The sequence below is a fragment of the Heterocephalus glaber genome, unplaced genomic scaffold (genome assembly GCF_053883595.1).
Source record: "Heterocephalus glaber isolate CG9 unplaced genomic scaffold, H.glaber_assembly_v1.0 deba00001472, whole genome shotgun sequence".
Taxonomy (NCBI): domain Eukaryota; kingdom Metazoa; phylum Chordata; class Mammalia; order Rodentia; family Bathyergidae; genus Heterocephalus; species Heterocephalus glaber.
The window spans coordinates 25280984-25337500 of record NW_028258315.1 but is presented as its reverse complement, the minus strand read 5'-3'; the positions used below and the strand labels follow the sequence as shown (position 1 = coordinate 25337500).

The following is a 56517-nucleotide window of genomic DNA, read 5'->3' as shown; positions in this document are numbered from 1 at the left end:
ATCAAGAGCTGGGATCACATGTGTGTGTCTCCATGCCAGGCTGACCCTCTCCTTTCTACCTACCATGGCTGAACAAAAAATAAATGATCCAGGAACCAAGAAGTTGGTATAACAACTCACTCATTTGGGTAGCAGGAGCCATAGCCATTGGATTCTTCAACCGTTCTCTCTGTTTCACAAGCCCTCATTTGGCCACAAGTCTTCCCTAGTTGACAAGCCAACCTGTATATTCCTCAGAAAAACTCATCTATGGGAGGTGACCCTTTGAGGCCCAAAATCCCAACAGGAGTTCCCATCAATGACACAGCAAGAATATTGATATGTTAAAAAAAAAAAAGAATATTGATGTTTCACTGGGTGTGGAGAATAGATATAAGACTAAATTTTGCCATGCTTCAAGATCCAGGGTGCACACAGCCATGAGGAAAATGGGTTACCATTTGTGCTCCACTCAGACCAGTAGGATTGGCTTCTATTGTCAATCTCAACTCAGAGGGCGGGCCATGGAGCAGGAGCAAATCAGTGTTAAGGAGGTGGGCAGTATAAACTGTCCAATCAGGTGGGCCGAGGGAGGTGGTGCTTTTGCCAAAGTCTAGATCTAGAGCGCATTGTTGGGAGCCAACTCACCTGGCTGGGCCGCCTTGCTTGAGGGCCTTTACTGGCTGCAGGCTTCGTGAGAAGAACCCTGGGAGACCTTCAAGCTACGAAATGGTGAGGTTGTGGGATGGGCGCCCTGGGATGGGCGGGATGGGACAGACATGAGGCCTGGATGGAAGAGGTAGAAGCAGCAAAGGCGGGCTGGAGCCTTGCTGTGTGCTCCGAAGCCTGAGTTTCTCCTGGTCTTTAGCCCTGTGTATCTGGTGTTGCCCTTGCCAAGTATGCAGTGAACTCGTGTTTTGTACAGAAACACGAAAAAAATCATCTTAATTCTGTAGGTGGCACATCTAACAAAGAGCCCATTCAAGTGAGGCCTGTAGAGTGCTGAGAAAAATGGAGATGTTAATGTTTTAGCAAGAGAAGGAGAAAGTGCTCCAGCTCAGGATTAGTGTCTGAAGCGGCTGTCTGTTATTTTTTGTTTGCTGCTCTTTCTATCTTTCCTTTTTTTGGGTTCTGGGGATCGAACTCAGAGCCTTGCGCTTGTGAGGCAGGCAGCTGAACCACTGAGCTAAATCCCCGGCTCTATCTTTCCTTTTTGCTACATAGTTCAGGTTGGCTTACAACTCGTTGTGTACCCCAGGCAGGCCTTGAACTCACAACAATCCCCCAGCTTTAAACTCTCACTTGATGAGATTAGTTTATTATTTATTTCTGGATTTTTGAGACATGATCTCACCATGCATTATTGTCTGGACTTATCTTGAGATGATCATTCTTCCTCAGCCTCCCAAGCACTGGATTACAGGCGGGTACCACCACGCCCACCTCTAAGTGCTGAGGTTCTACACTTGATCTTAGCCAAAAGGCTGAGAAGCATTCCAAGTACTGAGATTGTGGGTGTTGGTTACTGGGTCTTTGGGCCTGCCTGTTAAACACACAGTGTGAAGCTCATTGAGCTCAGCTATCTATGTAGAAGTGTGGCTTGGTAGGAGTAGAAAGGGACAGGGATGTCATCTCATATAATTGCTATATTCTTTGGACTGTTTGTAGACTTTATTTTTGGTAATGGGAATCGAACTCGGGACCTTGCGTTTGTGAGGTAGATGGAGGGCCCACTGAGCTAAATCCCTGGCCCCTGAAACTTGTTTTTGAGATAGGGTCTCTATGTATTTCAAGTTGGCCTTGAACTCACTGTGTAGCCCTCGTGGGCCTAAAACTTTTTTTTTAAGAGGGGAAGGAGTTTATTTGATTTATACTTCATAAAGGTTTCAGTTTATAATCGGCTGGCTCCAAGGTAGTGTGGCAGAGAGGCAACAGTTCATTGCCGTGGAAGACACCAAAAACAACAAAGGACCTTATGGTAGAGGGGCATCACAGAGGAAAAACATCATAGAGAGGCATGATGGTGCCCACACAGTAGTAAAAGCAACAAGAGACTTGAAGAGTACCTTTCTGCTTCTTTTATCTTATTCAGACTACCAGGATTAGGGCAGTGAGAAACCAATTACATGCAGTAGTTTAGTAACCACACACCCTTAATCCTAGCATCACACACTCTAGATTCATCCTCCTCTGAAAAAATCCCATATATGATTGCATGAGGCTTTGAGGGGACATCAAGGCACAAGCCACAACAATCTGCATATACATAATAATCTGCATATACAACCATATTTTACCTCAAAGCCAATGAAAATGAGTGTATTGGTCAGTTTTCCCTGTTGCTGGGACAAAGTACCTAACAGTCACAAATTAAAGGAAAAAAAGATTAATTTGACTCATAGTTTCAGAGGTTTTAGTCCATGATCAGCTGCCTCCAAGGCAGAAACAGCATGGCAGAAGGAAGCTGCTCACCTCATGGCATGTGGGAAGCATAATGCAGGGCAAAAGCCCAGAGTGGAAGGAACTGGGAATCAGATATAGTCCCAAAGGTTACTACTCTACCATGAGGCACCTAGACACACCCAGAATTGTGCCTTACTAATTGAATAAGCATCTCTCAAGACAATCAAACTGAAAATCAAGATTAACCATCAGAGACAATCAGTTATAGTTTATTTTGTAGCATATATTGAATTGAAAATTCTAAGAAAAAAACCAGTAGAAAAGTTGAGCTCCCCTACTGCTATGATCTGAATGTGTCCTCCAACATTCATGAACTGAAACCTATTCATAGAAGTGTTTGTATTAGGGTGGGGTATTTTGGAAGGTGACCTAGTAATGAGGATTATGGCCCTTTAGAATGGGACTAGTAGTGGGCCTGAAACTTGAAGATCATCCTGCCTGAGCCTCTGGAGTGCTGGGATTAAGGGCATGAACCACCATGCCCAGTTTGCAGTGAACTTTTTATCTTTTCTCATCCAGCATGCCTGGGTTTAATGGGATTCTTTAATTAACACTGTTAACCAGGATTACAGCTTCCATGAAATGAAACTTCAGTGAGGCCTGGTGGGGCCCACCTTTTATCTCACCCACTTGGAATGCTGAGACAGGTGGATACCAAGGCCAGCTTGCACAATGGAGCAAGACCCCATACGATATAAAGTAAAAATACTGAGACTGTATCTCCAAACTAAAGTGACTTGTAATGTGCACAAAGCTCTGAATTCAGTACTGAAGTATTAAAAAAAATGATAAGCATTCAGTGGAAAATTTACTTTAATTGTTGAATTTTATGCTGGCTGCACACTCATGGTATGTGGTACAATACTTGGTAAGTTGCTGCTCTGTCAGGAAAAAGACACTAGGTGAAAACAGCCAGTGACTTCGAGTGCATCATGTTCAATAAAGTACTCGAGCCATTTAGTATTTTATTATGAAATAGGCTATGTGCCACATAAATACCAGTGAATATAAGTGTGTTGAGCTGTTTTAAAGGAGCCAAGGCTTAATAATAATGTTTGCTAGATTAAGTGCATTCAGTGCATTCTCAGTAACTTTTATTTTCAACTGTCTTTGGGTTGATCTGGATATTTTCCCCTGGTAACTCAAGCAGCATGTATAGACGCATTCAGTCAACAGTGTTGCTCTGTAGAACATAAAATTTATCAGAGTGAGAGCTAATGACATATTATTGACTAAACTATATGTAAAATTTAAAAACTAAAAAAAGAAAAAGAAATCAAACCAAACTGAACTGTGGGAACTGTCCTGGACTGTCTCAGAGGGACCCAGGCTTTCAGCACTGCTAGGGAACAAGGGGCCACCGCCCTGTGGGACAGGCCACTTCAGCCATGGGCAGGTGAAAGGCTGCAGGTCATCCAAATGAGGTGCTTCCACACCAAAGGTGGGCAGAGGGGCTGGGTGCGGCTCAGTGGCACAGCACTTGGTTAGCACCTATGAAACCCTGGGTTCATTCCCTCTACTGCAAAAGGGAAAAAACAAAAAGACTGAAAAGATGGGGCAAGGAAAGGAAGAGGGAAAAGCTGCTCCTTACCTGCCCTCTGTCACTTTTCCACTGATGACATAATGGCGTGTGTGCATTTGACACTTTCACACTGAGACTCTCCAGGATATTTCTTCCATTTTTGCCTTTTTAGGGGGAGTAAAGGTGAGACTTGGAAATAAAGGACAGAAAAGATCAAACAAACAACCTTCTCAGATAGTTTATGGTGTTGTGAGCTGTATTAATCAGGTTTTCAGGAGGAACTGAACTGGGACATATGAGTACTCTTTGGATAAAAGAGTAAAGCTTTGAGTTTTGTTTCCTGGTTTTGATTTGGTTTGTTTTGGTCTTGCTGTTTATTCATTTTGTATTATAGAGAGGTGCACCACTCTGGTCATTCCATCTGGCATGCTTCACCAGGACAAGGGAATAGGATAGAAATTGTCTGTGAACAGACCCAGGGCCGAGCATTTTGACCACATACCAATGGTATGTGATGCTGAAGAGCAAACACTTCCAGTGCTATTTTTAAATTTATGCTGATTCTGGGAGCCATACTAAGTGCCTTATCCTTGGGTGAAATTACTTGGCCTTCTATTCCACTCTTTCTGTTTTCCCACTGTCTCTTTCTTACCCTTAAGGGGCTGAAGTCATCTGACTAGCACTGTCACCTTCATGACTTGGGGCTGCAATCCCTGAAATTCCCCTGAGATTCTCCTGAATTCCCCCCCCCCCCCACTCTGTGGAGAACTCTCTAATGTTGGTGCCCTGGAAATCCAATGGGAATGTAGAGAAGGAAGGGCACAGCTGAGATAATGCACAGAGCTTGAGTTCAAGCCCCCACCCCTCTAGCCTGGCCTTTGTACCTCAATGTGTTTGTTCACAGCATAAGAAGCAGTGGAACTTTATGTGAGTTTTCACTCTAGTGGCTTCAGAAAGGCAGCCAAGGGGGAGCACAAAGAGATTGTGCAAGTTCAGACTGGGAGTGGTTTAGGTAGTCACTCATCTTGGGTTTGGAGTGGGGAGCTAGAGAGATGGGAGATTTGGGGGCCTTTTATTGCCCTCTCACAATACCATGTCATTCAGGTCCTTATGTGTCCAGTGCTCCTGCCAAGTCAGAGCTTTTCATGAATCTTAATCTTTGCTTATTTGTTTTGTTTTGTTTTTTCTTTTGTGCTGGGAATTGAACTCAGGACCTTGCTCTTGCCAGGCAGACACGATGCCACTGAGCTAAATCCAAGGCCCCACGTCAGAGCTTTTTATCCACTGGTGATTTCATACTTCAGAAAATATGTGACTATATCATGACACCATATTTGTCTTTTACAAGGTTATGGGAAGCAGGAATAACCAGTTTTGTCAGTGATATCAATATACAGCGAACATTCTTTTCTGCTCTAAAAACATATTTGAGAGAATGCCATAGGTGTTCAGGAGCATATTTTCTAGTGCACACTGTGTCCATTTAGAATGCACTGCACACTATCCATACTATCACCACCCGTGGCCAATAATTCCTATTTTTCTTAACCACCAGTGCTAGACTTTTTCTTTATTGATTTAAATTTTCATTTTTCATTTTTATTTTCCCTGTCTTTGTATCTCCTTTCTTTTATGCTTTCTTTTTTCCATTTCCTATGGAAGCCTTTCTGTGAATTATCTCTTATAGCATATGTTCATTTTGCCATGAGGATAATATTTTTAGTAAAATCTTTTCCTTTTTAGGTATTTCTTTGTCACTTGCAGAGAATGAAAATACTTTCTGTGATTTTTAATCTGGAAATTAATTTCATCAAGGTTTTTGTTTGCTGAACAAAAGTCCTATTGTGCTTTTTGCATCTTTTCAAAGTCATCTGAACATTTGTGGCTTTACAGATTTATACCTGACATTTTCTCCACTTCTAGATTAGAAAGTCATTTTCTTTTCTTTTCTTCTTTTTTTTTTTTTTTTTTGGTACCAAGGATTGAGCTCCGGACCTTGCACTTTCGAGGCAGGCGGTGGAAACACTGAGCTAAATCTCCAGCCTCTAGAAAGTCATTTTCTTATACTTTGTTCTGTAGTTTACTGTTCTTATTTCATAATTTTGTCTTATATCTGCATAGAGTGCACCCATGAACGTTTGTGGTGCAAAAATCAAGTTTACTTGGCCCATAAAATGCATAATTGACCAGCATAAGTGGATCCATCACCTCTTCCTCTTGATTTGTGTTGCCAGCCATATCAAATCTCATCTCAGAGTAAAGCAGAAGTGTTTCTTGAGATTTGTTATAAATTGAGCATTTTTATGTGCTGTCTTATGGTCAAACTGAAATGACTATAGCTTTATAGAAGGGAAACTTCTATTTTCTTTTTTAATCTGAGATTGAAAATTACAGTGCTGTCCTTTGTAAAAAGGAATTCTAGTAGTTTTTTTTTCACATTTGTAGCTGATTTTTTGGTATTATAAATATAGTTTTATTAAGAATGTAATATGAAGAATGTATAGCATATCATCACATCGTTCAATCTAAGTCTCTACATCATTTTCTACATATTCAGATCATCCTCTTCAAATTTTTTCTTTTGGGTTTTTGTGACAGGGTTTCAATATGTAATTCAGGTAATGCTGAACTCATTATGTAGCCCAGGCTGACCAAGTACTAGTGGTGATCTTCCTGCTTCAGACTCCCAGGGGCTGGGATTACATGCATGTGCTCTACACATCGCTATCTAATTTAAATTTCAGTACTATTTTTGTCTATGAATAGGTGGCAGATTTTTAAAGAATTAGTTCATAAGTTTTTATAAAGATCTTTATATAAATGCTTGTAGGTGTATGACTAGTTCTAGGTGTTAATAATATACCTTATAGTGATACATGAGGAGGATTTTCTTCTATAAAAATATTGGCATGGATTTACAGAAATAGCAAAGTGAGCAATCCGTTATCTTCTTTCATGGCTGTCATTAGAAGTTTTTGCAAAAATTGATACAAGCTCAATCTCAAAATTGAATACATGTAGTTAAATGTAGTTTGTTCCATAAAATGGTCATCATATTCATATGTCATTGGTGCACATTTATGTTTTTGCTTCTATTAATGACAAAACATTTCTTTGTTTTTGAGCTCCTAGTAAGTTCAAAATTTTCACAATAAGTTACGTTATTAACTATATTCAAAATAGTGTATAATGAATGTTCTGAGCTTATTTCCTCTGCCCCAATAATGTTCTAATTTAAAAACATATCCTCTTCTATGTAAAATGGATTTTTTCCATAGAGGACAGATGTTGGGTTTAGTTTACTTTTCTAATGTCATACTTTTAATTTTTAAGCAAATAACTCATTAATAAAGGAATATTATTATCTCTTACTGATTTTTATTTGGTTTAGTTGTTTTGGTTATTTTACTTACCTCTCTTGCTTTTCCTGCCTGTTTATTTTAATTAGGAATTTTGCATATTTCCATTTTCTGTTGTTATGATATCCAGTAGGCCTTTGTCCTAATTTTTTCTGATTTTGCAGTGTTTGAAATGTCCATTCACAAATTTTCTAGGTCACATTGAAGTAACACTATGGTTTCAGAGACAGTTAAGTACTTTAGAATCTTCAAAATTACTTTCCATCCCATGTACTACTTATGTCAGTAGTTCTACTTGTTAGTACCCCAACAAACAGGGAAACTTGTTTTTGTCCATTTAAACTTAATTTCTTGGTAAACACGCATTGAATCTATGGGAATAGATTTATTTCTGTTATTTTCTTCACTTGTATAACCTTTTATTTAATTTTAAAAATTTTATTGCTACCTTTTAGATATACATAATTATCACATTCATCGTAGGGAATTTGTACCTGTACAAGATATATCTTGCTTCTTTTTTCCCTTATTTCTCTCCTCTCCCTTCTACCTCTCTTCCCCTTCTTATTTACAAGTTTTGTTTCCATTTTCTTCCTTCTATTCTTTTTTCTTGTCACTTTTTTCCTTCCCCTCCTCCTCCCTTGTTCCACTTCTCATTTGAACATTTTCTTCCCATTTCTTTTTTTTTTGCTTGTTTATTTTTTAAAATAAAGTTTATTTTATTTTATTCCATTCCTCACTCAAGCTCCCTCCCCTCTCTATGTAGAAAAGCTTTGTTTCCATTTTTCCTTCTATTTTTACTTTTTTTCTTGTCCCTTCCTTCCTTTCTCCCTCTCTCCACCCTTATTCTCCTTCCCATTTGAACACTTTCTTCCCATTTCCCAATATCTAATATATGTTTTAGTCCTTATTTCCACTTTTGGTTTTTTCACACCAGAGAAACAATGTGGTATTTAAATATATGTGTTTGATTTATTTCACTTAAGAGTATGGTCTCAAGGTACATCCATTTAGGTATAAATGACTTAAGCTCATCCTTCTTTATGGCAGTATAGTACAGTACTCCACTGCATAAAAACACCACATCTTTATCCACTTAGCAGTTGATGGGCATTTGGGCTATTTATGAGATTTATCTCTTACAAACTGTGCTGCTATAAACATGGGCATGCATATGTGGTATGATGCTTTTAATTCTTTTGGGAAGATACCAAGAAGAAGTATAGCTAGGTCAAATGGAACTCCTAGTTTTAGTTCTTTGAGAAATCTCCACACTGCTTTCCACAGTGATTGCATGAGTCTACATGCCCACCAACAGTGGAAAAGGATTCCTTTTTCCCCACAGCCCTTCCAGCATTTGTTATTGGTTGATTTCTTGACAGCAGCCATTCTTTCTGGAGTGAAGTAGACGCTCAGCTTTGCTTTAATTTGCATTTCATGAATGACCAGTGCTGTTGAACACTTTTTCATATATTTATTTGCCATTTCTAATTCTTCATCTGAGAAGTGTCTTTTTATTTCAGTTGCCCATATTTGCATTGGGTCTTTAAATTTGGAAGGTCTGATTTTTTTTTGAGTTCTTTATATATTCTAGATAATAGTCCTTTATTGGAATAGCTGGTAAAAATATTTTCCCACTCTGTTTGTTGTCTTTTCACTCTGTTGGTGGTTTCTCTTGATGTACAAAATCTTTTTTCAATTCAAATTTAATTTTTTTTTGGTACTGGGGATCCAACTCAAGACCTTGCACTTGCAAGACAGGCATGGTGCCACTGAGTTAAATCCCTGGCCCCTTTTCAAAAGCTTTTTAATAAGAAGAGGTCCGAGTTGTTGATTCTTTGTGATAGTTCCTGTGCAATTGGGGATTAGTTCATAAAGTCTTTGCCTACATCAATGTGTTCAAGAGTTCTACCTGTTCTATCTTTCAGTATGTTTAGCATTTCTGTTTTAATATTTGGGTCTTTGATTCATTTTGGTTTTAGTTTAGTGAATAGTGAAAGATATGAGTCTAGCTTTAATCTTTGGCACGTGGAAAGCCAGTTTTTCCAGAATTATTTATTTAAAGAGGCTATTTTTCATTCAGTGAAGGTGTTTGGCTTTAGATAAGGTGTCTGAGCATGTTTGGAATTGCTTCTCCATCTTATGATCTGTTCCATTGATCTTCAGGTGTATTCTTTTGCCAGTACCATGCAGTTCTTATCACAGTAGCTTTATAGTATACTTTCAAGTCAGGGATTGTGGTGGTCCCCACCTTGTTGCTCAGAATTGTTTTTCCTTTTCTAGGTCTTTTCTGGTTTTAAATGAATTTTAGGGTTGTTTTCTCTAATTCTGTGAGATACTCTATTGGTATTTTGATCATGGTTGTACTAAATCTGTATAACAATTTGGAAGTATGGCCATTTTCGCTACACTGGATTTTCCTACACAAGAACAAGGGATATCTTTTCATTTTCTGATATTCTCTTTGATATACTTTTTCAGAGTACTGTAGTTTCCAATGGAAAGGTATTCCATTTTTTTGGATGCTATTGTGAAAGGTGTCATTTGATTAATATCTGTCTCAGTGAATTTGTTATTTGTATAAAGCAATGCTATTGATTTTTTTTTGTACCAGGAATTGAACTCAGAACCTTGCACTTGTAATGTAAGGCAGGTGTTGGCACCACTGAGCTAAATCCCTGGGGCAATGCTATTGATTTTTTTTTTGTGGGGGTCACCAGGGATCGAACTCAGGTCCTTGCGCTTGCACAGCAGGCAGTGAAACCACTGAGATAAATCCCCAGCCCCATGCTATTGATTTTTTAATGTTGAATTTGAATCCAACTACTCTAGTTAATTACGTTATTAAATGTAGAAGTCTGTTGGTGGAGTTTTTGGGGTCTTCTATGTAGAGTATCACGTCATCCACAAACAATGATAATTTTACTTCTTTTTCTATCCTTATTCCTTTTAATTTTCTTTTTTTTGTCTAATTGCTCTGGCTAATGTTCCCAGAACTATATTGAACAAGAGTGATGACAATGGACAGACATCCTTGTCTTGTTCCTGATTTTAGAACTAAAGGTTTCAGTTTTTGTCCATTTAGTATGATGTTGGCTGTTGATTTGTCATAAATGGCTTTTATCAGATTGAGATAAAGACCATCCATTTCAATTTTCTGTGGGCTTGTTATCATAAATGGGTGTTGAAGGGCCGGGGATTTAGCTCAGTGGTTCCCTTGCCTGCCTCACAAGCACAAGGTCCTGAGTTCGATCCCCAGTCCAAAAAAAAAAATACAATAAGTGGGTGTTGGACTTTTTCAAATGTCTTTTCTTCATCTATTGAGATGATTATATTGTTTTTGTCCTTGTTTCTGTTAATATGGTTTATTACATTTATTGATTAGCATATGTTGAACCATCCATACAGCCCTGGGATGAATTCTACTTGGTCATGGTGTATAATCTTGATGATCGGCTGCATTCGGTTTACCAGGATCTTATGAGAATTTTTGCAACTATGTTCATTAGTGAGATTGGCCTATAGTTCTCTTTTTTGGTTGGATTCTTCTTTCATTTTTGTATCAGGGTATTGCTTGCTTCCAGGAATGAATTTCGAAGTATTGTATCCCTTTCAATTTCATTAAAGAGTTTGAGAAGTAGCCTTAGGTCTTCTCTAAATTTCTTACAGAATTCAGCAGTGAGTCCATAATGGCCTAGGCTTTTCTTTATTGGTAGGTTTTCAATTACACCTTAAATTTCATTGACTGATACTGGTTTATTTAGGATTTTTATATTTTCTTGATTCAGCTTAGGTAATTTATATGTATCTAGGAATGTGTCCATTTCTTTTATGTTTTCTATCTTATTAGAATATAAGTTCTCAAAGTAGGTGTTGGTGGATCTCTGCAGGATCTGTTGTCATTTCATCTTTTTCATTCTGAATTGCCTGGATTTGAGTTTTTTTTCCTTTTTTGATAAGGTTAGCTAAGAGTTTGTCAATTTTATTTAAACTTTTGAAGAACCAGCTCTTCAATTCATTGATTCTTTGCATTGTTTTCTTAGTCTTCATTGCATTAATTTCTGCTCTGATCTGTATAATTTTCTCCCTATTCTTCCTTGAGGTTCAAAATTAGGTTGTTTATTTGAACTTGCTCTGTTTTCCTAATATGGGTATTCACTGCTATAAATTTCCCTCACAGGACTGCTTCCATTGTGTCCCATAAATTCCAATGTGTTGTATCAGCATTATCATTTAATTGTAGGAAATATCTTCTTTAATTCCATCTATGACCCATTGGTTGTTCAGGAGGGTGTTATTTAATTTCCCTGTGTTTATGAAGTTTTTGTGTTTTCTTTCGCCATCGATTTCCAATTTCATTGCACTATGGTCTAATTATATACATGGGTTAATTTCAATTCCTTTGCTTTACTTAAGCATGTTCTATGGGCTAGAATGAGGTCTATTTTGGAAAACATCCCATATGCAGCTGAGAAGAATGTGTATTCTGATGTTTTGGGATGAAACATCTGTACATATCTACTAAGTCCATTTGTTCACAGGTTTGGTTCCATTTTCAACATTTCTTTGTTGATTTTTTTTGTCTAATTGATCTGTCCATTTGTGACAGTGGAGTATTGAGGTCCCCCATTACAAATGTATTAGTGCTTATTTGATTTTTCATGTCTGTTAATACTTGTTTTATATGTGTGGATGTGCTGGTATTTGGAGCATATATATCTATGATTGTTATCTCTTCCTCTTGGAATGTTCTCTTTATAAGGATGTAGGACCTACTTTGTCTCTCTTAATCAGTATTGGCTTGAAATCCACTTTGTCTGCAAATAGAATAGCTACTCTGGTTTTTTTCCAGGTTTCTGTCCCATGGAGTACGGTTTTCCATTTTTGAATTTCAGTTTATAAATTTTTATAGTCTATAAATTAAATGTGTTTCTTGTATGCAGTATATTTTTGGATCTTGCTTCTTTGTCCAACCCCTTGTATGTTTCTTTTGGTTGGAGAATTGAGACCATTTACAATGATAGTTATAGCTGATATGTATTGACTTAACCTTGTCATATTATTTTCCTATTGTTGGTTCAACTTTTCTCCCTCCTCTGTTTAATTTCTTGGCTTGCATGGTGGATTCATTCTCTTGGTGTTCGTGGAGTTGTAGTCCTTGTTATCTCTTTCTAGAATGTCCTTCAGAACATTTTGAGATGCTGGTTTGGTTGTCATGAATTTCTTCAGGTGTTCTTTGTCATGAAAGTATCTTATTTCTTCATAAAATTTGAAAGATGGTTTTACAGGGTACATCAATCTAGGTTGGACTTTGTTTTCCTTTAGGGCTTAGAATACTTCACTTCAAGGTTTCTTTGCCTTGAGTCTTTATGTTGAGAAGTCTGGTGTGATTTTGATGGGCTTTCTTTTTTTAAAATTATTAATAAAACACTTTAGTATAAACTTCTGCAGAATATAAACTGATTTTGTATCAAGACTTTTTGAAAATTTTAAAACTATATGTAACATAAGTTTATCATAATTACAGTGTATTCACTTTCCACTTTCCAATCTAGAAAATATACTGCAAGTTAACAAGGGGAAAAAAATCTGAATTGCTTTATAGAAAAAAACCGATAAACAAATCTAATCAAGAAATGGATTCTCCAAAGCCTATTAATCCTCCAATTTAAAATAGATTATTTCTCAAGGAAAAATAATTCCACCATCACGGCAATCTGAATAAACCAGAGCCACTCTCCTAGAGGGAAATTATATTAAATGTAAGAAAAAGGTAATAAACCTTTCAGAAAATGAGGAAAAGCAATTTCCACATTCGAGAGCAAGCATACTAAAATACTTCATGTTCACCTGGCCTTTGTGAGAATTTAAGTACCTGTTCATGTAAGTGATGTGAACATGAATATCATAAAACCAAGCTCCTTAGCTATTTTTTTCAATTTAACCTAAGGAGAACCAACTAAAAGAGGTTCAAAATTCAAGGATAGACTGGTCCCAAAGCATTTCATCCTCTGTTCTTTCTTTGCCTTGTTCCTTTTTCTCTTTTCTACACTTATGGTGGTCTTCTCTCTGAAAGGCTACATCTTGGCTTTTTTTCTCTTTCAGATCCCTAAGCTTTTCTGTGCTGACCTGGGCAGTTTCAGTTTCTACCTCTGTTTTTCTTCTTTGGATGCTGTCATGTTCTTCTAAATCCACTTCCTCAGGACTTCTTTTCCTTTTATGCTTGGGCCGTTCCTCCTTTGGATTTTCGTTGCCTTCCTCTGAGTGCCTTCTTCTCTTCTGATGACTGGCTTGATGACTACCAGTCTTGGATCCCGAGGAGAGGTGCTCAGGACCTCTAGATTCTACACTGGCTGAACCATGATTATATTCTTGCCGACTGAGGTTCAGGGGTGCTAGTTTTTCTGAGAAACAGTCCCTGGGGAACTGACAGTAGCTCAGAGACTCTAGTCTTGGCCTGTTGTCATAATCTGGGAACCACCGAGGTAACTGATTTTCTGTCTGTGAAATATTATGTGATCTTGGGTAGGTCTGGATGGTTCCAGATGGGAGTCTTTGATCAAACATTCTATACCTGAGACTGGAATCAACTTCTTCCCTGTACCCACAGCTTTCCAAATAGTCCTCTCTCATCTTTCTGAAACAAGTCTTTGGAGCTAAGCCTCTGGCTTTCTGCACTTTAATATAATCTTCAAATTCATCTTGAAAAGAGTCATATGACTTTGAATGCTTCATTAGGTTGACATAAAGGGATTCTCTTTGGCAGTCTGAGGACTTGGTGGAGAAATCTGATCATATTTATCTAGTACTTGCTTCAGTTTTTCAGCATGAACTTTCCCCAAATAGTGAGACTGTACAACAATCAGGGAGCTCATAATGTAAAATCTTTTATTATTAAAACTGTAGCATCACTCCACAGATGCCTTTTATATAAAGCACCTGTAAAAAGTTCAGTCTTTCTTCATTCAATATAGTATCTTCGCTGAGGCAACAGCGGGATCTACAACTACTGTCTCCCTCCCCACCGATGCTGCCGGCCAAAGGACAGGTAGTAGTGGGAGTGGCGGAGAGGCAGGAAGAACCACTGCTGCTGCCGAGCAGGCGGGGTCGATGGGCTTTATTTTATATGTGATTTGTTTCTTTTCTCTAACAGCTTTTAATGTTCTGTTCTTGTGTTGAATTTCTGGAATAGTCCCTATGATTTGCCTTGGTGTAGTTTTTTTTGAACATTGGTAATTGGACTTCTACATGTCTCACTTATCTGTATGTCAAATTCTTTTCCCCTGTTTGGGAAGTTTTCTGTTATTACTTCTGTGAACAGATTTTTTTAATGTATGTCGTTTGTGTTATCTCCTGCTTTTTCATTGACTCTGATCAATCTTATATTATTCTTTGCATCATCTAGCAGCTGCTGGATTGATTTCTCATGATCCCTTGCTATTTTTAAGAAATCACTGTTTTCATGGTGACTAGCTCCAATCCTGTCTTCTATATCTGATATTCTCTCTTCACATTGGCTCATTCTCTGTGTATACTTTCAGTGGAGTTTTTAATCTCCCAAATGTCTATTTGAATCTGTTTCATGGATTCCATTTCTTTCCTATGCTGGGCATTCATGGTTTCCATCATGTTCCTGAGCCTCCTCTATTTTTCTTACCTGCTTCTGTTCTAGAGTCACTAAGCAAGTCTTTCATTCTGGTCATCCTCTCTGTAGTTATCTGGGAAATTATTCTGCTTTGATTTTTTTCTAGAACCTCATTCATCTGTTTTTTGTACTTCCCCTGTTATCAATTCAGGGAGTCCAGGTGGTTGACTTTTGGATTGTTCCACCTTGTTGCTCCCCTGTATTTGCCTTTGGTGAACTGGAAGTCTGGGTTTGTGTTTTGTTTAGGTGGCTTCTCATTTTTGTTTTTATTTTGTTTTTTGTTTTTTTATTATTTTATTTTTGTTGTTGTTGATTTTTTTGGTTTAATCTTGGGTTAATACTTTTATATTGCTTATTGTATCTTTATTCCTAGTATTTAGAACCCTTAGGAAATGACTACTTCTCAGAAGCATCTTCTATGTATACCTGGTCTTTGGGTTTTGAATCTGTAATGACCCTTAGGCAATCTCGGTTTTGGTATTCCAGGAATGATAGCTGACTAGAACAATCACATCACCTTGGACAACGTAATACAATCAGCATCAACAATAGCATCAAACACATCTTAGAAAAATGACAAATTGTAGTAACTATTAATCTGTCATGTTTGACCACATGAACTAGACTTGTGGTAATATATCAAAATCAAGAACCAATCAGAAATGTGTTTGCAGTAAATAAGCCCTTCAATATAGCAAATTTACCCTCCAGGAAGAAGACTTGGGAGGAGTTGGGTGGAGGGGATAGAGAAATAGGAGAGAGAAAGGTTAGAAGTAGGGCTAGAGGACAAAGGAAGATCATGCAAACTTTGGGAAACTGGTGAAGACAGGAGGAAAACAGAGAAGGAAGGAAGGAAGAAAAGCAATAACAGAACAAACTAACATGAAAACTGGAAACTGTATTCATACTCCTATAAAAAAGAACAATAAAAAATTAAAAAAGGAAAAATACAGGAACAAGAATGGAAAGAAATGAAGATGGAAAGAGAAAAGAAAAGAAAAAAAACAGAAAAACAAAAAAAATGAAGAAAAAGAAAAGAAAAATATGTCCTCTTCCAGGTGAGTCTCTGCTGTTGCTGATAGACAACATAGGCAGCACTGTGCAGATCTGAGTTGATTTAATTTCAGTGAGCCAGCCATAGTCCACTGAGATTCAGGCTGGTTTCTGACCACAAGGCCAGAATTGAGCTCCATGACCTCCTGTGGGTTTGAACTCTGACTGGTTCTGGAGCAGGCTGCTGTAAAATGCTGCATCTTTATTACAGTGACTCTTTGCTCTCCGGGTGGGCTTCAGTTCTTTTGTTTTCAGTACTGGGGATCAGAATCAGGACCTTGCGCTTTCAAGGCAGGTGCAGAGCCATTGAGCTAAATCCCTGGCCAAGGCTTCTGTTCATAACAAGCCTGAGAGAGGCTCTCTCTCTGCTGCTCACCACTCTGCCACCTCCCCAAACTCCAAATGATGGTCTTTCTACTCTCTGCCATTGTCTGGATCTGGCCACCACTCTTTCCTGTGGGTTGGGCTACTGCTGAATTGTACAGGTGAGCGAGGCTACTGCTGAATGGCATGAGCAGGCAGGCTGTTGCTAAATGGGCTCAAGGGTGGAAATTTAAAAGGGGTTCAGGAGAAAAATAGAGAAATAGAAAAAGAGGAAGAGATAAGAAGCAAAGCTGGAGGACAAAAAGATACATGGACTTTGGGATCTGGTTAACAAGACAGGAGGGAAGGAAGAAATAAAAACAACAGAATGGAACAAAAACAAAAAAGCAAAACAACATTCACACTAATATTAAAACAAGGACAATTGAGAAAAGAAGAAAAAATATGTCCACTTTAGGGTGTGTCTCTGCTGTCACTGGTAGACAGTGGGCAGACAGAGCCTAGATTTATGTTGATTTATCCCAGTAAGCCAGCTGTGGATTTATGGTAGTGTAATGGATAATCCCAGAAAGCCTGCATCTGTAGTTCCACTGATGTTTAGACTAGTTTCTGGCTGTGAGGCTGGAACCCACTTTCTTTATCCTGTAATATTCTATGTGCCTCCTGCTAGCTTTCTTTATCCTACAATACTCTGTGTGCCTCCTGCTAGTTTGAACGCTCCTTGATGTCCTGATTTGAACTGGGTTCTGCCTGACACTGGGAGCCCCTAGATAGAGCCAGCCCACAGTTGCTCTGAATTCTGTGCTCAGTAGTCCCCTCTCCAAACTGGCTACTGGCCAATTGCCCTCTCCTGGGCTTGAACCCTAATAATTATCCAGTTTCCACAGTCCAACATGTCTATCACTCTGCTTCACTGGTGCATCTCTCCACTGAAGTCTCTGGGGTTGCCAGTAGTCACTGTGTGCTTCACTGGTGCATCTCTCCACTGAAGTCTCTGGGGTTGCCAGTAGTCACTGTGCATCTGCAGGTTCTAGTCCCCTCCCACCCACATGTGGCCAGAGCTCAGGGAGAAAGTGTTGCCTGCTTGCCAACTCCTACTTTGAGGTCTCTCTCTTTGTTCTCCCTGTGGGCTTCAATTCTTCCTGGGTCTCAGGTACCCACTTCTTTTCTTTCTCACATTGCTGTATTCCAGCATCTGGACACCAAATCTCAGAGACTGTTACTCTGCTGTTCGACACTCCAGTATCTTTCTGGCAATCTGCACATGTATAACTTCTCTATGGTCTTTCCAATAATGTTTAAGACTCTGCTGATGTTATTTTATACAAAGAAAATTTTTCTTCTATCTCTTGGTAATTTTTCTGTGGATGCCTTTACTCATTTTTCTATATCTTGGCTAGTTACCTGATTGTCTTTATCAAGATAATTCATTTAACTTTTTTCAGATTTTGTTTCCTCAATTTTTTTCCGAGCAATAGTTTCCCCTTTCTCTGTATTCTTTTAGGGTTTTTGCTATTGTTATTCATTGTTCATAAGTGAACTATTGACTAGTCTAATGAATAAAAGTCAAGCTCACATCCTCCTTTGTCAGTGTTGAGGAAGATAAATTACAGTGCTTGAATTTGCCATCAACAACCGGGGTGTAGAAATATCTCAGGGGTTTAGACCTTCGGTAATACTGTTTCTCCCACTTAGAACTTAATTTTTAAAACCAAAAATTTCAAAATGATTTTGTTCTCCCCTCTGCACTTTCAGAAGCATGAAGCAATTTTACCCTATCAGTTTGAGATCTTGGCAAGTAATGGTGCAGGTACAACTCAAAATTTTAGGGTATCTAAAACCTACCCCCAGGAGTTCCTATCTTTCAAATTCCTCTTGACCTTGTTTATCAGGAAACCCAACATATTCCTACCCTCGCTTTGTTTCTGAGTTTCTTCAGAGTAATTACACTTTTGTAGGTCTACCTTCTTGTTCTTCCATTTAATATTCAAGGGTTGCTGATTTAAATTAGGTTGCTCTTTGTTATTGAGAAAGAAACATTCTTTCTATGTGTTGAAGTGTGCAATCATGCTCGTGCAGAAGATGACTAAAATCCCTTTGAGACAACATTTAAATCAATCACAGAGAACTCAGAGGGGCTGCTTCTTGGCCTAAGAGAAATAGCTACAACTGAGAGCTCCACAGTTTTTTTTATTTGTAATTCAAAGACATAGAAGAAAAGCATTGTGCCACATATTGTATATGAGTTCTTGTCAGGGCACAGGACTGAATGAGGTGGTTTGTTATGTAACACTTGTCAACCTAGTTTAAATAATCTTATTGGGGCAGAGTGAACACATTGGCCAAAGCAAACATTTCGGACAGTAACTTGCTCTAAATTTTGCTGACAGTTGTCCTGCATATTTGGCTGTAAACTTAGTGTTGTTGCCCAAGGTCCCTTCTTTATTCCACTCAGCTTCAATCAGGCCTTTGGCCTGTGTCTCTCTATATCTATGTTTTTTCCAACTGAGCTGGAAAGTGGAATTCTGTGTATTCACTCTTTGATTTATAGTGACAATATTTAACCCTCAACATTCATTGCATTTGTGTCCCAGTTACAGACAATATGATCAAAAGCATAGGCATTCAGGACTTTAGATCTGAATTAACTTAGTCAAACCTGTGCTTTTGGGAATGAATTCTCACTTTAAGTTCTTTGTTACCTGAGAAGCCAGGCTTCTTTCTTACTTCTGTCAAGATGTTTGCTAAGTACATGATTGAGAGTTCTGCCCTAATACTCTTGAATTCTCAATATGTGAACAACATTCCTTTGCATGCTTTCTTGGATTTCTATGCCATATTTTCACCAATGTGGACTAAAAATAAACCCCTCTCAAGGATAAAATGGGATTGTGCAGCATAAATAGGATTTCTACTAATTAATCATTGTATTTGTCTTCATCTGATATTCTAACATACACTATTCCTGATAGCCAGCCTGCGTCACTGTCTTGTATACTACTTATTGAACATTATTAAACATTTTAAACATGAAATAGTTAAAAATTTTTGAAAATCCAAAGGTGTGATTTGGATGTGAAAAAACTATTGTTAAACTTAAAAAAAAATTTTGGTGACTCTTAATTTTTTTTTTGAAAATTGGTGTTTGTTACATATATTTTGCTCACATTATTCATTTCCCAATTTGTCTCCCATAAGCTACATTAGAAATTCTTTATCTGTCACAGGTGACCATTTCATGTCCTTGAGCTGTAAGATAATGCATCTTCCTTAGTCTAATTTCATTCTTAGACATTATCCAATAAAAACTGTAATATTCATTAGTTTTGCTTAGTGTTCACTTAAGTTTTTGTCTATGAAAGCAGGTTCAAATTTCAAAATGTTCTCTAAATACAATCACAAAAGGTAGGGATCAATTCGCTAAGTATTGAGTTGCTAAAAGAGATATTTTCTATGATCTGTCAGTGAAATTCCTTACATAATTACTGAAGTCTTCTCATTTGGATGCTGATCTTGTAGGCTCCTTGCATGAACCATGCTTCAGAGACAATGTAGAAATGAGATAGGATTAACCAGCAGGAGAATCAGTGTTTCCATTCTGCTTTAGCTTTATCAATAAATTCTAACCTAGCATGAAAATTCCTGTGTGAGACATGCATACGAATGTTAATAAGTGATTGCTGACCAAGACATGAAGTAAACATTTGGAGGACTCAGCCTCTTCTCAGCTTTGTATGAGTAGACTTGAGATGGTTCATGTTGTTGTGAATCTCATTTTTGAAAATATATGTGTGATGATATAGGAGGCTGTCACCTTTGAGGACGTGGCTGTGAACTTCACGGCGGAGGAGTGGGCTTTGCTGGATCCATCCCAAAAGAAGCTCTACAGAGATGTGATGTGGGAAACCTTTAGGAATGTGACTGCTATAGGTAAGAAATAAATCAGTCTCATTTATACAATCAGAGAGCACTGTTTGTTGTGTTATCAGTGCACTTACCTTTATTGGAAAGTGGAAACATTTTAATGAATCTTAGAGGTATGGTCACATTGTACCAGGAATCTAACTAGGATCTATTAATCTTTATGTAACCTAGCAAATCATCATTACATTTGTGTTTCTTCACCTTAGAAAGAAACTGTAATGATCAGCAAGTTGAAGATGAGTACAAAAGTTGCAGGAGAAATCGAAGGTAATTTAACTTACATAATAAAATTCCTCAAGTGTCAATGTGTGAGCAGAAATATTATAAATGATCATACCATACAAGTGTGGTCATGTTCAAATTTCTTTTTATCTGTTTCTGTTCTAGATCTTCTAATCATGTCTTTCACTCTGCTCACCATCTCTGTAGATATCTGGGAGATTATTTCTGCTTTGAATTTTTCTAGAGCCTCATTCATCTGTTTTGTTACTTCCTGTGCTGTATCAGTTCAGGGTATCCAGGTGGTTGGTTATGGGACTTTTCGACCTCATTTCCCCCAGGATTTACCCTTGGTGGGGTGGAAGTCTGAGTTTGTACCTTGCTTAAATGTCTTCTCATTTTTGTTTTTGGTACTGTCCTTGGTTTCACTCCTGGGTTTGAAATTGCTTAGTGTAGGTATCTTTGTTGCTTGAAATTAGAACCCTTATGGAATGATTGCTTCTCAGAGGTGTCTTTCAGATATAGCTGGTCTTTAAGGTTTGAGTCTCTAATGACTCTAAGACTATCTCATTTTCCTTATACTAGGAAGGTTCATTGACTAGATCAATAACAACACCTTAGCCCAAGTGATACAATCAGCAACACCATTGCATCAAGTACATCTTTGAAAATGACATTTTGTGGTAGTTAATCTATCACTTTTAGCTGTGTGAATTAAATCAAGATCAAGGACCAACCCAACATATAGTGAATAAACTCTTCAATATAACAACTTTACCCTTTGGGATGGGGAGTTAGAAGGGGTTGGGGAAGGAGGGACAGATGGAAAGAAGGATAAGGGAAGGTTAGCACTGTGGCCAGAGGACACAGGTGAGAAGGAAAAAGAGAATAATAGTAAAATAAAGAAGAACTCTGAATGAGGACCAAAACAGGGACAAAAAGGGAAGATGAACAATGTGGGAGAGCAAGAGAGTGAGTGTAAGACAGAGAGAAAGGAAAGAGAAAAGAAAGAAGAAAAGAAAAGAAGAAAAAGAAGAGAAAAACAAATATTTGCAAAGAGTAGGAAAAAAAGTTAAAGATAAGAGGAGCAAAAGAAAAGAGAAAAAACCCTAATAATACTAATTTTGGGAATAAAAAAAAACAATGAAGATGAAGGGCCTCTTTCAGGGTATGTCTCTGCTGTCACAATAGACAACATGGGTAGCAGTGTGCAGATGTAAGTCAATGAGTCTCAGCAAGGTAGTCACAGATCCATGAGATTCAGGCAGATTTCTGGCTGCAAGTCTCAAGTTGAGCTCCCTGTCCTCCTGTAGGGTTGAACTCTGCAGAGTTGTATTGCAGGTTCCAGCTGCCCTTCCCCTGAAGATAGTCCCAGTCTTGATGGGAGGTGAAGATGACTCCAACTTACCCAGTGCAGTGGTCTGGTGGTCCGGTGTCCTCTGTGTCTTTGTAATGTGGAACCAGGTGTCTGTACAGAGAAGAGGCCAGAGGAGCAGGGGGAGGGGGCTGTCCAGTGGATTGCTGCCAGGGCCCGGGCTGATTCGGTGTGTTCCGTGTGACCCGCGACCTCGGTAGGGCATCCCATGTTCAAATTTCTTGACTCTCACAATATTTCTCCAAAGAAGCATATTGGTTGAGCATCTATAATCTGACAATTGAATATTTAAAACATTCCAACATCTGAAACATAGGGAGTACTGACTTTATGCCATGAGTAACATTATCTAATGTATCAGAATAAACAGTATTTTCTATAATCAAGACTTTAAAAGTATATGAAATTGTGTGTAGCAATTGATTATGGATGCACATGAAACAAATTTTGTGTTTAGACTGGGAGTCACATTTAGGATAGCTAATTACATAAACTTGTGAGTATTTTCTAAAGATCACTTTCATATGAAACAAATTTTGTTTAGAAATGCTATGTTTTTTAATATGGTATACACTTTCAGTATTTGCAAAATTGCTAACCCTGTGGAAGTATTCAAAATCAAAATCTTGTTACAGTAATAGCTGTTTTTATGCAATCCTGCCAACTACTTAGTCCATTCAAATTTCACAATATTAGAATGTACCTTCCTATATTGTATGTTTTAGAGTCATGGAAATGCATGTAGAGTGTCCTTAAAAATATAAAAAATAGAAATTTCACTGTATCATGTATATTTCTCCTAGGTACCTTTTCCCCAAAATTAAGTAATCATGTTACAATGATATGTGCATACCCATGTTTGTAGCAGCTATGATCTGGAAAAAGCCTAGAAGTCAATTCACAGTTATGTGCATTAAGGAAATATGGGATAGTCTGGGCATGATGATGCATGCTTGCAATCTTAGCACCCTGGGAACCTGAGCCGGTAAGGTCATATGTTCATGTTCATCGCAGGCAACTTAATGATTGCTAAGACTCTCTCAAAATAAAATTAAATAGTCTGGGGGTATATCTCAGTGTTAAATCCAGATTCAATTTCCAGCACTGAAAACAAAATGGTATGTGTATGAAATGGTATAGTATTTGGCCATAAAGAAGGATAAAGTGATATCATTTGCCAAAAGAATAGATGGATATTGAACCCATAATATTTTCTTTTCTTTTTTTTTGTACTGGAGATCAAACTTGGGTCCTTGTGCTTGCGAGGCAGGTGCCTGAACCACTGAGCTAAATTCCTGGCCTTGAACCTATAATATTAAGTGAAGTGAGTCAGATGCAGAAACTTCAGTATCACATGTTATATTTTGTATCAAAAACTCAAAATATGAATTAGGGAGTAAAATAAAGAAGAAATAGCAGAGAAGAGAGATGCGTTAGGAAGAGGGACAATAGACAGTAGGTGAAGGATTTCAATGGAAGGAGGGTGTAGAGTCAAGGAGAAAGTATATCAAAAATAGTCAACATATAGTATGTATATATATGTACCAATTCCCTAAAGTGAAATTAAGTGTTATATATTGCAAATAAATACAGCTGCTTTGGTAAAAGTGGTTTCCAAGCCATCATGGAAAGTCTATAGTATAATTATGATCATATATTCTTACGAGGCAGCACACCAGATCTCCTGGTCAATCATTTCTATAAAGACACTTTGAGGGCCAGGGATTTAGCTCAGTGGTGCTGCCGCCTGCCTTGTGAGCACAAGGTCCCGAGTTTGATCCCCAGTACAAAAAAAACCCAACAAAACACAGTTGAAAAGTGATTGGTAGTTTTGTTATTTTTTTCTATTGCAGAAGTGAAGAGGTAGACAAATGGTATCAACATGAATTATGGTATCAACATGAAGACATGATGTTTTGTTCTCCAGATGGTAATGTGTACATGAAAACAGTTGGTACAAAACGAAGTGAAAGTTTTGCCTATAGAAAGCACCTGATTTTTCATTCACCAGAAAATGTGCCTGGACTCAAATTGTATGAGTATCAGAGCTTTCAAGAGAAGCTTTCTAACTGTAGCACACATGAGGAAGCCTGCACTGAATTCCAGTACTTTCAGAAGTATGCTAAGAAAACTCCTGGAGAGAAAGCCTGTGGATATAAGCAATCTGGAACATTCTCTGATGGCACTGAAGGAACTAACATAGAAGAAGAGAAGCCTTTTGAATATAAGCAAGATGTGCAAGCTGTTAGTGCATTGAACTATGTTGAAATCCGAAAAAGACATCACAATAGAGTGGACCCATATGTAAGTGTGCAAAGTGGAAAAGGTTTTGATTCTCACCATGATGTTCAGATGCATGAAAGTGCTTACACTGGAGAAAAACACTATGAATGTAAGAACAGTGGGAAATCCTTAACTAATAGCTCTTCATTTTGTAAATTTAAAAGGGGAGAAACTGAGGAGAAACACTATGTATGTAAGCATTGCGGGAAAGCTTTCGGCACACCATTTACTTGTCAAAATCATGAAAGAATCCACACTGGGGAAAAACCCTATGTCTGTAAGCAATGTGGGAAAGCTTTTGGCACACAATTCAATTGTGAAAATCATGAAAAAATTCACACTGGGGAGAAACGCTATGTATGTAGGCAATGTGGCAGAGCTTTTGGCACAAAATTTAATTGTGAAAATCATGAAAAAATTCACACTGGGGAGAAACCCTATGTATGTGATCAATGTGGGAAAGCTTTCAGCAGACACAGTCATTTTCAAATACACATAAGAATTCATACTGGGGAGAAACCCTATGTATGTAAGCAATGTGAGAAAGGATTTAGTACACACAGTCATTGTAAGAGACATGAAAGGACTCACACTGGGGAGAAACCCTATGTATGTCAGCATTGTGGGAAAGCTTTCAGCACACAATTTAATTGTCAAAATCATGAAAGAATTCACACCGGAGAGAAACCCCATGTCTGTAAGCAATGTGGGAAAGCATTTATTACACACAGTCATTGTAAAATACATGAAAGAACTCACACTGGGGAGAAGCCCTATATATGTAAGCATTGTGGGAAAGCTTTTATCACACATGGTAGTTGTCAAATACATGAAAGAATTCACACTGGGGAGAACCCCTATGTATGTAAGCAATGTGGGAAAACTTTTGGCACATATAGTCACTGCAAAAGACATGAAAAAATCCACACTGGTGAGAAACCCTATGTGTGTCAGCAATGTGGGAAAGCTTTCAGCAGACACAGTCATTTTCAAATACATATAAGAACTCACACTGGGGAGAAACCCTACATATGTAAGCAATGTGGGAAAGCATTTATTACACACAGTCATTGTAAAATACATGAGAGAACTCACACTGGGGAGAAACCCTATGTATGTAAGTATTGTGGGAAAGCTTTCAGTGCACAAGGTAATTGTCACAACCATGAAAAAATTCACACCGGGGAGAGACCTTATGTATGTGATCAATGTGGGAAAGCTTTCAGCAGACTCAGTCATTGTAAAATACATGAAAGAACTCACACTGGGGAGAAACCCTATGTATGTAAACAATGCAAGAAAGGATTCATCTCCAAAGATAGTTGTAAAAGGCATGAAATGACTCACACTGGGAAGAAAACCTATGCATCTTATTTGGGATAGCTTTCCCCACCCAAAGTAGTCATCAGAATCTTGAAAGAACTCACATTGCTGCGAGATTGTATGTATGTAAGTGACATGGGAAAGTGTTCAGCATATAAAAGTTAGGAAATGCCTGAAAAACTACACTGGGGAGAAATTCTATTTACATAAGCAATATTGGAATGCATTCTTTTTCTTCATGATCTACATTTTATACTTTTAATTTTTCAAATTTTTACATGTATTTACCTGAAATACAACATTTATAAAATGAAACAGCTACTGTAACAAAAGCAACATTATTAGGAAAGCACTTTACTTTTTAGTGGTTGCAGTGGAGCCAGTTTTCCTCATTAAGTGCCTTCAGGATTCAGACACACTTATGATTCTTTTTTTTTTTAAATTAAAAAATATATATATTTATTGGTACATTTTAGGTGTACAATACATTTACATTTATCATTGGGTGTTTGTACCAGAACATGATGCATCTTAGTTTTTATTTTTTCTCCCATTACCTGTGCACCCTTCACCCCCTCCACCCTTCCCTATCTACACAGAGCTTGATTCCATCTTTTTTTTCCTCATAATTTTTTTCTTTCCCTTCTTCACTTTCCCCTTTCCCTTCCACCATCCCCAAACCCTTGGACCTTTTCTTATTTCAAATTATCAGTTATTCATTTTAATCATTTTCATCCTTATTTACACTTTGAATTTCTCACACTAGAGAAACTATTCGGTATTTACACGTGTGTCCTATTTAGTTCACTTAAGAGTATGGCCTCAATATGCATCCATTTAACTATAAATGTCTCTAGTTTCTCATTCTTTATGGCTGAGTAGTACTCCATTTTATAAAAAAACCCACATCTTCTTTATCCAGTTTCCAGTCGATGGGCACTTGGGCTGTTACCAAGCTTTAGCTATTACAAATTGTGCTGCTATAAACATAGGTGCACATATATTGCTGTGGTATGATTCTTTTAATTCTTTGGGGAAGATTCCCAGTAGGGGAATAGCTGGGTCAAATGGGACCTGTAGTCCTAGTTCTTTGAGGTATCTCCATACTGACTTCCACAGTGGTTGCACCAATCTACATTCCCACCAACAATGGAGAAGGGTTCCTTTCTCTCCACACCCCTGCCAGCATTTGTTATTGGTTGATTTCTTGATAGCAGCCATTCTTTCTGGGGTGAGGTGGAATCTCAGTGTTGTTTTCATCTGCATCTCTCGAATGACCAGTGATGTTGAACATTTTTTCATATAATTACTTGCTGTTTTTACTTCTTTGTTTGAGAAATGTCTGTTCATTTCAGATGCCCATTTTTGAATTGGGTCCTTGAATTTGAGAGGTTTGATTTTTTTCAGTTCTTTATATATTCTTGATAGTAGACCTTTGTCTGAGCTACAGCTGCTAAATATTTCTTCCCACATTGTAGGTTGTCTCTTAGCTCTGTTGGTAGTTTCTCTTGCAGTGCAGAAGCTTTTTATTTTTTTCAGAAGCTTTTTAATATGATGAGATCCCAGTTGTTGATTCTTTGTGCTAGCTCCCGTGCTACTGAAGATTTGTTCATAAAGTCTTTTCCTATGCCAGTGTCATCAAGAGTTTTACCTAACTTATCCTCAGCAAGTTTAGTGTTTCTGACTTAATATTTAGATCTTTAATCCACTTCTATCTTAGTTTAGTGCACGGTGATAGGTATGGGTCTAGTTTTCATTTCTGACAGGTTGAAATCCAGTTTTTCCAGCACCATTTATTAAATAGTCTATCTTTCCTCCAATGAGGGTGGTTGGCTCCTTTGTCAAAGATGAGGTGACTGAGTATGTCTGGAGTTGTTTCTGCATCTTCTAATCTATTCCACTGATCTTTGGGTCTGTTTCTTTGCCAGTACCATGCTGTTTTTATCACAGTAGCTTTGTAGTATAGTTTCAAGTTGGGGATTGTGATGCCCCCAGCCATGTCTCTGTTGCCTAAAATTGCTTTTGCTATTCCTGGTTTCTTCTGTTTCCAGATGAATTTTTGGATTGTTTTCTCTAGTTCTGTGAAGTATATTGTTGGAATTTCAATTGGCATTGCATTGAATCTATATAGTAGTTTTGGAAGTATGGCCATTTTCACTATATTGGTTCTTCCTACCCAGGAACAAGGGATATCATTCCATTTTCTTATATCCTCTTCAATCTCCTTCTTTAGAGTGTTGTAGTTTTCAGCGTAGAGGTCTTTTGCTTCCTTTGTTAGGTTGATTCCTAGATATTTCATTTTTTTAGATGCTATTGTAAAAGGAATTATTTCCCACATTTCTCTCTCAATGGGTCTGCTATTTGCCTATAAAACAGCTATTGTTTTTTGAGTGTTAACCTTGTATCCAGCTACTCTACTGAATCTGTCAATTAGGTCTAGAAGACTTTTGACTGAGTTTTTCAGGTCTTCTATGTAAAGTATCATATCATCAGCAAATAATGACAGTTTAACTTCTTCCTTTCCTATCCTTTTATTTCTTTCTCTTGTCTAATTGCTATGGATAATGTTTCCAGAACAATATTGAACAGGCGTGGTGATAGTGGGCATCCTTGTCTTGTTCCTGATTTTAGTGTGAAAGTTTTCAGTTTTTGACCATTTAGTATGATGTTGGCTGTTGGTTTTTCATAGGTAGCCTTCATCAGGTTGAGATGAAGACCTCCTATTCCACTTTTCTGTAGTGTTTTTATCATGAATGGGTGTTGGATTTTGTCAAATGCCTTTTCTGCATCTATTGAGATGATCAGGTGGTTTTTGTCCTTGACTCTGTTAATATAGTGTATTACATTTATTGATTTACAAATGTTGAACCATCCTTGCATCCCTGGGATACATCCGACTTGGTCAGGATGTATGATCTTCTTGATGACACTCTGTATTGTTTGCCAGTATCTTGTTCAGAATTTTTGCATCTATGTTCATTAGGGAGATTGGTCTGTAGTTCTCTTTTTGGGTTGGGTCTTTCCCTGGTTTTGGAATCAAAGTAACACTTGCTTCCAGGAATGAATTTGGAAGCCTTGCTTCCCTTTCAATTTCTTTGGTGAGTTTAACGAGTAATGGCGATAGTTCTTCTTTAAATGTCTTGTAGAATTCAGTAGTGAAGCCATCAGGACCTGGGCTTTTCTTCGTTGGTAAGTTTTTTATTACATTTTCAATTTCACTCATTGTAATTGGGGTGTTTAGAATTTCTATATCTTCTTCCTTTAATTTTGGCAATTCATATGTATCTAGGAATCTGTCCATTTCTTCTGTGTTTTCCGTTTTATTAGAGTACAGGTTCTCAAAGTAAGTATTGATGATTCTCTGGATTTCTGCAGGATTTGTTGTGGCTTTGCCTTTTTCATTCTTGTTTTCGTTTTTTGGGGGGGGTTGGTTTTTTTTTGGTACTGGGGATTGAACTCGGGACCTTTTTCATTCTTAATTGCATGGATTTGAGCCTTTTCTTTCCTTTTTTTGATAAGGTTGGCTAAAGGTTTATCAATTTTATTTATTCTTTCAAAAAACCAACTCTTTGATTCATTGATTTTTTTGTATCATTCTCTTAGTCTTCATTGCATTGATTTCTGCTCGGATCTTTATAATTTCCTTTCTTGTACAAGCTTTGGGCTTGTTATGCTCTTCTTTTTCTAAGAGCTTGAGATTCTGGGTTAAGTTATTTAACTGAGTTCTCCCTGTTGTCCTAATATGGGCATTCACTGCTATGAATTTCCCATGTAGAACTGCTTTCATTGTGTCCCATAGATTCCTGTATGTTGTGCTGGCATTTTCATTTACTTGTAGAAACTGTCTGATTTCTTCTTTAATTTCCTCTGTCACCCATTGTTTGTTCAGGAGGGTGTTGTTCAATTTCCATGTGTTTCTGGGAGTTTTGTGGTTTCTTATGTTATTGATTTCCAATTGTATTGCACTATGATCTGATAATATACAGGGGATAACTTCTATTCTTTTACATTTACTTAGATATGCCCTATGAGCTAGCATGTGATCTATTTTGGAGAATGACCTGTGTGCAGCTGAAAAGAATGTGTATTCTGATTTTGTGGGGTGGAATGCTCTGTAAACACCTATTAAGTCCATTTGTTCTATAGCTTCGTTTAGTTCTAGAATTTCATTGTTAATTTTTTTCCTAGATGATCTATTTGTGATAGAGGGGTGTTGTGGTCCCCCAGTACAATTGTATTAGTGCTTATTTGGTTTTTCATGTCCATTAATATTTGTTTTGTATAGTTGGGGGCATTTGTATTTGGTGCATATTTATTTAGGATTGTCTTCTCTTCCTCTTGGATTGTTCCTTTCACCAGGATATAGTGACCATCTTTGTCTTTCTTAATTAGTTTTGGTTTGAAATCTACTTTGTCTGCAAATAAGATTGCTATGCCTGCTTTTTTCCGGGTTCCTGTTGTATGGAGAACTGTTTTCCATCCTTTTACTTTCAGTCTATGGATTTCCTTTTGAGTTTCTTGTATACAGCATATTTCTGGGTTTTGCTTCTTAATCCATTCTGTCAGTCTATTTCTTTTGATTGTTGAATTGAGGCCATTAACATTCAGAGTTATAATTGATAGATATTGACTCATCCTTGTCATGATGTTTTACTTTTGTTGGCTTTTTATTTCTTATTTTTCCCCCCTTCCTTTTAGTTTCTTACCTTGCCTGGTGCCTTCTCTCTGCTGGGCCTCATGGAGTTGTGACCTTCATTGTCTTTTTCTAGGATATTGCTTAGAATTGTTTGGAGTGCTGGTTTGGTGTTCATGAAATTTCTCAGGTGTTCTTTGTCACGGAAGTATCTAATTTCCCCATCAATTTTGAAAGATCCTTTTGCCGGATACAACAGTCTAGGTTGGAAGTTTTTTTCATTCAGGGCTTGAAATACTTCACTCCAGGCTCTCCTTGATTTGAGGGTTTGTGTTGAGAAATCTGCTGTAATTCTGATGGGCTTTCCATTGTAGGTGATTTGTTTCTTTTCTCTAACTGCCTGTAGAATTTTGTTCTTCAGTTGGGTTTCTGGGATCTTGATTATTATATGTCTAGGTGTAGATTTTTTTTGGTCATGACTGGATGGAGTTCTATATGCCTCACTTATCTGTATGTCGAACTCTCTACCTCTGTCTGGGAAGTTTTCTACTATTACTTCTGTGAACAGGTTTTTATATATCTGTTGTACTTTCTCCTATTTTTTCATGGACTCCTATGAGTCTTATGTTATTATTCTTTGCATCATCTAGCAGCTGTTGGATTGATTTCTCATGGTCCCTTACTATCTTTAAGAAATCTCTGTTTTCATGGTCCTTAACCACAAACCAGTCTTCTATATCTGATATTCTGTCTTCAGATTCTCTTAGTCTGCTCTGCATGCTTTCAATGGAGCTTGTAATCTCCTGCATATCTGTTTGAATCTGTTTCATGGATTCCATTTCTTTCTTATGTTGAGCGATCATGTTTTCCATTTCTTTCTTATGCTGGGCATTCATGGCTTCCAGCATGTTTCTGATCTCATCTATTTTCTTACCTGTTTCTGCTCTAGAGCTTCTAATCATGTCTTTCACTCTGCTCACCAGGTCTGTATTTATCTGGGAGATTATTTCTGTTTTGAAATTTTCTAGAGCCTCATGCATCTCCTTTGTTACTTCCTGTGCTATCAGTTCAGGGTGTCCAAGTGGTTGCTTTTCAGACCTTTCCACCTCATTTCCCCCAGAATTTCCTTTTTGTGGTGTGGAAGCCTGTGTTTGTGCCTTGCTTAAGTGTCTTCTCATTTTTGTTTTTGGTACTGTCTTTGATTTAATTCCTGGGTTGATATTTCAAGATTGCTTAATGTAGGTATCTTTGTTGCTTGTGTTTAAAACCCTTGTGGAATGATTGCTTTTCAGAGGTGTCTTCTAGATATGGCTTGTGTTTGGGTTTTGAGACTCTAATGACTCTGGAGCTATTATATTTTTCTTATACCAGGAAGGAAAACTAATTAGATCAATCACAACATGTTAGCCCAAAAGATATAGTCAGCAATACCATAGCATCAAGCACAGCTTAGAAAATGACAATTTGTGGTGGTTATTAATCTGTCACTTTTAACTATGTGAGTTAAATTAAAACCAAGGACCAAACCAACATAAGTTTATAATGAGCATCATAAGTTTATAATGAGCATCTTTCCCCTTCAGGGTGGGGCGCTAAAAGGAGTTGGGGAGGGAGGGACAGGTAGAAAGAACAGGTAAGATTAGCGGTGAGGCTAGAAGACACAGAAAGATCACACAACCTCTAAGAAGTTGTTAAAGGCAAGAAAAAATGGCAGAATGAAAGAACAAAGATGTGAATAGAATCACCTAACAGCAACAAGGAGGCTAGATATCAAATTTACCTTCCTTTAAACCTAATGATAATCAAGAGAAGGAAAAAGAGAAGAAAAGAACAGTAAGGGAGAAATCCGAATTCAGTGCAGAAAGGAACAAATGGGGAGATGAGGGGTAATGTGGGACAGTGAGAGAATGAGACAGAGAGAAAGAAAAGATAAAAGAAAGAAAAGTAAAACTTTGAAGAGTAGAAAAAAAGTAAAAATTAAGAATTAAAAATAAGAAAAATTTTTTTTTGTTTTTTGCAAATAGCAATAGAAATTATGGCCTCCTTCAGGGTATGTCTCTGTTGTCACAGTAGGCAACGTAGGAATCCCTGTGCATATACAAGTCAATGAGTCTCAGCAAGCCAGCAGCAGACCAAGTACCAGTGGTCTGATGTACCTTTATTGTACAGGTTCTCTTTACTTTTCTGTTGAGCTTCAGTTTTCTTCCAGAAGCCTGAGAAGCCCTCTTTCTGTTACTAACTTCTGCTCTATCTTGTGGAGCTCTGGACAAGGGTCTTTATAATCTCCTGTGCCTCTGTAGTGTGGGATCAGGTAGCAGAAAAGCCAGAAGGTTGGCGGTGTACGGGGGCGGGGGGGGGGGGGTGGGGGTGGCGGGGTCGGGCGAGAGGTGGGGGGACAAGACTGAGCGTTGGAGGCGCCCGCTCGGCTAAGCGGACCTCACCGTGCCGTGGGCATGGCCCGGGAAGGCCGCAGGAACTTCAAGCTGTTTGTCTTGTCTCACCGGGGCCGGTCTCCGCAGCTTTGCACACTTATGATTCTTGAATACAACCAAGAATATGGTACTGATAAAGAAATATTATATATGCACATACATACATATATACGTATCTCCAGTTAAACAGTCAGATTAAAGGACTGACTTTTGACTTAAGTAAAAAATAAATTTTGAAAATACATTTTAAAATACTCTCCCTCGACTACTGTTAACACATTTCACAATGCATTCACAAAACAAGTCCTAGAAGTCATAATGTCCTGGGCTTCCATAGATCTTGCGGTTGGGGCAGCCATTAATCATCTTCTTTCTCAATATAAGTCTTTGCATTAGCCCATGCCATTTGCCTGGCCAAGTTTCTGTCTCTAGCTCACATTACAGTTTCTTTATTATTCCTCTTCGTGAACTTACTGCCTCTGGTAGTCTCTCCTGTTCTTTGCCCTGGTCTTGTCTTTCCTCTGTGTTTTGCTCCCAGTGATGTTTCAGAACCAGAGGGCTTCTCTTGGTCTCTTTCTTTGTTCTTTTCCATATTCCTCATTGTGCTGGTTCTTTCATGATCAAGAAACTCTTCTTTTGCCCTAGAATTTGATCTGCCTTTTCTGTGATTTCTTTCTGGAAGACTAAACACTTACTTCTTGTTTTCCCCATCTCTGTATCATTATTTTCATACCTTTCCTTCTTTTCTTTCATGTTTTCTTCCTTTTCTTTGCTCTTCTCTTCCTTCTCCCCACCTCTCTTACTGTGTCAGTCATGATTATTTCATTGTTTCTTTCTTGTTCCTTTGAAGAATATTTCTCTCTTTTCCATTCTCTGTCATTTCTTTCTCTCTGGTCTCCCCTTGGTTTATCTTTGTGTTCATGCCTCTTCCAGTGGGAATTTCTATGATTGGCCTCTCTGGGTTTATGAGAACCCTTCACTTTTCTGTGGTCATAGTCAATATAATGGTTTTCCTGGTCTCTGATTGCCTCTCTTGGTGCTGATCTTCCGTTTTCTCGTGCCCTCTGGACTTGGAACTTTTGGTGTGGTGTTTGGCGCTATGCTCTCTTTCTTCACTAGATGATCTTGAGTGGGTATGATTCTTGAGATGCTTGGAATAATTCCTGGAGGTCTCTGACATTTTCCCTTCTGCAATTCACTTTATTTTTCTTCCATGTCATTGTCTTCACTGCTCTTAGTATCAAAGTCACTGTCTGCATCTCGGTTTTTCTTCTCCACCACACATGTTTGGAAAACACATCTCTCCTGTGGTATTCTGTTCTCTGATTTACTTCATCTGAGTGACTTCTTGATTTCTCTTCCTTTATTCCAGAACTGGCTTCACGAAAGCTGCATTTTGGTACTCCTTCACCAACTGCTTGATTTAATAGGTGCCTATAAAATCCACTGAGATCTTTCTGCTTGGTTACATCCAAATGTGCTTCTAGTGCAGCAGCCCTTTTTTCTCTTTCTTCTTCTTCAGCTTTTTCTTGCAGCTTTTTTTTTTTATAAGCAGATGTCACAAATTTTTGGTATTGGGGATCGAACTGGGGTCCTTGTGCTTGCGCAACAGGCGGCAAAACCACTGAGCTAAATCCCCGGCCCTGCAAATGCCTCTTTATCATCAAATTCTCCTTTCTCCGTTTCTCATTCTCTCTGTATTTTTTCCATTCTTTTTTCCTGTTCCTTTTTTCTGATCTTAACTGCGTTTAGTAAGTTGTAGATATACTTAGATCTTTGTGGATATACTTTCGATCTTTTCCCAAAAGTAATTTGGGATTACTTTCTCTTTTTTTCTGCATCTTATCATAAATACTGTCATATTCGTACACAGTGGAGTCTTCTGCAAGGGCCTTCTGCATCTCCAGTTTGGTCTGTTTCATGGCCTGCTTCTTTGCAGCTTCCCTCTGAACACTTTCACTCATGGAGGTCTCATCATCATGAGAATCATTCCCAAACACTGATGGTTTCTGCAAAACAGGATGTAACTGCTGTGTTTTCTTTGGCAAAATAAGCCCATACCCTTTTCTGTGGCTTCTCAGCATAACATTGCTAAAATGAGAAGAGAGGGCGGGAATTGGGAGTTGAGCTTCTGCCAAGGAGAACAAGGCCCTCCCAGGAAACCAGGAATTGTCTCTTCTTAGTGCCCCTGAGACCATCCAACCGGGGAGAAACTCAAGCGCAGGGTTGGAAGCAAGTAGAATGCATTTTTTTCACGCTGGTGTGATCATTTACATTAAAACAATTACACTAAACAATATATAGCAATCACCCTAAGCAATGTGTAGAATATTTCAGTTATTCCAGTAAGCATCATAGATATTTAAAAAGTAACAGGAAATTAGGTGTGAATATATAAAATGCCTTGTACTATCATGAATGGACTCACAGTGGAGAAAAGCCCTTTTTCTTTAAACAATGTAAGAAAAAAATCTTTCAGTATACAGAAGTATAATTACATATATGAACGAATCCATAGTTAACCAGCATCTGAACATATGTGAGGAACGTGGGAATTTTATTTTTTTTTGGTACCGGGGTTCGAACTCTGGTCCTTGCACTTGCACAGCAGGCGGTGAAACCACTAAGCTAAAGCCCTGGCCCAAACATATACAAAGGATTTTTTTTTTTTTTTGGTACTGGGGATCATACTCGGGACCTTGCGCTTGCAAGGCAGGCGCCAGAAGCACTGAACTAAATCCCCAGCCCTGGAAATGTTTTATTTATCTCAATACATTCTACTACATAAAATAATTCACATGGGAGCAAAGCTGTATGTAATCAAATGTGAGAAACCACTCAATTCTTCTATTTACCTTGAAATACATTAAGGAACTCACACTAAAGGAAACCCTATGTGGATAAGGTGAGATAGCATATTGTGATTCCCATCATCTCAGAAAATGTACAGAAACTCTCAATGAAAATTAGTATAAATACAGAATGTGAAAAGTTTTCATTTTTAGATGTCCTTTCATGAAAACATGGGCCTGCATAGTGCATAAACTGGTATCAATGTATATTTCATGCGAACATCTGTAACTATTTTGATGTTATTTATATTACAAATAAACACAGGACAGTGAGAAAACAGTTAATAGAAATGTTGCACGAAAGTCTTGAGTTGTCTTACATGTAAGAATGCATATTGGATCAAGTCCCTGTGAATGTACAATGTCAGTTATACCTCTTAATTTCAAAACCTGAAAATTTTTCACATAGTTAATAACCTATATAAGTAAGTCATATAAAAATATGTTGATTATTTCCCCAGAAACTTCACATCAGATGAGATATCTTAAATATAAACAGTAAACTCACTCTTAAATTAGGTCCTTGGATTAAATATATGTAAGTTCACATGGAAGAATGAATATTGTGCTCACATAATTCTTCATGTTCTTGTAAGCAATATCTATACTATAGAAGTTTAATATTGTATTTTAAACAAATTAAGTGTTAACTTTTGAAAATTTACTTTGCACCGGGTTAGATACACAGGTGAATTGAATTATATTTCTTATATTCCAGTAGGCACAATATTTTTAAATTTTTTTCTGTACTGGTGATCAAACTGAGGACCTTGTGCTTGCAAGGCAGGCACGGTGCCACCGAGCTAAATCCCCAGCCCAAGCCCAATATTTTTGCAAGTTATTTTTTGTTTCCTTTGTTTTGTTTTTAATAATTATGGTGTAACATCATCTTAAAACCAAATTTTTGTTAATTGTCATCTTCCCACTGACTTCTATTTAAAGGTTTGCCTCATACTGTCAATTTTTCCATTATTATAATGAGTTTTAAATTGGATTTTATACTTATAATGCATATTTAAAGAAAATTCTGTATATGTTTACATAGAATTTAAATGTTTTCAAATAACTTGCAGACTAGGAAATTTCATGTGTTCTATATTCTGAGATGGTATCTGTATATATCCCAACGTAATTAGAGGTTGAAGTAAAAGCTTGGATTGTAACTTGTTCAGTGAATATTCTGTCAAACAAACAATCATTTCTAATAAATTTTAACTTGATAAACAAGTGATGCCTTGCAATATGAATAGTACCTGATGGCAAGTGACATATGCTCTCAAGTAAGCCAAGGGTTCTCTCTCTTACTTGCTGAGGGATTGTGGGTGATCATCTCACAACCACAAGGTGTTGTGGAACAGATCTCATCTGCAGAGGAGGGGGAGAAAATGGTGGAGGAACCTCTAACTTTGAGATTAGGGAGATGTGTATGATGTGGGAAACTGCAAAATATTGTAGAAAACACTACTCAAATAAGAGTGGTAGCAGTGGGAGCAATGAATCTGTTTAATAAAATGCAATATCACATTTCCATGAATTTCTCAAAAGGAGGCAAAACCAAGTGATTTGGATAGGTTCTTTGTTAAATGTGAATGAAAAGAAAAGATTCAGTTGAGACAAGAATTATCAGTGATTCTTTTCATGATATTGAAAGTCATTGTATACAATAACCCTCCTCTCTGTTGTCTCCCTCACATTAGCCACAAATGTTTTCAAAGCTGTGCACATGATAACTTGTTTTACCTTTTTGTATTTTCTTTATTATTTTGTATTATATTACAGTATTGTAATCATTTTCATATGAATATTTTTGGGTTGTGGAATGAATCATCTTAGTTTCCATAATTTCTTATGGAAAAATTTGCCTTGATATATGGGTGCTTTGAATTACAAACAGGTTTATAGAAGTAATTATGCTTGCAAATCTAGGTGTTACTGTATATGTAATATTTAATTTTGCCTATTTTTTATATCAGGACCATTATTATAATATGTAAAATTATAGGTGTTTTCAAAATAGAAATTTTAGTTTTCATGACCATATTGCTATGACTTATTTTGGTGATAATCTATCAGTCATCATACAAAAAATACATACTGTTGGAAGTTCCCTACTGCCAGTAGGCCCTTATCTTTCTCAAAAAAATATAATTAACTACAGTAATTATTCTCTGTATGAAATATAAGTGATGATTTGACTTTTCAGTAAACACATTTGCAAAGGAATTTTGGACAAGGTTGAAGTTTGTTTGGGAAGAATTATTTATATTCTTTGGATTGAAACAGCCTGTTGTGTTCTAGTTCCTAATGGTGTGAAAGCCATTTAATCTTTGAATTCATTTTTTTAACCTAAGAATCTCAAATCAGTTTAGTAAAAAAAGAAATTGAGCAATTTTTAAGATTCAGTTGTGTTTTGTTTTACCAATTTTAGAGATGTTATACAATGGCCTTCTTGTCATCATCAGTAAAGACAAATGATGATGGAAGAAGTGGTATACATACCTTCAGCCACACAAAACTCATACAAGCTGTTGATGTTGGGCCATCTCTGATGTCTTTGACTTATACTTGCCTACTCACCTCCTAACACTGTGGTGTTGTGTAAGATATTGTGGGTTGTTTTCTTTATGAATACACTAGCTGCTCAATTCCCCGCAGGGTAACATTCTGACATTTCCATGCTAAGGTGAAAATATAAGTGACAAATTCATTCAATATCCCCAGTATGGTGCTTGTTTCAGCAGCACATATACTAAAATATCCCCAATATGAGGGACAGTATAACATCCTAACCTAATAATATTTAGACAATTAAATTAGACATCAGGTAGACAATATCATAAAAATCATTTATTTTAAAATGAAATATTATCTTATATGATTCATGAAGTATACTACATTCAGGAGTACAGTATCAATTGTTACACCTTTGAATATGTGGTTAATTTTACTGCAGCTCATTTCTAATTCTTTCTATCACCAGTAATTTGCATAGTGGATGCTGCTATGCAATATTGCAATTAGAAGTTATTTTATACTGAACACATTTATTTTCCACCATAATTTTTGCAGTTCAACATTGTGTCTGTTTTCTCAAATTTTTCCTTTCATCTGACAATGAAAGTCAAGCACAGAGAGCACGGGTGACCACCTAACCCACAAACTTCATAATAATCATTTCTGCCATGGTGATGGACACATGTTTGCATGTTAAAAAAAGGAATTTCAGAAGTGCTGAACATGATCATGCAGCTTAGAAAGAGACAATAAGGTCAAAGATGCCAAAATTCTAATGGAAAGAATATAACAGACAGGCTGAACAGATTATGGCTGTAAGTGCCCACATCAGAAAAAACAGAGTGAGCCCACATTAATTACCCAATGATGACCCTTAATACCCAAGAAAAACAAGAAAAATCCAAAGCCAAATCAAGTACCAAGAATGAAACTATAATCATCTGATCAGAAATTACTAAAATTGAGACTAATAAAAAAATCAAAATATAAGATCATCTCCTTTAGCCAATATTACCAAAATAAAAAGGAAGACCTTAGTTCATGCAACTAGAGATGAACAAGGTGATTTCTGCTGAAATCCAGACAATTGGTAAACACTTCTAGAACCTGTACTCCAACAAAATGGAAATTTCAGAAGAAATGGACACATTCATACATCCCTATGAACTATCAATGCTGAAACAAGAAGATATAAATATCCTAAATAACCTAATACCAGTAAAAGTAATTGAAGAAGTCATTGAAAAACAGCCAAGAAATTAAAGCCTGGGTCCTGACTGATTCACTACTGAATGGTACAAGAACTTTAGAGATCTAATGTCGAAATCCTTCAAATTCTTTTTTTTTTTTGGTACTGGGGATTGAACTCGGGACCTTGCACTTGGCAGGCAGGCGGCGGAGCCACTGAGCTAAATCCCTGGCCCTCTTCAAATTTTTTGAAATCAAAATGGAAGCAGTATTCCATGTGTGATTCCTGGAAGCAAGTCTTAGCCTGATTCCAAAACCAGGAAGGGATCCACGCAAAAAAGAGAACTACAGGGCAATCTCTGTAATGAACATAGTTGCCAAATTTCTCACCAAGATGCTGGCAAACAATGCAGCAACTCAGTGAAAAAATCATACACCATAACAAGTTTGGCTTCATGCCAGTGATGTAGGGATAGTGCAACATACACAAATCAATAAATTTATTATACCATATAAACAGAAACATGAAAAAATTGCATGATTATCTCAATAGATGCTGAACAGGCATATGACAAAATCCAGCATTTCGTTTTTGTTTTTAATATTTTTGTTGCTCTGTCAATGTCATTATTTTGATAAGTTATTCTTTTTGTTTCGATTTACCATTTGGTATGTATATATCAATGTTTGATTCTTCCTGAAAGTATACTGGACCATCAGTCCTTTTTTCTCCCAACTTTATAAAATTATACCTCTGGGACTGTCTGGGAAGATAGTATAGTGGTGAGCAGCAGAGAGAGGACCTCTCCCAGGTTTGGTGTCCAGGCACTGGAATAAAGCAACATGAGGAAGAGAAGAAGGAGGGAAGTGAGTCTCTGGGACCCAGAAAGGATCTGAAGTGAGAGCTGAATCCCATCTAGGGAGCGAAGAGATAGTCTCCAACAAAGAAGGAGGTGGCTTCTCCCTGAGCCCAGACTTGATGTGTGGGAAGAAAGGCTTGAACCTACATAAGAAGCATGACTATTGGAGACCTCAGAGACCTTCATGGAGAAATACACCAGTGAAGTGGAGTGTTGGATGCAGCAGACTACAGGGGTTGCTGAGTTGGGGTTTGGACATTCCACAGGAGAGAGGGATCAGCTGGTAGTCATCTTGGAGAGGAGCCAACTGAGCTCAGAACTCATAACAGTTGTGGGCCCGCTCCATCTAGTGGCTTCCGGTGTCAGTGTCAGAGTTCAAATCAGCAGGAGGTCAGGGAGCCCAGTTTGAGACAGTGGCGGGGATGGGGGTGGGGGGGGTGGTCTACAGACTGCTGCAGGCTCCATAGGTCCAGTTCCAAGCTCACAGCCAGAAATCAGCCTCAACTTCAGTGGGACTAAAAATGCAGGCTTGCTGGGATTATCTACTACCCTATTTGATTACTGGGATTATTCAACTCAGATCTATATGCTGCCCACTTTACCTGCCAGTGACAGCAGACACACACCTTGAAGTGGACATATTTTTCTTATTTTCTTATTTTCTTATTAAAAATTTTCTCTCTTGTTTTTGTTTTGTTTTTTCTTAATTGCTCATTCTTTTTTTTTTAATTGGAATAAGTGTTTATTTTCTATTAATAAAAATGAATTGTGACAAAAGTGGATTCTGGCTCCCCCCACCCTCTGGGATAAAATTTTCCAACATTGTCAGGAGCTTTCACACATTAAATAAAAGAATGTTGGAAGTTAAGCAGCTGGAGTATAGGATAGTATTTGATTTTCAAGATGACCCAAAGCTGCACTGTCATACCAAAGCTGACCAAATGAGAAAAATAAGGAAAAACGAAACCAAACCATGAAACACCAAAACCCATGCACAAGGCCAGACGTTTGCTTGATCTGTTGACTTAGGGCCAAACATTTAATTTGCTTCTCCAAAGTCATTAAGCTTTAGGAGTGTGATTCTGGGGAATTCATGCCACTAGCCTAAAAGCTCACTGACAGTGAAGTGTGTCATCTTCCTCATATGAACTTATCCAACAGAAGCCAAGATAACATCTACAGGTGTTCTCTCTTTGCTTCTGACAGTCACCTGCATGGTCACACCATCTGCTAAGGCCAGCCTGGACCTCACCAATAAATCATAGCCACCTCTGTATACACCTGCTAGACAGAGCGAATGGGAATTCTTGTTTTCAGGTACTTTATCTGACCTCTCACATGGTTGCATGCCCAGAAATGTGATGATGTTGTTGACAGCTTCTTCAAGTGTTTTGGTAGACCTAAGGGCAAAGGTCTCTTCTTTCTCAAAGGTATCTCCCAGCTCTTCCCAAGCAGCAGAAAAATTAGGCTTCAGTACCTTCTGAATGTGGTCAGACACACTAACTTCAAGATCTTCCAGCACATACTTATCATCATACCCATCCTCATCTGGTACTCCAGTGTTAGGGTCACAGTCCTGGACTGTAAATTCATGGTGCAGCTAAAGGAGCCTGCAACTGCTGTAGGGTCCTTATCAGGCAAACAAACAAGAGTGTAACATATTCCTGGTTGATTGTAAGTGAGGTTGGGGGCTGGGATACAACACAGCACCTCAAAGGAATCTGATGGTTCCATCTGCACCGTCACTTTCTCCTGTAACTGGTCATTGAGAGTATTGGTACAGTTGAATTGGAACACAATATGATTAGTAAACATGTGCTTGATACATCTAACAAAATATTCTGTTTCTGCTTCCGTCAATTGAACAGGCTCCGAAGACTTGAACAAGGGTCCTAGGTTCATAAACTCGGGAAGGGCAGCCAATTGTTCTTGGAAAATGTCTTGCTTAGAAGGAGCCAACTTTTCAGGCTTGGGAGCCACAAGTGTGAGTTCTGCTTTCTGTTCAAAGACAGGAGCCATAGCAAGTGGAATTGATTTCAGGTCAAAGGGCTTTTCTGAAGGTTCCAATGTATACTGGTGTAAGGCCTTTTCCATTCCTGGTACAGAGACTGTCAGATCATTGAAAATATACGTAGCATTCAGTGCCATCTGCCTCTGCTGTAGCACATTCAGATAGAAGGTAGCTCTGTCCCATACTTCATCATCAGTACCCATCATACACCTTTGTAACAGTACAAGGATGCTTGGGAGAAGACTCTCACTCTGAGCCCCAAATTTAGCGAGAGCACTCACAGCAGCAGCTCTGATGGCCTCATTCTCTAGGACAACCCAATTAAAAATGAAGCGGATTTATTTAGAGGGGACAGGTGTTCTGGGACCCTCTTTGCCCAACAAGTGTAGAATCTTAGTTGCCAAAACAGTGTGTTCCCAATCCTCAAATTCACAAAGGTGGGCTAGACCTGCTTCTTTACTGTCTGGGTTTTCTTCTACAATGGTGATTATGCAGTCCACAATGGCCCACTTGTATTCAAAGCCTCCATCATCTCAGAGCATGTTGAAGAGGAAAGTCATCATGACACTGCTTCCAAGGATACTTCTGACAGAGAGCACTAATTACCTGTACAACCACCACCTTGAACTCATCTGAAATTTCAGACACAAAAGAAGATATCTGCTTCATAAGCCTATCTACACTGCTCTCACTTCCTGTTTTAAGCAGTGTGGTAATGGCAAGGGTTGCAATACTTCTGTTTGAATCTGTGATTAAGTTTTGTAAGTCCAGATTGCAGGCAGTAACAGCAGAAAGGTGCTTCATTGCCACCTTGTTCGAGGTCCTCACAGCTGCATATCTCAAGGCTGGTTTAGGAGAGCTACAGAAAAGTTGAAGAACTGAGACTGCAGGTGCCAACTCTCTTGCAGTACAGTTAGGAAGATGGATAATAGCAGACACAGCTTCATAAATAACCATTTCATGTTTATTTCGCAACCAGCTTTCAATGAAATCAAAGAGAGGACTTTCATGGCCATCCTCAGTTTCTTTTAGTAAACGACTAGCAATTCGGATCAGCATACAGTAAGCAAGCTGTGATTTGAGACCAGATTTAGTAAACTTATTTAACATCTTGGAAACAGCAAGACGATCATTCTTTCGAAGGTGATACAGTACTCCCAATACGGGACCATAATACTGTCACTTGATGCAGCTTCTTAGGCTTCATTTATCCAGCGTTTAACCACATAATAACTTATCTTCATCATATGTAAAGAAGATACCAGTGCTTTACTGGATACACTGGAGACTTTGTCCACAATGGCCTGCTTCATGTATCTTTCAATGGCTTGTAACATTGTTCCATCTGTGATTCTGCAGAGTGCCCTCATCTCTGGGCCCTGGAACACATCTTCCTTTCCAGTCATGTCCTTGGTCAGACTGCTTGTGACAATTATCACATCCTCAGAGATGGCAGCCATTTCTTTGATTGTAAGTAGCACATTCTCCTCAATGTTTGATCATTAGATTGAAACGATCGAGTCATTGCAAAGAAGGCTTCCGTAGCTTCCACAGTTCCAAAGTGTTCACCCTGGTTCAGTAAGTAGAGAATCTTTGTAAGAATATGCAAACATCTTCTTGGACTGATGGGAGTTTCACTGAATATATGAGCCTCCTGTAAGACGGCACTCTTCTCCAGATGGTGGAAAGAATTGGAGCCACTACCTAACCTTCTACCATGCTTGGCAGCTTTCAAATATTGGGAATTCTTTTTCTTTTGGGGGTGGCTTGGCATCTTCCTCATCTGCTCGCTCAAAAGTCACTTCTGGATGTATGAGCATTCGAAGAGCTATGTCCCATGGGACAGTTGGCCCCTGGGAACGAGTTACATTCAAGGGCTACCAGGAAGACTAGAAGGTACAAGACACTTTCACGTCCATATATACGCACTCGCTACTCCGTGGACCCCAGCCCCGGATAAGAGGGTGTGCACTCGAGGCCTAAAATCACCAGTACCCGGGGCTACAGAGGCCGGCACAGCCGTGTACCAAAGCGGCTGCAGACCCGGCGGAAGGGCAGTTCAGAGTGGCTCAGCCAAGGGCGAGGGCGGGAAGGACGGGAGGGGCGGGGGCGGGGTCACCGAGCAGCCGGAGGCGGTGCAGCTCGCGCCCGAGTGGGAGCTCGCAGCCGGGCAGCGGGGCGAGAGCGCGCGGCCCAAAGGGAGGCCCCGGCGCTCCGGGGAGGGGCTACGGCAGCCCCCCCCCCCCCGGCTGGAGCGCCCACGCCCCCAGCCCAGCAGTCCAGGAAAGCAGGTTGCGGCGGGCGAAGGAAGGGGGCACCCGCCGCTGAGGGTGGGCGACAGAAGCCCCGCGCGTACCAGACTCCTCGTCCTTCTTGTCGAATTTTTTAATCATCTTGGACGACTTCCCAGCGCCCAGACCCACCGCAGTAGTCCTAAGCGCCGTTGCAGGCAAGCGGAAGAGGCTGCAGGAAGATGATTGCTCATTCTTGTTTATATATGAGTGTGAACATGGTTTCTAGTTTTTTATTGTTGTTTTTTTCTGTTCTTGTTTTTATTTTTCTCTTTCCCTCCTGTCTTCTTCACCAGTTTCCCAAAGTTTGCCTGATCTTCCTTTATCCTCTAGCCTTGCTTCTAATTTCTTCCTCTCCTCCTATTTCTCTATTTTCCCCCATAACTCCTCTTAAATTTGCTCCCCTGAGGGTAAAAGCACCATATTGAGGGCTTATTTACTGCAAATATTTCTGGTTTGTTTTAGATTTTTATATAACCACAAGTCAAGTTCATGCACCTAAAGGTGGCAAATTAATAGTTACCAGTTTGTCATTCTCTATGCTGTTTGATGCTATCGTTATCACTGATTGTACTACTTTAGCCAAGTTGACATAATTGTTCTGATCAGTTGTTCTTCCTGGTATACCGAGACTGGGAACTATAGGCCAGTGCCAAAGAATCAGGGGCTAGGCCAAGTAAGCAGCAACTTCATATCCCCAATAAATTGAAGAGGTAGGATCTTGCAACAGCCTCAAAACCCCAAAACCAGTTACACCTGGAAGAAACCTCTGAGAAGTAGTCATTTCCTAGGGGCTTTAAATACTAGCAATAAAGATTCTGTAGGTAATCTACAAGCATGGAACCAGGAATTAAACTAAAAAATAAACCAAAACAAAAAAGTAGAGAATGAGAAAACCCTTAAACAAGATGCAACCCCAGACTTCCAGCTCACCAAAGGAAAACCCAGGGGGCAATGAGGTGGAACAATCTGAAAGTCACTTACCTGGACTCTCTGAAATGGTAACAGCAGAAGTAACAAAGCAGATGAAAGAGGCTCTAAAAAAAAAATCAAATCAGAAATAATTTCTCAGACAACTACAGAGATCATAACCATAATGAAAGACACAATTAGTGACTCTAGAGAAGATAGAGATTAAAAAAACAGAGGAGCTTAGGAAAATGATGGAAATCATGAATGTCCAGCATAGGAAAGAAATGGAATCCATGAAACAGATTCAAACAAATATCCAGAAGAACAAAAATTCCATCCAAAATATACAAAGCAGGGCTGGGGATTTAGCTCAGTGGTTCCGCTGCCTGCTTCGAAAGTGCAAGGTTCTGAGTTCGATCCCCAGTACCAAAAAAACCCCACAAAAACCCCCCCTGAAATGTCAAAGTATACATACCAGAATGAACCACTGTGAGGACACAATATCAGATATAGAAGATAGAATTGCAGTTAGCAATCATGAAAAGATTTCCCAAAAGCTGCTAGATGATGCAAAGAAGAATAACATAAGATTGATTGAGTCAATGAAAAAGCAAGAGATAGTGTAAATGACATTAAGAAAAAACCTGTTCTCAGAAGTAATGGCAGAAAGCTTCCCAAACATGGAAAAAGAGTTTGACATTCAGATAAGTGAGCCCTATATCCAATTAGCCATGATCAAAAGAACTACATGCAGGCATATAATAATCATGATTCTAGAAATCCAACTCAAGAACAGAATATTAAAAGTTTTTAGAGAAAAGAAACAAATCATCTATAAAGGAAAGCCCATCACAATCACACCAGACTTCTCAACACAAACACTTAAGACAAGGATAGCTTGGAGTGAAGTATTTCAAGCCCTAAAGGAAAACAATATCCAATCCAAATTGGTGTATCCTGTAAAACTATCTTTCAAAATTGATGTAGAAATAAGATACTTCCTTGACAAAGAATACCTGATGAAATTTATGACCACAAAAAAAGAAATTTATGATCACAAAACCAGCACTCCAAAATATTCTGAAGGATATTCTAGAAAGAGTTAATGAGCACTACAACTCCATGAACTCCAACAGAATGAATCTACCAGGCAAGGCAAGAAATTAAACAGAGGAGTGATAAAAGGGAGCCAAAACAGAAAAATAACATGGTAATGTTAAGTCAGTACATATAAGTTATAACCATCAATGTTAATTGTCTTAATTCACCAATAAAAAGAAGGAGACTGGCAGAATGGATAAAGAAGAAAGATCCAATATGCTACATACAAGAAATGTATTTAATTCAAAAAGAAATTCATAGACTGAAATTCAAAGGATGGAAAACAAACTCCATGTGACAGGAACCTCAAAAAAAGCAGGGATTGGGCCAGGGATTTAGCTCAGTGGTTCCGACGCCTGCTTCGCAAGCGCAAGGACCCGAGTTCGATCTCTGGTACCAAAAAAAAAAAAAAAAAAGCAGGGATAGCCATTCTATTTGGAGACAAAGTGGATTTCAAGCCAACACTTACTAAGAGAGACAAAGTATGTCACTGCATCCTTGTAAAGGGAACATTCCAAGAGAAATAGATAACAATCATAAATATATATACACCAAATACCAGCACATGCATCCATATAAAACAAATATTAATGGACATGAAAAAATCAAATAAGCACTAATACAATTGTAATGGGGGACCTCAATACCCCACTGTCACAAATAGACAAATTGTAATGGGGGATCACATACCACACTTGTGGGAGACTGCAATATTGATTATGTCCAAAGCAGGCTGTAAGCAGTTCAGACTGTAAAGAGTTAACCCCACAATTGGCTTGTTTATTGAAGTGAGTCTGGCTAAAGCCTACCTGGTGAGGTCAGAGTAACTTGCACTCAAATTCCATTTCCACAACTAAAACCTTCTTACCTACAAGGACAATTTTCTAATTACAACCATATATTTTGTCTATTCTGTTCCTAATTCAAGAATTAAAAGCACCATACCACAGTGATATATGCACATCTATGTTTATAGTGGCACAGTTTGTAATAGCTAAATCTTTGAAACAACCCAAATGCCCATCAACAGATGAATGGATAAAGATGTGTATCAGAGCACCCTGCAGTGGATTCCAATCTGCTCAGTCCTATGACACAATGTTAAAAGAAAAACTCAAAGACACAATTAAGAGACAGAGAAACTGGGGAGCCAGGATGGCCAGTGCTGAGCAACCAGCAAAGACCCTGGGCAGTTTAAGCCACTGCTATTTATTGATGACATTACGGGCAGATTGGGGTAAAGGTGCTACATGAGGGAACATGTAGTTGATATAGACACATTACTGATGCAGGCAAGGCTTGTAAAGGAAAAACCAAAGCATTCTTGAATTAGGAACAACAGGCAAAATATAGAGTTGTAGTTAGAAATAACTTTATCCTTCTAGCTAAGAAGGTTTTAATTGTGGGAACAGAATTTGAGAGTTACTCCAACCTTGGCATGTAGGCTTTGGCAGGACTCACTTCTCAGAACAAGCCAATTGTGGGGTTAATTCTTTAGAGCCTGCACTGCTCACAGCCTGCTTTGGGCATAAACACTCACAGATGTGTTTTTAAAAAATATACAGTGGATCAAAGTCCTGAGTTCAATCCCAGGTACCAAAACAAAAATATACAATGTAGTACTAGTCAGCCATAAAGAAAGATAAATTCGAGACATTTATAGCTAAATGAATGCACCTTGAGACCATACTCTTAAGTGAAATAAATGGTACACATATCTCTAAATACCACATTGTTTCATTGAAAGTTTAAATGAAGACCAAAATGTATAATAGATATTATGAAATAGGAAGAAAATGTTAAATGGTTAGGGTAACTAGGGAGGCGGGCAGGAGAAAGGAAGGAAGGGAATGGAAAAAAGATGAGAAAAGAAAGATAAAATGGAAACAAAGCTTTCCTAAATGAGAGGAAGAGGGATTAAAGGGAGGATAAGGGAATTGGAAAATATAAGAATCAAGATATATCATGTACAGCTACAAATTCCTTATGATGAATGTGACCATTAGGTGTACTTAAAATGTACCAATCAACTTAATTAATTAAAAAATAAAATTATACCTCTGTCCTCTGCTATAGCTTCTTTATTAACAGGTAATAGAATCATATCTGGGTAGCATGATCTGAAAACCCCTTTGATAATATTTTTTCTGCTTGTTTCTGACTTTGTGCTGAATGGAATAAATGTTCTCATATCTCATGTTGAAGTTTTGACCAACTACTTAGATATGATATAACACCTTCAAATATAAATAGACTTTTAGCTAGTCACATAGCTGTGTTTCCTTGTAGTTGTATTACCTGCTTGGCTAGTGGAAAGGAAAGTGGAGAGGAGGAGGAAGAAGAGAAGGAGGAGGAGGAAAAGAAGAAAAAGGAGAGAGAGAGAGAGAGAGAGAGAGCGAGAGGGAGAGAAACATTTATCTACAAGAGGATAAATTTCAGTGGAACCCAAGTTAGACAGCACTCATATCTTGCCCTCTTTTTCAGTCTCCAGAACTGAGAAAATCTGTTTTTTGTGTTGCTTCCCTCATGATGTTTTGTTACATCAGATTGATATTTCTAACATTTCCAGTCACTTTTCTGCAAACTAACTATAATTGTTATAGTATGACACTGTATCAGTTACTTCGACAAAAAGATTTAATACAAGATATACAAATACATAAGAATGTAGAAGATTGGCTTATAATGGCTGCCTGTAGAGTTAGGTGTGGAACACTGCTAAAGGTCTGTCTACACACTGGGGATGACAAGGATCCATTCGAAGGCCTGGAGCTCACTGTAGTGCCCCGTATGAGTCTATATCAGGAGGCCTTTGGCCTCCTTGGGGTCTGTGATGGAAGATTGAAGGGACTGCACTAGAAGGCTGAGGGGTTGGTGCTGGAAGCTGAAGATTTTGTGCTGGAAATCAGGAGATGATGTCCAAGGGGAAGGGGAAGACTGGAACAGCTCTGAAGAAGCAAAAGGAATCCCTTCCTTCTTCATATCCCTTTTGTACCATCCTGAAAACAATTCTCCCTAGGCTGAGTCTTCCGCACCTAGAACTAAGCTGAGCCAATTTTGTTAGGCAGTTGGACATTTCCTACTGACACAACCAGTTAACTGTCACAGGCTCTGAAGAGATGGAGAGAGGGTGGAAGAATGGGACAGGGAGGTAATGAAAAAAGCAACTATGACACATTATGTACATTTGTCAACTCCCCACAATGAATATAATCATTATGTAACTCAAACGTATACAATTGACATTGAACCTACCTGAAATTAACCAGGTACTACACTTTTGTTCATAACTGTACAATAAATTGAGCCCACAACTTTGTTTATTTATTTATTTATTTATTTATTTATTTATTTTCATTCCAGTGATCAAACTCAGGACCTTGTGTTTGGGAGGTAAGCACAGTGGCACCAAGCTAAATTCCCGGCCTGAGCCCACATGTTTAAATATCACATTGTTTCTCTTGTATGTGGACCCAAAGGGTAAAGAAAGAACAAAATGGAGGATAGATATGGGGAAGTAGGAAGAACATGTTCACATGGGAAGGGGAACAAGGGAGGCAGTGGGGAATGGGAAAGAAGGGGAATGGTATAAAAAAGAGAATAAGGAAAAAATGGAAACAAACCTTTGTAAATGAGGAGGAAAGGAAGGGTTGAAGGGAGGGGAGGGGAATGGGAAAAATGAAGAATTAAGATATATTATGTATAGACACAAATTCTCTATGATGAGTGTGATTACTCTATATGGCAAACATGTACCAAAAACAAAACAAAATAAAGATTATAGTCTAGAGGTACATCCATTTACCTAAAAGTGCCTGAAGTTTAACCTTTATGGCAGAGTAAAACCCCACTGTATATAAGCATCACTTTTATACACATTCATCTGTTGAGGATCATATAGACTGTTTCCAAGATTTGGCTATCATAAATTATGCTGCTCTAAACATGTATCCATATATCATGTCATTGTGAGTTTAATTTTTTCATGAAGATACCTAGAAGATGAGTAGCAGAGGCAAATGGAACCTCTATCTTTATTTTTTTTGAGGACTCTCCGTATTTCCTTTTTCTTTTTGGTACCGGGGATTGAACTCGGGACCTTACGCTGGCTAGGCAGGTGCCAGAACCGAGCTAAATCCCCGACCCAAGGACTCTCCATATTGATTTCTATAATGGTTATACCAATTTGCACTCCCACAAACAATGGAGCAGTTTCCTTTTTCTACACAGCGTCACCAGCCTTTGTTTATCGATTCCTTCTAGATAGATACTCTTTCTAGTGTGAGATAGAATATTGGTGTTGTTTTAATTTGCATTCCTTGAATGGCCAATGATGTTGAGCATTTTTTTCATGTACTTATTGGCTATTTTACTTCTTCCTCTGAGAAGTGTTTATTCATTTCAGATGCCCATTTTCTGATTGGGTCTTAAATTTGGAGGGTCCAATTTCTTTGTCTTTATACATTGTAGATATTAACTCTCCTTCTGAGGAGTAGGTGGCAAAAATTTGTTCCCATTGTGTATGTTGTCTCTTCACTCTGTTGGTAGTTTCCTTTGCTGTGAAAAGCCATCCTACTCAGTGATTCTCTGTAATACTTCATGTGCAATGAGGATTTTATTCAGAAAGTCTTTGCCTCAACCTATGTTTTCAAAATTTTACCTATTCTAACTTCCAGCAGATTAAGAGTTTCTGTTTTAATATTTAGAAGATATTTGATCCATTTCAGTTCTAGTTTATTACATAGTGAGAGATATGGGTCTAAGTTCAGTCTTTGGCATATTGAAAGCCAATTTCCATAGCACCATTTGTTAATGAGGCTATATTTTCTCCCACTATGTTCAGCCCCTTTTGTCAATGAAAAGGTACTTGTGTGTGTCTGGAGTTGATCCAAAGTTGTGTTGTTGTTTTTTTACCAATATCATGTTATCTTTTTAAATCACTGTAGATGTATATTATAAGGTGAAGTCCAGGGTTGTGATGCCTGTTGCCTTATCCTTGTTGCTGAGAATTCCTTTTGCTAGTCTAGGTCTCTTTTGTTTCCATATGAATTTTAGGATTTTTTCCTCTTGTTCTGTGACAAATGTCATTGGAATTTTTATTTGGAATGCATGAAACCTGTATAACAGTTTTTAAAGTATGGCCATTTTGATTATATTGGTTCTACTAATCTAGGAGCAGGAGATATCATTCTGTTTTCTGGTATCCTCTTCAATCTCCTTTTTCAGAGTTCTATAATTTTCACTGTAGAGATCTTTCACCTCCTTGGTTAGGTTAATTCTTACATATTTCATTTTTCTTGATGGTATTATGAAGTGTGTTTTTCTAATTTCTCTCTTGGCGAGTTTGTTATTGTTGTACAGGAATGCTATTTATATTTGAGTGTTGTCACTGTATGTTGTTATGTTATCAAATTTATTTATTTATGCTGAGTCATTTGGTGAAGATTTGGGGGTCTTGTTTGTGTATAACCAGCAAATAACGATAATTTAACATCGCCCTTTCCTATCCATATTGTTTTCATTTTCCCCCCTTTTCTGATTGTTAAAGGGATTTTCCAGAGCTACATTGACCAGGATTGGTGACAGTGGCCGTCTCTGTAGGGAGCAGGGAAAGGGGATGTTACTAGAACCTCTGCAGTGAGTCCTAGTCTCCTGAGAGCCATGGCAGCATAAGGTGAATTAACTTATTACACAAGAAAGGTAGACAAGATAAGACTTGGAGAAGTAGCTGAGCTTTGGGCCTGATAAGTGCTGCTCTGGGCAGCAAAGACGAAAGCCACACCCCCCACCCCCAGCTTGCTGCACCTTTTATTCAGGACATCGGGAGACACAAATGTAACAAAGGACTTGCAGGATAAACAAAGTGTAACAAATGACTGGGGGTGGGGGGTGGGGGTGAAAATCCAAGAACAATGAGGAACTGAGTAGATAAAGATTTTGTTCCTCCCAGGATGTGTTCAGCTGCTGTAATCTTGTCCTGGAGCATCAAAGCATCACCAGATCATTGAGGTCTCAGTTGTGACCCGAGGCCAAAATGGAATTATGTCTCGAAATGCCATAGGTGGGCTGTAGGCAGGAGAACTAGGCCTAATCAAATGATTTTTCCCTAAAATTATGTAGCATTGCTCCCGACAGCCGTCTTTGTCTTTTTCCTGATTTTAGAGTGAAAGTTTTGGTTTTTGACCCTTTAGTATGATGCTGGCTATTGGTTTGTCATAGATGGCTTTTGTCAGATAGAGTTAAAGTCTTTCTATTCCAATTCTTTTAGGGTTATTATCCCAAATGGTTGTTGGATTTTGTTAAGTGCTTTTCTGTCTGTTGAGATGATCATGTAGCTTTTGTCCTTGCTTCTATCAGTATGATATATTTCATTTATTGATTTGTGTATGCTTGAACCACCTCTAGGATGAATCCTACTTTGTCATGGTGTGTAATTTTTTTAAATGTGTTGCTGCATTCTGGTTGCCAGTATCTTATTAAAAATATGAAATGCTGCACAAATTCGCCTGTCATTCTCCTGTAGGAGCCATGCTAATACTCTCTGTATCATTCTAATTTTGGTATATGTGCTTTGGAAGCAAGCACTGAGGATATTTTATTGAGGATATTTGCATCTATGTTCACTAGGAGGGTTGGCCTGTGTTTCTCCTTTTAGGCTGTGTCCTTTTCTGTTTTTTAAATCAAGGTAATTCTTGCTTCCAGGAATGACTGGAATTATTCCTTCCCATTTGACTTCATTAAAGTGTTTGAGGAGTTCTAGCATTAAACCTTTAAAGTTTTAGGAGAATTCAGCAGTGAGTCCATCAGGACCTGGGCTTTTCTTTGTTGATCTTTTTAAAGTTACGTTTTCAGGGCCAGGAATTTAGTTCAGTGGTTCTGGCACTTGCTTCACCAGGGCAAGGTCCCAAGTTTGATTCCCAGTACAGTACATGCAGAATGTTGTTGGATTTAGTTTTTTGATCCATTCTACTAATCTGTGTCTTTTTCTTGGTGAGATGACACTGTCCACATTGATGGTTATAATTGATACGTTTTGATTTATCTTTGTCATTTAATTTTCCTGCTGTTGGTTCTCTTTCTTTCCCTTCTATTTAATTCCTCTCCTTGCCTTATAGATTCATTCCTTTTAGTCATTGTTACCATCGTTATCTCTTTCTAGGAAAAGGGAATTTTTTGGAGTGCTGATTTTGTGGTCATGAGTTTCTCCAGGTGTTCTTTATCATGAAAGTATCTTATTTCTTCATCCAATTTGAAATATAATTTTGCAGGATAAATGAGTTGGAAGTTGTTTTCTTTTAGGGCTTGAAACACTTGACTCCAAGCTCTCCTTAATTTAAGGGTTTGTAAAGTTGAGAAGTCTGCTGTTATTCTGTTGGGTTTGCCTTTGTAGGTGATTTGTTTCTTTTCATGAACAGCTTGTAAGATTCTGTGTTTGTGTTGAATATCTGGAATCTTGATTATTATTTGTGTTACTATAGCTCTTTTCTGATCACTCTTATTTGGGGTTCTATATGCCTCACTTATCTGTATGTCAGATTCTTTTTCCATGCTTGGAAAGGTTTCTACTATTATTTCTGTGAACAGGGTTTTCATGCCATTTTTGCTGCCTTATTAGTTTTCATTGATTCCAGTTAATCTTAGATGAGTTTTCTTTGCATCATCTAGAAGCTGTTGGATCAATTTTTTTGGTACCAGGGATTGAACTTGGGTCCTTGCGCTTGCGCAGCAGGCAGCAAAACCACTGAGCTAAATCCCCAGCCCATGTTGGATCAATTTTTGATGTACCCTTGCTGTATGTAAGGTGTCTCTCATTAGTTGATTATCAACCACAGTAGTGTCTCTAGATCTAATACTCCGTCCTTGTATCGGTCAGTTTTCTTAGGTATACTTTCAGTAGCATTTTTAATTTCCTGCCTTTCTGTTTAAAACTGTTTTATGGACATCAGTTCTTTTCTATTTTGTGAATTTGAGATATGCACGTCCTTCATTAGCTCCTCCATTTTTTATTAGTATCTTCTCTAGACTCACTAAAATTTGTTTTATTAGGATCATTATCCCTTTAATTGTCATTGCTTTGAGTTTGCCAATCATCTTACTAATCTGTTTTGTTATTTCCACTGTTACCATTTCAGATATTTCAGTCTTGTAGCTTTTGATTTCTTTCCCCTCAGTGCCAATGTTCTATAGATCTGACAAGGGGCGTCTTAGAGGCAACTACCGCAGGCTCCTGTCAGGGTAGGGATGGGCCAGTAGAGCAGACCCAAGGAAGGTAAACTTTGAGTGAGTGAGAAACCAAACTATCCAGAAAATCTTCCTTTAGCTCACACTTATATGGGATCTGTACTGCACCTTTGGCCCCAAGAAAACAATTGCTCCCTCTGAGGCCCGCACTAGCCAGATGGGTCATACACTTTCCCTTTAATTTCTCTGCATTGAGTGAAGTGAAGCAAAACTTAGGGAGCTACACGAATGCCCTTAATAGATATGTTTGGGGCTTTGAGTGCCTCTGTGCAGTGCTCTAGCTCAGCTGGGAGGATATCACCCTGATTTGAAGGGAGACTCTAAATCAAGCTGAGAGGGGAAGGTTATAGGAAGCACCATAAAGACAGGGAATACATTCTATACTTCCAACGATGAGGAGAGCAGACACGCAGATAACTTGAATAGAAAACAGGCCTGCTCTCTTGTTGATCCAGGGTGGGATCCTGCAGACTTATGAATAATGGTGCTGCAAGCACTTTGTTTATTGCATTCAAGAGGCACTAAGAGAGGCCAGAGTGAAGCCTGTCAATTGTGCTAAGTTGAGTCAGGCCAACCAGCAGGAAAAACCTGTCCTCTGGGTTCCTACAACACCTGAGGGATGCCATGGTAAAGCACATCACTGTCCATCCTGACTCACTGGCAGGGATGGTATTGATCAAAGATAAATTCCTGATGCAGTCTTGCCCCCAATATTCACAGTGAGCTCTAGAAGCTATGGTGGAACTGGGTAAATCAGTGACCCTGGAAGATCTAATGCGGGAGGGCACCACGACATATTATAATAGCAATCAAGAGGTCCAACAAGGAAAGGATAAAATGAACAGAGACATGATTGCTGCTCAAAGTAACTGCCATGGAGAGGATACGGATCAAGGAAAAAAGAAACCTGTGTGTTACCAGTGTCACCGCCTAGGGTGCTTTAAGCACAAATGTCCCCAAAGACTGTGGCCCCCACCAGGACCCTGTCCTAAACACCAAGGCAATCACTAAGTCAGTGTCCCCAGGCTCAGAAGGGTCCTGCAAGCTTGTTCTGTTATAGCATCATGGTGTTACCTCTTGCAAGCTGTGAACTTGAATCATCAGGAACATTCTAGAGTGGTTGGAGACAAGAACTCCAGGCGGATATGTCTTTATTTTCTTATAGTCATTTTAATTATGTGATGAAGTTCTGAATTCTCTTCCTATGTTGAAACTACCCATTTGGTTTTTGTTTTCTAACTGTCAGAGGAAAGTATCATGTAAAACAAAAGACAGAGGAATCTAGAAACTCTGGGGAATGGTAAGGATTTTGGAGGAGTTTGATTAAAGAAATTAATGAGCAAGTTTAAAAGAAGGCTGTGCAGAAGTCAAAGGTCTGAGGGCCACTGAGGAAGGTGTTGAGGCTGCTATAGTGATGGTAGAGGAAAAAAGTATGTTGCTTGAAAGAGATGAAACCATTCATATTGATGTCAAACTCACTCTAGGATCACTTGATGTCTTCTTGGGTATAACGTGGAGACAGCCAAAGATGTAGGAGCTACAGCTGAGAGGGACCCAATAACTCCATCTGGGACAGGAATACAACGTCCCTGGAGACAGCTTCTATTTATAACTCTTTTCAGGCCTCAGAAAACTCCCTGCTCCCAGGAACTCTCTCCCTTTGAGATCCCCTCTCCCCTTCTTGAGGAATGGGATCTTGCTAGATGAGGAAACAGAGGGAACCTGAGGGCAGTTGTGGTCCCTAGTCCAGTTCCAACAACTCCTGTCAGCGCTTAGAAGGATGGATCCTGGACTAAGTCTGTCAAGTGATCCCCTCCATTGCCCAGGGATACTGGTGCTGATGGAGGCCTTAGACACACAAGACTTGGGGAGACTCAAGTGAGAGGTATCATACACTGTTGTCCTGTCTATCTCAACAGGGGTAAAGGTTGAATGACAAGACACCTAGAGGCAAGATTCCCGGGTGAAGGTCTGGACAGCACAGAGAGGCACTCAAGTGATACAACTCGTGAC

The 56517-nt window shown here is 38.5% G+C and overlaps 2 protein-coding genes, 1 non-coding gene and 3 pseudogenes across 4 annotated transcripts; 2 read left to right on the top strand and 4 right to left on the bottom strand.

Annotated features, from left to right (window-relative positions):
• Positions 1–13293: 13293 nt before the first annotated feature.
• Positions 13294–14275, bottom strand: LOC101725526 (lysine-rich coiled-coil protein 1). Its single transcript, XM_004847851.3, has one exon. The coding sequence runs from the start codon at positions 14056–14058 to the stop codon at positions 13294–13296; it is 765 nt and encodes a 254-aa protein (XP_004847908.2). The 5' UTR covers positions 14059–14275.
• Positions 14276–20139: 5864 nt separating this feature from the next.
• Positions 20140–20355, top strand: LOC101725899 (putative KRAB domain-containing protein ZNF788; annotated as a pseudogene).
• Positions 20356–24123: 3768 nt separating this feature from the next.
• LOC110349739 (uncharacterized) lies at positions 24124–25529 on the top strand. Its single transcript, XM_087181083.1, has 3 exons — positions 24124–24167; positions 24524–24891; positions 24976–25529. Exons 1-3 carry the CDS (start codon positions 24124–24126, stop codon positions 25527–25529), a joined length of 966 nt encoding a protein of 321 aa, XP_087037209.1.
• Positions 25530–32892: 7363 nt separating this feature from the next.
• LOC147826261 (nuclear speckle splicing regulatory protein 1-like) lies at positions 32893–34751 on the bottom strand (annotated as a pseudogene).
• Positions 34752–41011: 6260 nt separating this feature from the next.
• Positions 41012–44409, bottom strand: LOC101723452 (coatomer subunit gamma-2-like; annotated as a pseudogene). The gene is made up of 2 exons (XR_015439403.1): positions 44316–44409; positions 41012–43663 (listed from the first exon to the last, which is right to left on the bottom strand). The product of XR_015439403.1 is annotated as a coatomer subunit gamma-2-like (transcript).
• An 8332-nt stretch (positions 44410–52741) lies between these two features.
• On the bottom strand, positions 52742–52848 carry LOC147826260 (U6 spliceosomal RNA). Its single transcript, XR_015439665.1, has one exon. It is a non-coding gene; the product is annotated as a U6 spliceosomal RNA (small nuclear RNA).
• Positions 52849–56517: the final 3669 nt, after the last annotated feature.

Bases quoted from the DNA above. Each gene is read 5' to 3' on its own strand.
- LOC110349739 (XM_087181083.1), top strand. From the start codon at position 24,124: ATGTTGAAATCCGAAAAAGACATCACAATAGAGTGGACCCATAT. The intron at 24,168-24,523 runs GTAAGTGTGCAA...GCAATGTGGCAG, and splicing joins ACAATAGAGTGGACCCATAT to AGCTTTTGGCACAAAATTTA. The intron at 24,892-24,975 runs ATGAAAGAACTC...GTTGTCAAATAC, and splicing joins ACACAGTCATTGTAAAATAC to ATGAAAGAATTCACACTGGG.
- LOC101725526 (XM_004847851.3), bottom strand. From the start codon at position 14,058: ATGAAGCATTCAAAGTCATATGACTCTTTTCAAGATGAATTTGAAGAT.